Raw genomic sequence first — 72089 nt, forward strand, 5'->3', positions numbered from 1 at the left:
TTGTGGACGCGGTCTTTCTAGAAAATGCACATTTATTTCGCGTTTGAGAACGTGATGTACTAAGTGACATTTGGAATACAATTATACAGCCAATTTAGTCATAAACTATTTTCCAGATGTCACCCAATAATTAATTTCTAATTTGTCTGAAAAGTGCTTCAATAGTCAATACATCTTTTTAACGCAGACAATTATATTTTTATATTAAACAAAAGAAGAAAAAATATTTCCAGTAAGATCATTACGATACCAGAATAATTTACATAAATATGTGTTTTAGTACTTTAGATGTCTATAATATCAATAAATGCCAGACTCGGTTAGACGTGGTGAGTACTCCCATAAATCACGACATGTTGACACATATAAATTATTAGTAATGGAACAAATGAAATACCATAACATGTATAGCCTAAAGATAATAATAAAAAAAGGATAATAAGTTTGCGTGATGCTTAACCACTTTAACGGTTTTTTTTCCGACGTATCATGAGAGAAAAACAGAGTTGTAATAAAACCTAATTATCAGTCAGAAGATGTTTTTCAAAAGAAAATTTACTTTCGTTAACAATATTTCCAGTACACATTGCCGATTTGCGAACGTCCCACACCTGTGTTTATTTTATTTTTCCATCTTCATCTTGTCAATAATCTTAATTTTGTTCTGTCAATCTGTTATCAATAGATAGCACTATCTTGCGAAAACACTTGTAGCTCATCACATTCGCAGTTTTTTTCAAGTATGGCAATCATGGGTGTATGGACACTTCAACTTCTGTTGAACAGTCATGTTTGGCAATAACTAACAAACAACTGGTCCAAAGGTAAAAGTTAACAAATACATATCTTCCATTTGTCATTATTTTGAAATGTGGAAATTACCTCATAGCTGTGAACAAAATTTTAATATTTTCGGCGACCTACAAAATAATTCATTCGGGTATGATTTCTATTGACTTATATTCATGTAAAAACAGTCTAATAGTATGCATAAAATAAATGTAAATGGAGCGTCATGTCTTACATTTAATAACACTGTAAATGTGTTGTGTTAGTCTACTGAAAGGGTGAATGACTCTCCAAAGCCCCGGAAACAATACGTTATCTTCTGGTTTTTTTTTATGCAAAACATACGCTGAACTCGTATTTACAATTTTCACTGTCAAATGATGAAAAATCTCTGAATCTTTCAACAACGATTCCTATACCTAGTGACATTTTTTATCTGTGTGGGGTAGAAAATTAATATAGAAGATTGAAGTTAAGATTTCTGTTCCTTGATATCGGCATAAACAAGTTTACGTAATTGTTGTAAAAATAATGTTTATGATTGACAGCTAAATGTAATTCGACATCTATTGTATTGTCATTCACTTCATTAGACAATATCACCTTCTACAACCTCAATCAGAGATTTTTTATGATATTAACCAAACTTCTAAATTATACAATGTATTCTCCCTCATTCATTTTGCCTTATTTTTTGCCTGAATGTAATTTAAATTTACAAAACCAGCTAATTAATATAACCTGTCAATATTTTTACACTGTGCATCATTATAGTTAAAGCCTTTTTGAAAATTGAGACTGTTCAGAAGCCGGTCCGATCGCCACTGAAAATATCCCTTCTCAATTTTGACCGATGGCCATCAAAATCAGTGGCTTCCTGTTAAATTTAAAGAGAACAGAATATAAAAATTTTCATTGGTCATTTTAAAATTACAAATTGAAATCTGGAAATCAAATTGGCCATTATAAAATAAAATGTATAGGGTACTTACAGACAATATCAAATAAAAAGGATAGTTCTAAAATTAAATGTACATGATAGTTCGTTAACTTTCCAGTTAAATCCCTAAAATATTCAATTTCGCTTTAAACGTAAATTTTGAAACCCGATATTTACAGAACACATACATATTTCTCACGATTCGTTACGCAATTGTTTGTATGTCAAATAAATAAATAAATTATGTATTGAAAACTTAAAAAAAACATATACAAGTTAACCTGGTTTACTTCGGCCAAGTATCTTTTTAAAGATACTTTTTGCAAATTCGTCAGCATATGTCAGCCCTTAAACCACCATTTTTTTATTTGTATTAATATGTTCATTTCTGATGAAAGTAAATAAGAACGTAAATGAACCAAGTAAATATAATAAATGATACATCAGCAAGGAATTACTTTCTTACTTTTCTATGACATATTCAAGTACGTCTAGAAATCCTAGCCTGGTTGGTTTTTCAAGAATTTGTATATTGCATATTGGGTTTCAATTATTTTTGTGAATACAATCTTTAAATGCAAAATGTTTGCGTTTGATTTTTTTACGCATTATTCAATCCAATTTTACTCGTGGTAGAATAAATATGTGCCCACTAAAATCTTTCAATCTATCTTAATATTATACTCTCCGGAGAAAGGGGAAAATGCATAAAATATTTGATAAAAGCTTTTAATAAGGCAAGTTTATTTACACATTGCAACCCATTTTAGAAGAAAAAACAAAGTTGTTGTCATCGTAGGGGCCGCGTTAGTAATCCTTGCTGATACGGTTTTCGTTTTCGTCGCTTATTTTCAGCTCAAATTGTCAGGGTCTAAGGTACCCCTTATAGCAAAATAAAAGCTGGTTATCTAAACAAAGTGCATTGGCTTTTCTTACTGTGTATGTAAATGTACCTTGGTGAGTCCTATCTACTACACCCATGTACTGGCCAAAGATCATGGTCACACATACCTATAATAACAAAGTAATATACTGCCAATTCAAACAAAGTACCTTGACTTAAAAAAAAAAACTTTAATTTTGTATGCCAATACACTTTTATGATTTCTACCATCCACTCCCATTTACAGGTCTTAGATCAAGGTTACTGGGACCTATAATGAAAGAATGCTTGCTATTAAAGCAAAATACATTTACTTAGAATCTGTTACTTAATTTTGTAGATATATTTTTTCTCATTTCGAGACTAAAATGTTAAGGTTATAAGGACCTGTAACAACACAACATTAATCTGGTCATTTAATCAAATTGTATTATTATAGGCAATTGACAAATTGTATGTATATGAACCCTGATATACTCTTTTTATAACAGCTATTTTCAGAGGTCACTGGTTTTATTTACTAGGCCCTGACATATCAGAATATAATATTGGCCAAAAAAGAAAAAAACGCATTGACAGAGAATCTTGAATTATGTCTGATGAGGTCTTACCGCCATACTCATTTCAAGTCAAACGTTCAAAGGTCAAGGTCATAATGAACATTATGTTTTTCTTGTTGTTATGTTTTGAATCAATATGTTTTGATGAGGTATGCCTGCAATTGTCATTTCTGGATCGAAAATTCAAAAGTCAAAGTCTACTGAACTCTCCCTAGATTATTTTTTTTTGGCAATGTATAGTTTACTAGCACGCAATAGCTGTTGTTAACTATATGTGTACCGCATGTAGATCTAAATCTAAAATTGGACTCGATTATTCCGAGATTTGTCTGTTTTGGACATAACTTAAATGGCGGGGTAGTAATTATATTTTTAAGGCAGGTTTATATTTTATCCTAAATATTTTCAATATCAAAGTTTGGTACGTCACCATTAGTTTGTTTAAGGTCGTTGACTTCAAGCCACGTGCCCCTCACCGCTGTAGGTTCGAATCCCGACAGGGACTTTGGATTCTTTCATGTGAGGAAGCTATCCAGCTAGCTTACGGAACGTCGGTGGTTCTACTCAGGTGCCCGTTCGTGCCTGATATAATGCACGGAAGGGAACCTGAGGTCTTCCTCCACCAGTAAAACTGGAACGTCGCGATATGACCTATACGATGCCGATGTGAAGTAAAACCCAAAACAAACAAAAACAAACAAACTAATGGTGACCTATCAACCTTTGGTATTTGAAAATGTTTAGGATAAAATATAAACCTTTAGAACAGTCAATCTACGTAAAATGTCACTTCAGTCCAATCTGACAAAGAGATTTTGTATTTCTATGTCCAGAACGTTTAAGTGTTGAGAATTGAGTACCGCTCGAGACGGTGCTAGGGGGCGTGACTGATGTTGCACATTTTCATTATCCCTAACTTACAGACATAATCAAACCGAGTCTTCAATTTTCATGTAATCTTGTGTTTGAATGCTTCCGAGGGATCACTTTTTTTCCACATGTTTCGCTAAAGACATAATATTAAATGATCTGGAGTGCTCGTGGTTTAATCTTACAATGCTAACTTCTGTAAAGTACACAAATCTTATTAATAAACGAAACCATTACTTCCTACGTAAAAGCTATTATAAAATGTTTTGCTACAGCTATGTTTATATGTGCGATAAAATTATTTACTATTTTGTACTTCGATTTGTCATAGGGCGTATTTTGTTCTTATAATTTATTGTAAAATAAACCAGACTATTCCTTTATTGTTAACATAAAGATAATGATGGTCTTGTATCGTTCATCAGAAACTGCAAGACCAGTTTGTAAATTTATCTCATTAAAAATAACGGTCAAAACGACCCCTTCACTCTTTTCCTATTTGAAAAATCAAAATTTTTAGGGAAATCTTGAAAACTTGTCACCTAAAAAGGATCATATCTGTTATTTTAAACTTCTGACAATCATATTAATCCGAGATAATTTTCGATTATTTATTTTTATGCATTTAACAAAAATGATCTTTTTTGTATCTCTTTTCTGTTTGTTTTAAATTCGACATCATTGATAATTATGCGACAATATTTAACGATCCTGGAACTTTTTTTTCATGATTTAAGGGTTTCTGTTTTTTCTCTATTTTATATCATACATCTGGTGCTCAAATGAAGATTTATCAATATTGTAAGTTCAAAAAAGCATTATTGAAAGATATAACCGAATGCACATTTTATGTTATTAAAAGGAGGTAATTTAAAATTAATTGTCGATAAAATCTAAGCCAAATGTTTCAAAAATAAATGAATCCATAGATTTTAATGATTATTTATATTGCGAACATTTACATTTTCATTTTTAATGTTAATTTACATTAACATTTACAGTACATATTATGTTTGGAAATATTTTAGAAAAATCAGTATATACATAATATACATATATAAAATTTCACTTTAGTGTTGTAACATCTTTAATTACAACATACAGAATATTTAAACGATAAATCAAACTTCACCCGTTCTCCCTTTAATTTCCGTATCGGCCCATTTAGTTCTTATTACTTATTCGTTATTACATAATGTGCGTGTATTTGAATTCGCGGAAGCAAATCTTCGCGGAAAGATCCATTTTGGCGCTCTAAACAAATATTTATGCTATTTTGAATATCCCTCACCTCTTTCACCACCCTTGTGTCCTCTTACCATTTACTCTTGCCTGCCGGGTGCCCTGCTTGTGTGACTGGATTGTTTCCTGTGAACGTCGTCTCGCCTTGTTGATCTTTATTCTATTTTTTTTTAGCTTACCTAAATATTTTTATTACATACAGAAAGGATGATTAGTCTACAGGCTCTAGTTATCTTGGTATATTGTCATTCAGGGATCATTTCTGCGGAATAATAATAAAATCTTACTTTGAAAGTTGTTTTTATCTTTTAGTCACCACTGGAATAAGAGTTATGCATGGAATGAAATCTGTTGAATAGCATAGCCTGGGGGACATTCCAACTTTCGTGTGAAGCTTAAATGTGATTGAAATGAAGTGGTAAAGATGTTTTGTTAAAAAGAAAATGTGAATGAGTGATCACCAGAGGTCAAATTTAGCGTATTGTGCTTTAAGCACTTTTGTACGACTGAGATGATAATTGATAAGACAAAGGTTACACTCTAATGCACTTTAAGAAAAGATTTACTCGTAAGACTAACCTTTGATTTATTATTACCGGTAAGACTAACCATAGAGTAAAACAGAATCTGTAAATTAAGCAAAGTTTCATATTTGTCAATGTAATATATATAAGAGATTTATAAGAGATAGGTTTCGCATCCACTTTTATTAGATTTTATATAAAATATACCATCGAAAACATTTGTGCTTATTACTAAACTGTATTAAATACTAGGTATAGAAAGACAAGACAGCTGCGTTTGACAAAAAATCAAAACTTGGGTAAACTAAAATGTTTGTTTATAAAGATGTGTTTAAGTTCATTAACAGTACCTGGAGATATCGAAATAATATTCAATTTCTAGAGAATAAATCACAGACACACATTCTTTTCGTAATGACGCAATTTCGATTCACTTATAGAATCCCTTTTTAAAGTACATATATATTTCAATACGCATACGCGTGTATATAACACAAATAAAATGGATTATAATAACAAAATCTTTAAAATAAATTGTGTTATAAATTTATTTAATATATAAGTTTTATCACATAGTTCAGTGGTCAAAAATTGAAACCTTATCGACAAAACAGAAAATGCTGCAGGCTTTGTTTTATTGAAAGCGTTTTTGTTTGGTTTGGTTTGATGGCGCACCAAACCTACTAAGGCCATATGGCGCCGGAAAAGAAAAGACCGAGTGTTACATAAGGCAAACTCAACTTCACTTGATGGATACAAGAGATGCATTAAACCCATTTTGCCGCCTCTTACGATCATGCAGGGATAACCATCAGCTGCAGTTCTTATGCCTAAACCCAAAAAGACAACGCATCAGCCACAAGAGAATTAATCAACATTTAAATAACCTTAGTAATATATACTGATGACACATATATTGTCAAACATGTTAAGCACAATTTAGGAATTAATTTTGAATAACACCAAAGATAGTAAATATTTCCTTTTATTTGACATAAATATGAACAGTAGTTTGAACCTATACAAATAATTGCCAGCCCTTAATTGCATTAGCTAAACCTCTCAGTATTGCTTTATACTCGAAAGTATCACTGATATAATATCACTCTGTATACGTTCGATTTGCAGCTCACTAAAGACACTCACGTTACGTCAGACAATGAGTGATAGTGAAACATTAGACCGATGCGCAGGAGAGTACGCTCTATCGAAAAGCCTTGATACACGCACTTGCAGTTGTAATTTATGGGTTTTTACATTGTGAACTGTCGTCAAAGCAGAAATAAGAGAAGAAAATGTGAAAATCATTATTGCATGTTTAACAGACATACCAAAGGTTAACATAATTGAATAACAGTATATATATTCAGTTTTAGGTGGAATTTCATTAGTCGGGTAGTAAATTTTGTCCGGTAAACAAAAATTAATATTTGTTTTATATGCATTTTATATGTATTCATTTATTTTCTAATTAACTTCATGGCCAAAAAGTATCTGTATATGTCTATTCTTCAATGTGTCTTCCTTTCACAGCATAATGACTGCCTGTCACAGCATAATGACTGCCTTTCACAGCATAATGACTGCCTTTCACAGCAAAATGACTGCCTTTCACAGCATAATGACTGCCTTTCACAGCATAATGACTGCCTTGTCACAGCATAATGACTACCTTTCACAGCATAATGACTGCCTTTCACAGCATAATGACTGCCTTTCACAGCATAATGACTGCCTGTCACAGCATAATGACTACCTTTCACAGCAAAATGACTGCCTTTCACAGCATAATGACTGCCTTTCACAGCATAATGACTGCCTGTCACAGCATAATGACTGCCTTTCACAGCATAATGACTGCCTTTCACAGCATAATGACTGCCTGTCACAGCATAATGACTGCCTTTCATAGCATAATGACTGCCTGTCACAGCATAATGACTGCCTGTCACAGCATAATGACTGAACAGGAATAAGTAATAAACAAATAAACGTTATAACATATAATGTTATAACATCAAAAGTTTATTGGCAAACCGACAATGGACATTGTAAGTGGCCATTTATACTCATACATGATGAGCAATGCCATAGAGCATTGATATAAATATAAACATGTGAACAGTTCTGATATAAAATGAACATATAAACAATTCTGAGACTTATAAAATTAAATCAAATATTAAGAAATATAGTGTAAATATATTTAATTAATAAACATGTATTAGCTTAGCAGCTGTAAGGAAATTCAGTTAATAAGCTCATCTTTAACTTTTTCTATCTTTTACTTGTTGACATTTTAAGCTTTTTACAAATATGTTTCTTTGGCTATGTGGTATAACATAGGTCTGTCTGTGTTCTTAAATAATCTTATTTATTGCAACACTTAAACGATATTTAGAATTATATACATTCTGTCATGTGAACGTATTCGTTTTTCTTTATTTTGGTCTTAAACGTGTAAGTGATTTATGTTCGCATCATTATTATTGAAAAAAAATCTTCAGATTCTAAAATTTGTTTAATATACAATAGTTGTGTAGTTAAGGCGATGTATTACTTGTATGGTGAAAATATTGGATACACTAGTCCCTTTTTTGTTAACTTAAGGAATACTTTTTTCCTTTTAGATTGCAAGTTTATTTGGTCGGTAGTAAAAAAACTCAGCAAACTATATGAGATACATAAAAAACAGTTCCGATCAATAAATATGGTTTTAGTCCCCTTCCGGTTTACTGGAGAGGACTTTGGGTTTACCTACCGTCCGTCCGTCTATCCGCCTGTCAGTCCGTTCGTCCGTAAAACTGGATCCCGCGATAAGGCAAAAAGAACTGAAAAATATTTTTATGGAACTTGATATAAAGAAAGATGGTAATATAGAGATAAGCACGTCTTTCTCATTTCTTCCTTTGTTGAAAATGTTGAAAATTGTGATTGCTTTGGCAAAAAATAGACTAAAATATGGGAAATGTAACACATGAACTTGATCCAGTGATAATGCAAAAAGTACTGAAACACTATTTATGAAACTTGATATATGAGTAGATGGCAGTCTGGAGATTATGCACGTCTTTTTATTTTCTTCCTATGTTGAAAATTCTGGTTGCTTTGGCAACAATTAGACTAAAAATATGATAAATTTAACACATAAACTGTATTAAGTGTTAATGCAAAAAGTACTGAAAATATTTTTATGAAACTTGAAATATGTGTAGATGGCAGAATAGAAATTATGCATGTATTTTTCCTTTCTTCCTATGTTGAATAAATTGGTTGCTATGGCAACAAATAGGCTTAAAACATGGCAACTATAACAACATTTGTCATAAGTAAAAACAAATGATTTTCTTATGTAACTTAAAGTATGGATAGATGGCAGTATGGAAATTATACACATCATTTTAATATTGACTATAAGGAGTACATTGTCATGATTACCAAACGTCGGCTTAACCTCGTTAAGATTTCTGATTCTAGGTTTTATGCTTTTTCATTAAAAGTTCTTTATATCTTGACGTATTTACCTTAAACTTCAAATATATGTTTCTGGTCATCAACCACATTATATGTGACAAGGTTTACAACTCTAGTACACAAATTATCAAAATTACCTCCCTTGAACTTAGAATTTTCATGAAAAAATGTTTTTGTTTTAATAACTTCTTTATTTCTTAATGTATCTACTTCAAACTTTATATCTATATAATATTGTTATTATCACTCAGATCATTGGTGAGAAGGTTCAATACTCAAACAAGACTATTTCTAGAATTATGCCCCCCTTGATTTTAGGCTTTTTCCGAGAAAATGGTATTTTTTACTCAAACTTCTTCATTCCTTATAGGACAAGGTTTATAAATCTAGAATCCATATTTCCAGAATTATCTCCTCCTTAAACTTAAATTTTTCTTATTCATTCTTTAAATTTCTTATTTTTTCATTGATTTACTTCAAATTCAAATAAACATTCATTATCAACACTTACACTATATATATTTTTAATCTTTGTACATGTTAATGGTATATTTGAAAATTGTTATTTTTCACTTTTTCTTCTTTGTGACTATAAATGGTATCTTTAAATATGACAATGTTCATAAGTCTAGCATCTTTATTTTCAAGAGTTATCTCCTCTTTAAGAATTTTGTTTTTAAAAATGTAATATTTTGGTAATTAACAGGGATGTTTAATTAAAAAAATAAAAAAATGTCAAAAAACAACAATTTTTCACCAAAATTCGGTGTTAGGACATGTGTTAAAATGGAAAATCTAGGTTCTGTGTTATTCCAAGGTTTTTCATAATTTTTGTTAACCTTTTCCCGCGTGTTTCGACGGCTTTTATGTCTAAACCCAAAAAGACAACGCATCAGCCACAAGAGAATTAATCAACATTTAAATAACCTTAGTAATATATACTGATGACACATATATTGTCAAACATGTTAAGCACAATTTAGGAATTAATTTTGAATAACACCAAAGATAGTAAATATTTCCTTTTATTTGACATAAATATGAACAGTAGTTTGAACCTATACAAATAATTGCCAGCCCTTAATTGCATTAGCTAAACCTCTCAGTATTGCTTTATACTCGAAAGTATCACTGATATAATATCACTCTGTATACGTTCGATTTGCAGCTCACTAAAGACACTCACGTTACGTCAGACAATGAGTGATAGTGAAACATTAGACCGATGCGCAGGAGAGTACGCTCTATCGAAAAGCCTTGATACACGCACTTGCAGTTGTAATTTATGGGTTTTTACATTGTGAACTGTCGTCAAAGCAGAAATAAGAGAAGAAAATGTGAAAATCATTATTGCATGTTTAACAGACATACCAAAGGTTAACATAATTGAATAACAGTAATATATATTCAGTTTTAGGTGGAATTTCATTAGTCGGGTAGTAAATTTTGTCCGGTAAACAAAAATTAATATTTGTTTTATATGCATTTTATATGTATTCATTTATTTTCTAATTAACTTTCATGGCCAAAAAGTATCTGTATATGTCTATTCTTCAATGTGTCTTCCTTTCACAGCATAATGACTGCCTGTCACAGCATAATGACTGCCTTTCACAGCATAATGACTGCCTTTCACAGCAAAATGACTGCCTTTCACAGCATAATGACTGCCTTTCACAGCATAATGACTGCCTGTCACAGCATAATGACTACCTTTCACAGCATAATGACTGCCTTTCACAGCATAATGACTGCCTTTCACAGCATAATGACTGCCTGTCACAGCATAATGACTACCTTTCACAGCAAAATGACTGCCTTTCACAGCATAATGACTGCCTTTCACAGCATAATGACTGCCTGTCACAGCATAATGACTGCCTTTCACAGCATAACGACTGCCTTTCACAGCATAATGACTGCCTGTCACAGCATAATGACTACCTTTCACAGCATAATGACTGCCTTTCACAGCATAATGACTGCCTTTCACAGCATAATGACTGCCTGTCACAGCATAATGACTGCCTTTCACAGCATAACGACTGCCTTTCACAGCATAATGACTGCCTGTCACAGCATAATGACTGCCTTTCATAGCATAATGACTGCCTGTCACAGCATAATGACTGCCTGTCACAGCATAATGACTGAACAGGAATAAGTAATAAACAAATAAAACGTTATAACATATAATGTTATAACATCAAAAGTTTATTGGCAAACCGACAATGGACATTGTAAGTGGCCATTTATACTCATACATGATGAGCAATGCCATAGAGCATTGATATAAATATAAACATGTGAACAGTTCTGATATAAAATGAACATATAAACAATTCTGAGACTTATAAAATTAAATCAAATATTAAGAAATATAGTGTAAATATATTTAATTAATAAACATGTATTAGCTTAGCAGCTGTAAGGAAATTCAGTTAATAAGCTCATCTTTAACTTTTTCTATCTTTTACTTGTTGACATTTTAAGCTTTTTACAAATATGTTTCTTTGGCTATGTGGTATAACATAGGTCTGTCTGTGTTCTTAAATAATCTTATTTATTGCAACACTTAAACGATATTTAGAATTATATACATTCTGTCATGCGAACGTATTCGTTTTTCTTTATTTTGGTCTAAAACCTGTAAGTTATTTATGGCTTCTGCATTATTATTATTATTATTGAAAAAATGTGTTTTATATACAAAAGTTGTGTAAGTAAGGCGGTGTATAATTTGTATGGTGCAAATATTGGATACACTAGTCCTGATTTTTGTTAACTTAAGGGCCACTTTTTTTCCTTTTAGATAGCAAGTTTATTTGGACGTAGTAAAAATAACAGTTTAACCGGGGGGGGGGGGGTGGGGGCTTTAGGTTTACCCGTCTATCCGTCCGTCTGTCCGTTCGTCCGCAAAAATTGATCCCGCGATAACGCAAAAAAGAACTGAAATTATTTTTATGAAACTTGATATAAAGATAGACGGCAGTATGGAGATTATGCACGTCGTTTTCTTTTCTTCCTATATTGAAAATTCTGGTTGCTTTGGCAACAAATAGACTGAAAATATGGCAAATTTAATACATGAACTGGATTAAGTGTTAATGCAAAAAGTACTAAAAATCTTTTTTATGAAACTTGAAATATGTGCAGATGGCAGTATGGAGATTATGCACATAGTTTTCTTTTCATCCTATGTTGGATAAATTAGTTGCTATGGCAACAAATAGGCTTCAAACATGGCAAATATAACAACATTTGTGTTTAGTAAAAAAACTGATTTTTTATGTAACTGAAAGTATGGATAGATGACAGTTTGGAAATTATACACATCATTTTAATCTTTACTATAAGGAGTATATTGTCATGATTACTAAACGTCGGCTAAACCTCGTCAAGATTTCTGATTCTAGTATTTATGCTTTTTCACTAAAAATTCTATATTTATTAACGTTTTTACTTCAAACTTCAAATATAAGCTTCTGGTCATCAACCTTATCATAACTGAAAAGGTTTACAACTCTAGCACACAAATTATCAAAATTATCTTCCTTGAAACTTATAATTTTCTTGAAAAAATGTTTTGTTTTTTAACAACTTCTTTATTTCTTAATGTACAAACTTCATATATGTTTTTATTATCACTCAAATCATTGGTGAGAAGGTTCAATACTCTAGCAAAGCTTTTTTTTTTAGAATCATGCCCCCCCCCCCCCCCCCTTGAACTTAGATTATTTTTGAAAAAAAATTGGTATTTTTTACTCCAATTTTTTATTTTTCATCTTTGCTACTATACATGTTAATGGTATATTTAAGTCTAGCATCTTTATTTCAAAAGTTATCTCCTCTTCAAGAATTTTGCTTTTAAAAATGTTATATTATGGTAACAGGGATGTTTAAAAATTAACTTTAGAGTCCGTCTGTCTGTCTGTCTGTTCATAAAAACTGTTTAAAAAGTTAAAACATAAGTTATACTTATTCATCCTGAAAAAACTTGACCTTTTGATTATCTATTGTATAAGCATGATTTTCTTACTAGGTAGGGAAACTTAACACATTACTATGATGCAGACAAACTAAGAACTCAAAAGATTTCATTCATGTCATTCATTCATTTAATTGCAGAACTGAATGGCCAATGACCCTTCAGAATGTTGCTGGGGTTCTCATCGATAGGGGTCTTATGGATTGCTTGCAATACTATGATAATTGCTTGTTTATATTAGACATAATAAATTAACTTAAAGGTTTCGAGGCCACAATAATCACATTCCATTAGTCCAGGCCATTTCCATGCTTGCTTTTTGTGCTATTACTTTCTGGATTATTCTCAAAATATATAAATCAATGTTACAAGTTAATATTGCTTCAGACTATATTTAAAAGAAAACAATCATTTATTACAGTACAGTTGAAGATAATATGTAATATCGGGTAATATCGATATAAAATTAAGTAAATTTGTTGTCACGTGAGAGGGTGTTAATTGTAACGTCAGAAACACTGTGACACTCATTAGGTTGATACCAGTATGGAAACTCCTTTACATACTTATTAGGCTTGTTACCCATTTAATATAATTTCAGTATAATAAACTGTAATAAATGTTCATTACGACATTGATTCGTGTATGGTTATCTTGAAATAGAAAATTTCATAGCAAACTGTTTCTATTATTCTTTAATTGTTTCATCGGTTTCTTAGATTTGATAAATGCAGAATGGCTGTTGTTTTACTATTGACCTAAGAATAAAACCGATCGTTCGCTTGGTTTACAATGTTGTCATTTATATTTAATTGTTTTCTTATCTGTCTGATACAACGTGGACAATCTTCGTTTTGTATGTAAATATGTAGATTAAGTTGTTGACATTTAAATGTTTTCTCAGCAAAATATTTCATTTGCATTTACTTGCTTAAATCACGTTTCATCCTTTGTTGACACAATTCATTTTTGAGACATGTGTTTGTTTGACTGTAACATTTTTGCAATACGATAAATGTCCTTCCCAACCATGTAGGCCACTAAAGTTATGAGTATATGTAGCTTGACATCAAACAAATTGCAACACAAGCTTTCTTTAGTATTTTGCAATCAATATATATGCATGAACCTTGTAGTAAAACCCTAAAAAAATATACCTTCGGAAACTTGACTTTTTGCAGGTAGTTTACGTGTACCTGTCCAGGCATAAAAATCGTAATATAATATTGTAATATGTTTAATATGTGGCGACTGTCTTGTCTTTCTCTGTTATAAATTGGTAGTTTTTTAGCCAGCATGTATTGGTGTTCATAAAAATAGAATTTGCAATGAATAATAACAGGTTTGGCCTCTTTTTTATTATTTATTCACTTGTGACACACAAGATTATTACCTTACCCACTCATGATAATAATGCAAAACGTCCAAATTGCATTATCTTAAAAATACCTAATATTTTGAATTGAAAAGAGGTTCAAATAACATTTATATCACATAAGCGTATATAAATTAAGAAACATAATCACTAAAGATATTTTAAAAGCAAAATGTAACATACGTTACATCAAATACATTGACATTATTCTAGCATTTTTCAACTATTTTTGAAAAATTTATGAAAATAAAGAAAACAAACTTAGTTATTTTTCCTAAAATCTGTAGAAACAAACAATGCACCTGGTAATATACTCAATTTCTGAAAGTAACTCGTTATTTAGTCTTTTGCTGTGTCATTTAACATATTTGTACGTTACCAAAGTCTCATCCATCCAAATATTACCCATACATGTTATGCAAACTATCATTTTTAACATGATTTAGTAGAAATAACTTCATTTATCATCGCCAGTATTGTCCAACTATCTATATTGCACAACACTTAAGCTAGTGAAGAATAAATGCTGAAAATGAGCTGTACTTATGTCTTAAGTAATGGTTCAAAATTAGAATTTTTTATGTACAAAATGCCAATTTTATGTCATGTATCATGTAGCTTGCTTTAAAAAAATATTTCACCTTTGAAATTGAATGCCATCACATCTTGTTTAACCTATTTATGTTTTCTTCCTTATTATATAAAGAGATATTTAAAAGTGATCTCCACATCTCTATGTCTCTCACAATGCTCATTAGTTCGACTACACCTAGTCACATTTAAAAAAAAGGTTATCCATTCAATAACTTTCAAATTATTGCATTGGTTAAAAAGCTTTCTCCTACTGTTTTCGATGGTCTTTTCACTAGATTTGCAAATCGTGTTTTTGCACTTTCATGAAAAGAACGTCTTTAAATGACTGTTAATGTTAAAACAATGGTGGTAACTTATTTTAGCTGTCAGGAGGCCATTTAATTACGCCTTTGATTCTTCCTAGGACCTTACTTCACGCTTAAAGTGTCTTGTTTTACACAAAGATTTGATTTAAACATGAAAGTCGAAGGTTTCAACTTTACTGACAACATCGCCACGAAATTTATGTTCTTTCTGCAACTTACACAGGTAGTGTCTTAAATAAATATACGTTCAACATTTTATTCTTGTTTCTGAACTTCAAATCATATTATGGTCTCTTGCAGTTTTCTCTTCTCGTCGTAATGATAACAATACTCTTTTCTATCATTTCGGCTTTACATCCAGTCATCTAAAATGGAATTTAAAAGAGATTACAAAAAACATTGTCTGGTCTTTAAAAAATAATACTATTCATCAAATAAATTTTACCCAAAAAGTGGAGTTCTCTTCAGAGAAATGCAAAAATTTGGGTGTACTATAGAGCAAACGTATGTTCAACGTCAAATACAGCTTTCATGATCACAGACTCAATCAAACCATGCCTGTAATTTTCAGTAAATTTGCTTTTTTTATTTGTTTGGGTCGTCAGAACAAACAAATAATGGTAGCGAAATTTCAGAGTCTAATGCTGTTAATTGCAAATGCCGAAAGTAGTCCGCTTTTTTGAAGCGGTTTCTTCCCTTTATATGTAACACTTAGTCAAAAATTCAGGGGAAATCACTGCGTAAATATGGTCACATGGCAGGCGCATTAATTTTCAAGCAAAATAATTCCCGAATGGTCGACGATTTCTAATATTGTTTTATTCTTTATAGATATACATGCTTATAGTAAGCGCCATGATTATTTACACAAGTGTTAGACAACAGTTAACGTAGTTACAAACCCTAATTTAGAATAATATGGTTTTCTTCAGGCCGTTATTATATAATTTCACCGTGGCCGAGGGGTTTGCAGGCTCACTTAGTAAGCGAAAGGCCTGGAGTTCAAATCCCAATTAAGGCAACTCATTTTTTTTTCAAATTATTTAAGTCAAATAAACATTGGATTGAATGTCAGTGTTGCAATAAGTCTTATAGCCAATCTACTACAATTAAACGCTGGAAAGCATTGGTGGCACTATACAAAATTGAAATGTTTTATAATCTCACAACCTTCACCTTTCTGACATTCTGAGACCCAATCAATTTGTGATATTTTCTGACTCGCTTTCTGTTTTAATATCCATTAAAAATAAAAAAAATCTGACAATATCATGGTAAAGAAACTTCTTTAACAATTTCATGATATACTCAAAACAAAACATGTTAAATTATATTGGATTCCAAGCCATGTAGGAATACGAGGAAATGAAAAAGTAGATGCTTTAGCTAAACAATCATTAAATTTTCAAAAAACTGACTTATTGTTACCTGCTTGTGATTTTAGACCGGCTATAAATAAACTCGTATCATCTGAATGGAAAGCAAATTGGGACAATGCCGTTTTTAATAAACTTCACGATATAAACCCATCTCTTGATATGTCACCATCTCTATCTCTGTCAAACCGCCGTGATCAAACAGTTCTAAATTCTTCGATGCCGAATTGGACACACTAAAATTACCCACTCCTCCTCACAAATGACAATGCCCCTTTCTTTAATGAAAATTTTACTGTCAAATTTTTTTTTTTGAATGTCATGATTTTTCACAGGCCCGTAATAGATTTTTATTCTGTAAATTCACTCAAAGAACTTTTTAATACAATTCCATCAAAAAACATAATTGATTATTTTAAAGAATAAACTTGTATTCTAGGATCTAATTGGCTCATTTCTATTGTCATTTACAATGTTTTACATAATATTTTAAGCCTATTATAGCATTGAACGATATGGCTATGTGTGACGCGCCGTAAAAATCCAAACAAACAAAAATCAGCGCCTTCTGTGCTTTGATTAATGCTTCCGATCACTTATTTTACCAATGAAGTTGCCGTAAAAAGTTGCCCCGTACTTCACTTCAGTGTTGTTATATTTTCTGGTCTTTCGGATCATTGAATCCAGCACTTTTGAGTGTTGAGAATTTTAGTACCGCTCAATCCGGTGCTAAGGGGCATGAGGGATGTTGCACTTTTTCATTATCCGTCATATACAGACTCAATCAAACCGGCTCTGCAATTTTCATGTAAATTTGCTTTTTAATGCATCTGAGGGATCATTTTTTTTTACCAGCTATTTAAATTACATCTGTAACTGTTTATTGACGAGAGAAACAGAATTAAATAAAAGGAGGCATTTTCCCTGTGGTCACATGGTTGTAGGTATGACAGGGCTTTCATTTCTGGCTCATCAAAAAAAGCACCCGAACTATTTATAAATCACTTCTTATAAATGAGTTATCTGTTCGTTTAGGCCAATACTATCAATATGATTCACAGACCATATGCTGTAGTTTTCATAAATATAGGACGGACAGCATAAGGAAAGGAAAGCAAACAGATAGACAAACCCTATTAAAGATAGTCAGATGTTAACAGTATCTCAGAGAGCCAGACGGACAGAAAGGCAGATATACATGTTTTTTAACAGATAGACAGACGGTGTAGATGGACATACATATATCCATATTAGCACAAACATCTCTGATTCATTACGTTTGTATTGAAACTATCTTATCTCATGTGTTTGTAAAAATTGTACAACAAATTTAACACTCAAAATGGGGATCTATTACCACTGGCAAAGCAACAGTTAACTCCGAATATAGCTCCTCATCAATATTTGTAGCACAATTTAGTTAAACCAGAGACACAGATAGCATGTTATCTATGTCTCTGGTTAAACCATGGAGCTCAACAACAATTTGAACTGCTTACTGTGACTGTTAAATAAGTTTTCTCCATGTTTAGGAATCACAATTTTGAAATTACATAATCATTGTAAATTGTGTATCTGTTTTTGACTCCCCTGACATCTCATATATCACAAGTATGTAAAAAAAGATAATATACTCGTATCACGCTCAGTATTACCTTTCAGTTCTTATCTTCCAAATGTTTATTAAAATGAAAACAAAGTAGCTATCATACATAATGAGATTTTTATACCAAAAACTAATGATCTGTTAATAAATATCAATGCATTTATGATTCTAAAATTAATAACATGTTATTCTAAATTTAGTGCATTGTTTACCCAAACACGCTTCCGTAGTTACATTTTTGAAGCTACCGTGGATAAACTTAAATTTTTCCTACTTCATAAACATCTTATTATCAAAAGGAATGTTAATATATAGGCTAATGATTATTTATATCTCATGAAAATTGAAAAAATCTTTACTGTTTTAAACAACAAACGCTGATTTATAAACACGCGGAAACCCATTACAATTCATTCATTGTATTTGGTATTTGGGCATGTTCGAGGCTAAAAGTTGTAAAAACAAGTAAATATAATATGAAAATTGATACATACTTTGCACAACAGCTTCTAAATCCAACTCCAAGTAGTAAATATGTTAATTTTGATATATTTAAATCGCGCGGCCTCATAACTTTTGTTAACCTCGACACCGGTTACAGTATAAAACTCTGTGTATGGTGTACATGCAGAGCCATATAAAAACTCGAAAGAAATGCAAAATTTGAATTGCTTTTTTTACTGGTTTGCCATGGTTAGATTTTTTAGGGTTTTTACCTGTTTTATATGATGTGTATAACAAACTAAAAATGTAAAAAAAGCTTGTGTTGCAATTTGTTTGACGTTAAATTTTACTTTAATCGGACTATTAACCTCAATATGATATATGTTCATGGAAATCAAAGTCATTTCATCCATAACTATTTTCTTACAATAGCGTATGAACTTACAACTTAAATAACAACGGCGAAATGACGTCATCCTTAGCACATATTTCCCTTCTAAAACGACGTCATTTTAACGCGGTTTATCCATAAAGTGCGCTAAAATGACGTTGTTGCTTGGCACGCGACTCATCTGGCACCCCCCATGCGAGATGAAATTTCCGGCATGGGTAAAACTCACGGAAACGCCAGTCTGCTATGCAAGAATAAATTTTATGGTGCAGCAACACATATGGTGCGAAATAGGAAAGATGATTTTGGCTAACCTCGGATGTTACAAACTAAAAGCAACATCAGGGGTCAAAACCACCTCACCTTCTGGAGCTAGCTAAGAGATACATAGACTCCAGTAATTATCCCCCGCCGATGAAATCGGGAGGGGGATATAGTTTTGGCGTTGTCCGTCCGTCCTTCCGTCCGTCCGTCCGTCCGTCCATCCGTCCGTCCGAATTTTGTTTCCGGAGTAGTTCTCTGCAACTAATGGCTGGAATTCAACGAAACTTTATGGGAATGTTGATCAGCATGTGAAGTTGTGCACCTGGGTATTTTCGTCTGGATATTTTTAGTATTTTTAGAGTTATTGCCCTTGACTTAGTAAAACGTCCGAATTTCGTTTCCGGAGTAGTTCTCTGCAACTAATGGCTGGAATTCAACGAAACTTTATGGGAATGTTGATCAGCATGTGAAGTTGTGCACCTGGGTATTTTCGTCTGGATATTTTTAGTATTTTTAGAGTTATTGCCCTTGACTTAGTAAAACGTCCGAATTTCGTTTCCGGAGTAGTTCTCTGCAACTAATGGCTGGAATTCAACGAAACCTTATGGGAATGTTGATCAGCATGTGAAGTTGTGCACCTGGGTATTTTCGTCTGGATATTTTTAGTATTTTTAGAGTTATTGCCCTTGACTTAGTAAAACGTCCGAATTTCGTTTCCGGAGTAGTTCTCTGCAACTAATGGCTGGAATTCAACGAAACTTTATGGGAATGTTGATCAGCATGTGAAGTTGTGCACCTGGGTATTTTCGTCTGGATATTTTTAGTATTTTTAGAGTTATTGCCCTTGACTTAGTAAAACGTCCGAATTTCGTTTCCGGAGTAGTTCTCTGCAACTAATGGCTGGAATTCAACGAAACTTTATGGGAATGTTGATCAGCATGTGAAGTTGTGCACCTGGGTATTTTCATCTGGATATTTTTAGTATTTTTAGAGTTATTGCCCTTGACTTAGTAAAATTTTGTAATTTTCAACTTGTGTCGCATGTAACTCAAAAAGTATTTGACCTAGAGTCATAAAACTTTTCAGGAATGTTGATCAGTATGTGTAGTTGTGCACCTGGGTATTTTCGTCCGGATATTTTTACTATTTTTAGAGTTATTGCCCTTGACTTAGTAAAATTTTGCAATTTTCAACTTATTTGAAAATTGTGAGATCCCTTCTTGATGCCTTGAAAATGGCAATGAAGTCTGGAGATTAAGATGTTTTTACATCTAGGTGAGCTATTGTGATCCCCCACCGTCCGTCGTGCGTCGTAAGCAATTTCTTTAAACAACATCTCCTCAGAAACAAATGACTGCACAGCAAGCAAACTTTACAGGAATGATCCTAGGGTGGTCCCCTGCAAAAAGTTGATCAAATGGTTCTGGTCTGTTGCATAAGTAGGTCACAGGGCCAGAAAAGGAGTTTCAAAAATGCCAAATTAAAAAATCTTGTCTGAAAGTACAAGGCCTAGAGCTTTGATATTTGGTATATGATATAACCTATAGGTCCTCTACCAAAATTGTTCAAGTTTTAGCCCTGGGGTCAAAATTGGCCCCACTCCAGGGGGTCATAGATTTTCCTTATATGTATATAGTGAAAACTTCTTCTTGTTTGAAGGTACAAGGCTTCAAGTTCAAAGAATATTACAGTTTATGCCATGATTAATATATAAATAAAGCCTTATGTCTTCAGTTGTTGTGTTAATAATAACCAGTACTCGGCGGGGGATATAAATTCAACGAATTTGCTTGTTTTAACCTACGATCACGCAGGGATTAACGATTGCTGAAATGTTGATGCTTCAACCTTTAAAGGCCACCCCGTCAGCAAAAAAGACATAATTCATCTAGTGTGAACTAAGTCAATTATTTTTTATATACACAAATTAATATTTTCAAAAGTTAACTTAGTGATATACATCTTAGTGATATACAAAATATAGTGAAGTGAATATATGACACCGGAAGTTAACGTAACGCAATGTTCAAGACACATAACGTTATAAAGTTGACATGTCACAAGAAATTAAATAGAGGATATGTGTTTAGTTCATTGTAAGATCGGATTATATTTCACCGAGTGAGCATCAAAAGGTATATTTCAAGAGTGGCGCAGCCATGAGTGAAATATGAACTTTTGGTGTTCACGAGGTGAAATATAACCCGATCTTACACGGAACTAAACAAATTTTCTTTTTAATATATGCAGAGAAACGTTAAAAAAGACATTTTATTCTTGCATATCAGACAGGATTATCTACCGTTTACACCGGTGCTAGAAAACCCTGTCTTACACCCCCCCCCCCATGTAAGACAAGTCGCGTGCTTTAAATGACGTCATTGCTGCGCGCCTTTTATGAATGAATTGCGTTCTTTGGATGACGTCATTTTACAGTTATGAATGAAGTTGTAAGTTCATACGCTACTATAAGAAAAAAGTGCGTAATGTGAATATCAGTTTTCATAATTTCTGTTCCGAAAGTAATTAACAAGTTACATGTATATGCAAGAAAAAGAATCAAACACCGGCTGTCGGTACAAACAAATATCTAGCTCTCGGGTAACTGTTTAGCGAAAACTCGGCAGAGCCTCGTTACCGACGTAAACAGTTACCCTCGAGCTAGATATTCCGGTCTGTACCGGCAGCCGGTGTAAGATTCTTATAACCTAACACTTAAAACGCGCCAAATAATAATAAAACGTAACGTCATTTGCCATTAATAATAATATCTGTCATATGTTGCGGTTCGGACCGGAATATCCGTCCCGAGGGGACCCGCCCATGGGCGGGTTCCCGAGGGACGGATATTCCGATCCGAACCGCAAACATATGTTAGATATTTTTTCTTGCATATTCTGCCATATTATTTCATATCTTAAATGGTTTACCTCAATATGATATATATTCATGGAAATTAAAGTCATTTCATCCATAACTATTTTCTTATAATAGCGTATGAACTTACAACTTAAATAACAACGGCGAACTGACGTCATCCTTAGCACATATTTCCGTTCTAAAACGACGTCATTTTAACGCGGTTCATTCATAAAGCGCGCAAAAATGACGCTGTTGTTTGGCACGCGACTCATCTGGCACCCCCCATGCCAGATGAAATTTCCGGCATGGGTAAAACTCACGGAAACGCCAGTCTGATATGCAAGAATTTGGTTTCCAATACTGTGTACGCTGGTATTTCACTGAAACAACGTAACGGGCTTAAATTCAAAACAGTGAAATTATCAAATTGATAATTTCATTGTTTTAAACAGTGAAATTATGAGTTTTTTTATTTCACTGGTATATTACTATAAACCACTGAAAAGCATGAAATAAATAGAAATAACCCTAAATATTTTCTTTTATTACCTGATACCTAATATAAATGTTATTTGGTATTTTTTTACTGTTTTCTGAAATTCTTAAAACGTCCACGTTCACGAACTGTTGACCGGTCAATAGTTTCGACTGTTTCCCTCGCGAGCTCTGACGCCATTGACGTCATAGAGGGTTCCCACTTGAAGCGTCCATCGATCTTGATCATAAACCAGACGGGACGTGACATAGTTAAAGCATTAAGTTTAATTTCTAAAAAATTAAAAAAAAACCCCTCTTTTCTTGTTCCTTTTTTCTTCTGCAAGTACTATTAAAACAGTAGTTGATCAGGTAATAAAACAGTTATTTCATACATGATTTGGGAATAGTCAAACAGTTGTCCCTCGGTGTCCGGGATAGTGTTTTGAACTGTTGCCCAAGGCCTACGGCCTTGGACAACAGTTCAAAACACTACCCCCTCCACCTCGGGCCAACAGTTTGACTGTTTCCATATTACATATGAAATAACTGTATATTATCACATAAACTGCGCCGCAGGAGTGTGATAAAGCCATGTTATAAAAACGATATTACACTAGTGAAATAACACTTAGACGTGACGTCATTTGCGCTATATAGAAGCATAGCGTTAAAGCGCGCTAATGTTAGCGTTACACTATAGGCGCGTCATTGAAAATTACTCATTTTAACAGTTTACTGTTCTTATTTCATATATGTGATAAAAAGAATATAATGTTGGTGTAGATTCAATACTAAATTTATTGAACTCGTTGAATAAAAAAATATTATGCTCGCCAGAGGCTCACATAATATGATTTTATTCAACTCGTTCAATAAATTTAGAATTTAACTACACTCATTCAATATCCTCTGTTTAACAAAACGTCCAATACACATATAACGTAATGAAGCAAAATATAATAAAATGACAGATATAAGAATGCAGCAAATGTGTTCCATACAAAAATATTATTAAAAAAAAAAAAACAATAAAAGATTTAAGCGATATACGTGATGTGAAAAGGGTGCATATAACAAAATTGAATCTTAATTTACCGTAATGATCGGTAATCATAACAAAATACAACGACAACCTCTGATATATTTTGTCGAATAATTTAGTATATCTGTTATGCATTTTCTTCTTCCAGTTTATCATTTACACTTTTTAATCTGTGTTGGGCAGTCCGTAACAAACTTTATACATGTACATGCAAATCTTCATTTTATATGCTATTTTACATGAATATTGTTTGATTTTATTAACCTGTCAATTGCATACTGATTACACGGTCAGTGCACACAATATATTAAGCTTCGATAAATGATCGGTAAATTTCGTGAGATGCGAGTAGTAAGATGTATTTAAATTCAATTTTTCTACGAAATTATTACACGGACTGCTATAGCGCTGTAACACCGCACTTTTGGGTCAAACGCACTTTGGGGTCCAACCCCAAAGTGCGTTAAACTTCGCACCGCACTTTGGGGTCCAACGCACTTTGGGGTCAAAATCGAGAAATTGACCCCAAAGTGCGTTAATATGCTACATATCAACGCACTTTGGGTTCAAGAGGTCTAAAGGTGTCATCTGAGTTCTGCTTAAATACTGAGTACTGACTTATTTTCTATCTGCGATATTGGAATATTTGGATGGAGTTCAAGATGGCGGTCAATACTTTATGATGCTTAAGTGATAAAAGTTTCATTAATTTTACCACTTGAAATATCTAAAAATTGTGTTCATATAACAAAATTACGATGGCATAAAGGTGACATTTGCATTTTTTTGTTTTTAGTTTTGTATACATATTTTATTTTAGTTTTGCATACATATTTTTCAGTTTTGCATACATACTTTTTTAGTCTTGCATTCATATAATTTTTTTGTTTTTCGTACATGTTTAATTTTTGTTTTTCATACATATTTTAGCCAGTCAAAACAGCCTTCAAATCTCATAACAGCCCATAGTTGAGTATAAAACTAGCACAGTGGTTTGGTCACATTTCGGCCCATTTTTGGAATCAGCCCAGTCGTTTTCGGCCGGGCAAGTCTGGTTTCGGCCGACCCTTTTCGGCCCATTTTTTTTATATTATATGTATTTTATATAATTATTGTTTTTATGATTATACTATTATATTAGTGTCTATTTGGAAAGGGCTGTTGATTGGTGATCAGTTATTATTCTATGAATATGCACCACTCAACCCCCCACTCCCTGAGAATTGAGAATTATAAAACTTAGGTGAATTCTTTAGCACATCCAGATAATGTGCAGAACTTATATGCCAGGTGTGCCGGCTCAAGATCGGGGTCACACCTACAGGTCAAAGGATAAAGACTTGGGTTCCATGTCCGCTCCTTATCTCCGAAACCCCATGAAGGATTTTAAGGCACCTTGTGACAAATGTTAACCACATCGAGACCATATGCAAAACCTTTCTTTGTGTTACCGCGGACTATATATATACTATTTTTTTTGATACCTCCAAAAATGAAAACGTTGGTACAAATGTATTTGCAAATGGCAAATGGCATGTAATTTACAGACGGCGAAGTGTTTGAAAATGGTGTTTTTACAAATGGTGTAATTATCCAAACCTCTACTTTGCAAATGGCGTCATGTAAGAATATGTACGAAAAAACAAAAATAAAATATGTACAAAAAAAAACTAAAATAAAATATGTATGCAAACTAAAAAAGAATATGTATGCAAAACTAAAAAAAGGTATATATTCAAAACTAAAAAAAAAATGTACGACAAACAAACAAAAAATATGTACAAAAAACAAAACAAAAAGTATTCAAAAAAATACAAATGTCACTTTTATGCCACCGTTCAAAATACTCTAGAACAGAAATTGTGTCTTCCTAGAATTAAAAGATACTGCGAAAAATATCCCGTTCTGTCGGTCATTTACTTGATAACTTTTGGTGCCATATTGAGCCCCATTTTAAATATGTTGGGAATGAAATAAAATTCAGTTAATAATTTTTCCAAAGAACTATAAATAAATTATATTGCAATGTTCTGGTGAAACATCAAGTTTTTCGATCGGACTATAAATAGTGAGTTTTACAAATACATTATTAAGCTTATCAACAAAACTTAAGGGTTTTTTGTAAGCTCCGTAACAACTGTTCGCCAGAGGCTTTTTTATGGAAAATCTTACATACTTCTTTAGAAAGAGCAAACATGAATTTTATAATGTTACAATAATGGTATCAGAAAAATGTAAGATGCTTGTTACCTTAATAAAGTAGCGATAAATGTGAAATCATTTGTCATAAAAGAAGTCAAAACACTGTAGTATTTGACTTCCATATAAAATACTAATTCACTATAACTGTACTCATCATTGCCAAAAAGCAACAGATAAAAAGATGGTTCAGGTAATTGGCCAATGTGTATTTTTTTAATAATATAGAAGAACATCAAAATAAAAAAGCTTTTAAGAAAAACAAATAAAAGCATAATGGGCCTTTAAAACGTTATTTTTAACCCTGGGGGGTAGATACCCCACAATTCCCTCTATATCCCCAGTGAGAATTTTACATTATTCCGCTCTTAATGTGCGACTACTTAAACAGTTGATATCTTTAGTACTGCCTGTACGGACTACTACTTAAAGCCGCATCTACACCTAGTCAAGTTTCTTATATGTCACATTTAGCTAAATAAATGGCTCTTTCAACATATTATTAGGCACATTTTTTACTGAATTGTCTTACTAAGATTTCCCAGAATTTATACCTTTGTCTATGCTAAGACTATCATATTTCTATAAAATGTGTAAATAAATTAATGAAAGGTGTACATTCTTTTAAAATAAATGGAACATTTGAGAAAAAAATATTTTAAGCTTAATAATTGATACAAATTCTTTATTTGGTGATTTATTTGGTGAAAGTTCTTCACTTACTTATCAAGACCATTTAAATCCCTATTGATTCTACTATAATTCAGGGCACATGTTTGTGTCTATTTAATACCTTGATTTTTTGTTTACCATTGGCTTTGACTACAATATATTATTTAAAACATAATGAACATTAATTTTCTATGACCCCAAAGTGCGGTAGTTTGCCTGATGTTAAAAAATGCATATGTACCTGTTTAACGCACTTTGGGGTCGAAATTGGACCCCAAAGTGCGTAACGCACTCTGGGGTCGGACCCCAAAGTACGTAACGCACTTTGGGGTCGGACCCCAAAGTGCGTTTGACCCCAAAGTGCGGTGTTACATAGCGCAATAGGGTAAGCTTCAGTATTTTTATTTCTAAACGTCCTACGTGTTGTAAGATCGAGACCGCGTATGTCCATATATTTTCTTATTTACAACTATTTTATAACTATTTTTTTATGTTGTCTCATTTTTTTAAATATGTTTTGCACTTATTTTGGTAAAGACTAAACCCTTTTTTTAAATAACATAGTTTAAGAATCAATATTTAAAAAATTCATTCAGATTAAAATCAATTAATGTCATTTTAGTGCCGTAAAATGCAATACTAAACGAGACAAATCAGTGTTTCTAATTTGTTTTATATCCGTGTAGACAACTTTGCAAGCACTTAGCCATTTATATTAAAATATACTTCAAGAATGAAAAGGTCTAAAAAATATGTCAAAAGTAGGGATCGAACCACTGACCTCTCATATATGACATAATCACTTAATCGACTGTGCTATTACGGATGTGATGAGAACATAAACATTACGCTAGTGTGATTTTTTCTAACACTCTATATTTATTCTCGTAAACTATACGGACTGCACCGAGGTGGAATCGAATATTTAAATAAGTGCTAAAATGTATTCATAATTGACAGGTCAATAAAATCAGACTATACATGCTCATTTATATCGTCACAAATGTTTTGAAAATAACGTTAGCAATTTGTACAATGTAGTATTTACAGAGTTAATCATCCATAGATATGTACATGTCATGGTTAAATTTCATGTTTTTCAATTTGCACGGGAATTTCGTGCTTCATAAAACATCGATTTGCCTAGAGAGGCCCTCCCGATGTTTTCGTTATTAAATTAAATTTATTACGCGCTTGTTACTGAATTGAGACTTTTCATACAAACGGATATTCAGATGTTAAAATCCTTCTTCAACAATTCCACAAGTTGCCCCACTTATAGAGTACTTTTCCACACAACATTTGATACAATAGGAAATCCCTAAAATATTTTGGGGTGTTTTTGAAATGCCCAAAGCAGTATTGATTTATATAAGACTATCGTTGCTTTAACTGCCTTGCAATGGAGTATACATGTATACGTAAATGCTGTTCAAACCTTGCTTAAATTGTTTTTGAACCTAATGGCAAAACACGACATATTCTATTATTTTCGCGAATGCCCCAAAATGTGCAACTAATCACTGTACATGAACAGAGTAAAACGCCATTCCCTCCGCTACTCCCGCGCTCCTCTGGGGTTAGGGACGGAGCTATAATTGCTTTGTACAGGATACAATTGAATATAGTTTAATAGCTACATTCTTGTTGTTACAAATTATATTCCCATCACTGGTTCATCGATGCTATTTCTGTAACAATTGTCTTGTTTTTGTTTTTTTTAAAAATATTCACATTAATCAATAGCTATATTATAAAGAATAACTGTGTTATACGTCAAAATATCCAGAACTACAAGATAATTCGTTTTTTCAATTTGGTTTTACGTATTAACCTTAATTATAAAAAAAAATGATTCCCTATAGAAAGTCCAAGACGGCAAAATTATTGAAATTGTTGTAGTTTCGGTTTGGTTGAGTCTGTTTATGGACGGTACTGGAAAGTGCAAATTACCGCCCATCCCCGCTTGCAACAGCTTAAATATTAACATGAATTAATAGCTATCTTGTAGGCAATAGCTGTAAAAAAAGTAGTTGCTGAGCGACCTTCCATGATCAGGTTGTAACTTCTAGAATTGAATGTATGGGCGACTTTTTACGTCCTCCACACTGTACAAACAACACTGATTGTATCAGGATATAGTACTATAATACTTACACAATTACACAATATCACTGCAGTAAATATCTAAGTGTGTTTGTTCAATTTGAGTTGGTTAACCTACTTTAAAATGTCTGCATTGTCCTTGTTATATTTAGGCACCTTTTGTATTGTACGAATTAGGAATGAAGTTCAGGTAATTTTGTAATATTTTACATATGTACTGAAACAATGTGACAACCGGGGTAAGAAATGCTAACAATTTTATTTGTCCGGGCCTCATTTTGTGTAACTACGGGTATAAATACTGGCACATGCAGTAACATCTTCACTATTCTTCTTGGACAGACGACATTAGAGGAAATAATGCAGCTTCAAGTTTTCATTCCTTTGTGCGTGGTCTTCTTGTGTGTTGTTGATAGCCGCAATACGGATTTTCAACGACGCCGTTTCCCTCCAGGTAAGTGAAAATTCTTTATTTGGATACTTTAGGCACGAACATAAAACTATAGCTGGACGTTGTATTCTGTTTCTCGCGATACTTTTAGATATTCTTGTACATTTCATCACTTAGTCTTTGCGGTAACATGCATGTGTTCTGAGAAAAAAATGGTTTGCGTTCAAAAATAAAGAAAAATAGTACACATCACGAGCGTCTCGTGGCATTATAATGACCTATCCGTCCGCCGGGAAAAAGCCTAAAGTTTAGGTTTCTTAATGGTTTAGGCTGACTGGGTTCACTATAATGCTTTAAGTCCGAAGTTACGAGTACTAAATATCATTCCGCACTTTACTAGAACAAAATGAAAAAGAAATTGTATTTAAATATCACAAACATATTCAAAGTATTTTATATCGAGAATCATTGGAAGTCTGCCTATCTATTACATGCTTTTCGTTGTCTTATAGATATATATCGGTAAAATATAAAACTGATACTTTCATCGCTTTGAATGTAAACCCGATGCATTGTTTCAGTGAAATACCAGAGTACACGTTACTGGGGACATGACGTCGTACATGACGACCCGTTGTATTTGGCACGCTTTTCATTTACAGTTAGATTAAAATGTCTTAAAACGTTTCTTTGCATCACAGGAAATTGACATTCTATAAGCAAATAATTAAAAAAATAACGGCAAATATATACCCCTCTATACTATAATAAAACACAAGAAGTGCAACGCCTTTTGCACTCTTGATACACATTTTATCTAATTACACACGTGGAAAATCAATGTCAACAAACTAGTGTAGCAATTTCGATACACAATACAAAATAATTCCTTTTACAAGCGCTGATATTTTAAATCAAAGCATTGTATAATAATTAATTGACAATATTTACAAAAATGTCAACAAAATGTTTTGTCTGGCATTCCATGCGCTTTTGCACATTTGCCGTTATTTTTGAATTATTTGCTTATATTTTTTCAATTATTGATAGAATGTCAATTTCCTGTGTTTGCATATAATAAAATATTTGTTTCGTGCAAAATCGAAAACCAAAAGTTCATATTTCACTCCTGGCTGCGCCACCGTGAAATATACCTTTTCGTGCTCACTCTGTGAGACATATTGCGATCTTACACTGAACTAAACAAATGTCCTCTATTAAATGTCTGTTTAGTTTACCGGTATATATTTTCAGAATTATAACATCAGAATTTATATCTCATTAGATATAGGAATTGTATGTATTTAATTTGTTTACAATATTTAACCAAACTTCAGGGTCTAGAGAAGTAACAACCGAGGAGCCCATTCCCACAGAGACCTACCCGTCTTCCCCAGATGAGGTTCCTGATGTCGAAATTCCAGAAATAGATTACGAAAACTGGCCATACGCAATGATGGAATGTAAGTTACATTCTCAAATAACAAGGAAGATACGTTGTACCAGTACCCTGTATGTCGCATTAGATATTTTTTGTACTCGAAAATTCTTGACCCAATAGTCACTAATAGAAACAGCTTTTTGTATCTTTTCTAGACAGTAAAACAATTGTTTTTATTTCAAATAGAAAAGTTTACCGTCCCGTTTTCAAAAAGTGTCTCACCCCTTTGCCCAATTTTGTTTGCATATAATATAATATTTTGGAAAAAATTATTTGTTTTTACAAATTTAAAGTAATCAAGTAGCAAGTGATCATTGCTTTTTATAATCTTGTTTATCTTAAATAAAGTACATGCTTGTAAAATTTACCCTTCAGACGCTCAAAAATGTAACATCTTTTTCCAACTTAATCCAATGATCTTCAATACTTCATACAAAAGCATCATCTGATATATAAACGGGTTCTAAAATATATTGTGGCTATTTTCGTGTGGATATATTTAGCATTTTTAGGCTAAGCAAAATTTACAAATTTCAACTTGTGTCGCATGTAACTCAAAGTATTTGACCTAGTCATGAAACTTTATAGGAATGTTTGATCAGCATGTGAAGTTGTGCACCTGGGATTTCGCTTGTAGATTTATTCTGTTTTGTTACTTATTGTCATTGACTAGTAAAAATTTGCAATTTTCAACTTGTATCGCACGTAGCATGGGGTCATGAAACTTTACAGGAATGATCAGCATGTGAAGTTGTGCATCTGTGTTTTCGCTTTTGAATGTTTTGTCAGTCATTGCCCTTGACTTAGTGAAAATTTGCAAATTTTCAATTTATGTCGTGCGTAGCTCAATATGTATTTAAACCTAGAGTTGTGAAATTTAAATGGAATGTTGATGAGCATGTGGATTTATCCAGTATTGGTAGTGTTATTGCCCTTGACTTGATCTGTAGGCCTGAAAGTTTACAAGAACGTTGGTCAGCAGGTGTGTTTATGCACCTTGGGGGTGAGCTTGTGTGTATTTATTCAGTATTTGTAAAGTTCTTGCCCATTTAACTTAGTACAAGATTTTTAGCTTTCAACTTGTGGCACATGTAGCCAAAAAATATTTGACCTAGAGTCATAGACTGACAAAACAGTGGAGTGTAGGGGCACCCGTTTCCTATGGACACATTTCTAGCTTTGCTTAGAGATTGTACAAAATCGCATGCTGTGTAATCAATTGAAATTAAAAACCTTTCATTAAATGAATTTATTCTTATCATATGAATGTTAAATGATAATAACCCCAGCATTATGACTATTTCATAAGGTATTTTTGGATTTTTTTGTAATGTTTATTAGCTTGAAAACGGCAACAATAGTGATAAGTGATAAATGACTATGTACATACGCCACTATACCAAACTCTTAAAATGCTAAATTGTATACCTACCCTTTTTCAGTTTCAAGTCTGGTTGGTAGATGTGTAACAGCACGACTTGTAGCAGGGAGGTCACCAAACAAACGTAAGTAATTACTACGTCATTTGTAAAATACTATTTGCAGCAGAGTCCAGAGTCCAAAGTCCAAACTGTCTTATCAAATGCATGTAATACTCTATGTAGCCTCATTCCCGTTTCCACCTGGAAACTGGAATATCTCTTTATTGAAATAACAATAAATTAACAGTAAAGGTCAATGTGAAATAAAGATCTTTATACATGAATAACAACCAGAACAGATTCTAGTGGACTAGTGCATTACTACAAAAGTAGCAAAATACAAAGCTTCAGAAAGCTACTACAACACAATTATCCTTTTATTATATACCTTTTATACCTTATCAGTTATTTCATAAATTGAAATATAGCAGTACACAAGCGACGGATGAATGCGTATTTTTGCAAGAGGCCACACCTTCAATAGTTTTGGTTCCCATTTTCAAATGTCTCCCAACAGATTATTCTATCCGTTGAAGCGTATTTGCGTGTATTTGAGGGAGAACGCATTTAGTAAAAATGTTAAGTATGAACTGCAATGGCTCTTAAACGTAATGAAGGTAACTATGCTCCTGGTAATCGTGCTAAATAGGTAATATGGTTTCGAAAATATGTAATAGCCTTTACTGTATCTAGGAAAAAATACGTAGTGTCAATTAAGGGCGTATTCATATTCATAAAGTACTATTTTATAACTTTAAAATACGTAATAAACATTATTCAAGTTATTTTACAGTTTTTGTTTTCAGTTATGTCGCATTTCTTCATTTATTTCTTACATTGCTTTCAGCCCAAAGACAATTTCTATCGTTTGCTTGTCCACGTATATTTGAGGCAGCCAAACATTATGCAGTAAGTAGTCTCTTGAAATATAGTTGAAAGAATGAGTATTTTAAGTAAATTTATTTGAATAATTTCGTATGTTTCGTAAATTAAGTATTAAATTGTTTTTTTTCTAAGTTATCTTTTGAAATATTGAGAAACATTTACAAGAAGTTTGAAAAGAATATGAAAAATGGAATGTGCTTTATATATATAGAGTTCGAGGGAATACCTAAGCACACAAGTCTTCAAAAGCAGAATGTGAAAAACAAAATGAACTTAGATATGAGTGTAGATCTTAAAGCATTTTAATAATCGGCCTCAAGGTCAAAGTCTGCCATATATTCGACTATATACATGAAGGCATGACTTGATTATTTGCTTAATTAAAAGCCATACATGCATAAATAAGGATCAAACTTTCATTTCATCGTTCAGGTTATGTTTTAAATAAATGTGACACTTATAAAAACTTTAGATCATTTTCAGGAGTCGGAAGAAGGCGAAAAAGATAAGATAGAAGAGTTTGCGGAAAAAAGCTTTGGTCTGTTACAATGTAAGATGATTTTTACGAATATCTAAAATGTATTTTTAAACTGGTCTGCAATGGACTTGCCCTGGTTTAGATCTTAAATAGTTCATTCGAAATCTAAATCTACATGTACCTTTAAAAGCACGTTTAACCTCAAAATACCAATGTTTAATATTTTGATTTTCAGTTATAGTTTCTAAGTCATTAGCCATGAAGCTAAGCGTAATTTCTTTCTATCTATCGAATAAACTACATTTAAAAAATCTTTAATTTATACCACAATACCCGACAATGCTTGAGAATTTTAAGCTAAAACAATTACTAGTTATTCATATATGTAGTAACATTATTTGAGTCGCTTTCAGAGAAATATCCGCAAGGAAATATGGTTTCCAATATAAAATGTAAATCCGTTTTGATAACTGTCTTTGAGGACAAAGTCAGTAGTTATTTACAATGACTTTATTGAAACTTGAGGATTAAATTTTTGCTTTCTGTAGGCGCAAACCTTTATGCTGAAAAGGAAAATGTTGAAGCCGTCAGGAAAATGATGAAATCTGGTCCAAAGAGGTCTAGGCATTACAGCCCTCCAGGTAAATCATTATAGTCTAATTTGTTTGACCTGTCGGTTATGAATACAGTAAACCACCTATTTCATTAAATTTCTGATCCTTCCCCGGTTCTGGGTATGGCATACATTTTCCTTAGTGATTTCCCTTTTTCCTGTAAAAAATAGAATGTAAAGCCGTGTTCTTGTAAATATGAAATATAGATCTATATATCAAATTAACTGCAGTGAAACATGTATTTTTAATTTCACTTGAAATCTGCAATTGTAGGAATATAACGTAATAGACATGCTATAGTTTCTTATTTCAAAATTGCAAACAAATATTCATAATTTCTTGCAGAACGTTCCTTAATTAACTTTGAATATTGTCATAATAATTTTATATTTCATGACATTCAAGCCAAATGCTATACATTTATAGAATATAAATATTATTTGATTATTGGTTTCTTATTTGGTTGATATAGATATTTAAGACAAAATGCTTCAAACATTTTTGCAGGAATGCTTTTGCTAATAAGCAACTACCTTTGCATGTCAACTTGTTTTGATAGGAAATAATTGTACAATATTATTTTTCAGGTCTAAGAGCTGAATCTACAGTAACAGGTGATTGGTCAGTTGAAGAAATGTCCAAACTTCTGTTTGAGGAGTCGAGAGAACTGTACGACTTGTGTGCCAAGACATTTAATGACGCTTCCATATCTGTAGGTGAACAAAACATGGATATGCAGAGAGCAAATACACCAGCAAAGCGTTTTATTTTCATCACTATGGGAATTGTAAGCTTCCTGAACTTCATTTTCTATGTATCACTAGTAACTCTTTATTTAAATGTTGTGGTTTTGTTGGATTATTTTAGTTGTATTGACACTGTAAAGGTCAAGGCAAATTTACAGATTTGCTCGATAGGGCACATATATTGCATAAAATATTTTACTTTTTGTATATTCTGAATTTGTATATGAAACGTTCACAAAATATAATTCTATAATGAATGCTTTCTCTGGGACCGTCTAACCTATTTGTCATAGCTGGTATTATCTAAAGAAAAGGAATTAAAATATTATTTATCGTTTCAGATTGCTGCTGTGTCGGCTATTGGATAAAAAACCAAGCCAGCTTACGTTATGGGGGAGTTGTTGTTTTTTCAAATTACTTGTTTGTTTATGAAAGATTATTAAATTGTACTTTAAAACAGTAATTGTTTGTGTTTCATTGAAATCGCATCCAAAGATGCATATAAATGACGTGTATTAAACATTTTTAGCTCGACTATTCGATAAGAATGGGAGCTAACCTAGTCACCCGAGCATTAGCGTCGGCGTAACCACTTGTGTTAAGTTTTTGTAATACTTCAAATATTTTAAAAGTCCATTGACATATAGCTTTGAAACTTTGCACTTATCATGACCCCAATCTGTAGACAAGAGAAGATATTTCGACAGAAGAATGCCATTTTTTTCGACGTGAAGTTTGCATACCACCTTAGATATATTCATATTCCATTGACATCTGGCTTTGAAACAAAATTCTTCTTTGAGAGCATAATAGGCATCTCCAATGCCTATAACTGTAACATAGATTTCAAGAGAAAATTGGCCCTTTCGTTAACTTAGTAAAAGAGCCTTGATAGATAATGTAAAATTTTCTATCGAGCACCAATAGTCGAGCATGCTGTCCTACCGACAGCTCTTGTTTAACATTTTATCATTACAACAATGTACTTGTACATGTAGTGTAACACGTTAATTAACTCGGCCACAGGTACTTGAAAAGTAAATAGTAATCGAATTCCTTTCCCTTGAATCCTGGATATAAAATATCCTTTAAGTTAGATACTGATGGAAAATTTGTGATGAAACTGTGCTGCACTGAAAGAATGGACCATGTCACCGTGTATATCCAGTAACGCAGGAATGTGCAAGTAACGCAGAATTGTGCAATTTAGTCGCTAAAACGAAAGGGGTCCAAGACACTTGGGTGTGTTCATAGATAGAGTAATTAACTTACACAAGCCATTTGAGAAATTATTGGGACAATATTGTTTATAGTCTCTATATAAAATATATAAAATTTTGTATTGTGTATATGTATGCGATTTAACCCCTTCTCATAACTGTGATTCTATTTATACGACACTTGTAGTTTGACAAATATTTGTCTTGGGTATAAGACTATAAAAAATTGTTCTAAATGCGTTAAATGAACATATTTATTTGACGAAACACAAGTTTATCGGGTTGTCATTCTCACGATTGATCTAATGAAGTAAACTATTATTCAGTGCAGCACAGTTTTATCACTAATTTTCCATCCGTATCTAGGATATTTTACATCAAGGATTCAGCCATAAGTACAGAGTTGGTTCAGTCTACACGGTTGTGAAGTCTATGGAGTTTATTTCAGTTTCAGCAGTGTGCAGGAGCAGTGTTAACAGTTATCATATTTCCACAATTAAACACAAGTTTATCGGGTTGTCATTCTCACGATTGATCTAATGAAGTAAACATATTCCTGAAAAATGTAATGCTGGTTAAAGTATAATGACGTAGCAGCCGTATGCGCTAATTCATTTCTTTAAATTTTATTTAGAATAAAATCTTTTTGTTTACTTACTGTGTATACAATTTGCCAATGGCGTTGCACAGATTCGGCGTTACTTATACGTTATTCGCACATTTCTACGTTACTAAATATGCACGATGATGTAAACCCAATTGCATCTACAAATAAACAGTAGCGTTTTAGGTCTCTTATGTGTAATAGACGGTTTTTATCTTTAAGTTAACAATGAGAAAAGTCTTACGCCTAACCATGATATTCAGACTTGGTAAGGTATTATTTATTTATGGTATTAGTTAAACAATGTGTGTGGCGGGGAATTTAGAAATAAACAAAATCTTAAATAAAAACATTGTTCATTTGAACTCGATTTAACCATTTAACAGGCAATCGTATTTCTACACATTACCAGTTTTTTTTTCTAACAAGGCAATAAGTAATAGAGCATCGAAACACAAGGCTATCTGATTTTTACGAGGGGGCGTAGCCCCCGAGTATTTATCAGATTGCAGAGTATTTTGATGTTCTTTCTCTTTTGTATCATAGTTAAACATAAAAACACGTTCCCTGTTGTCACAATATGAAACCCCAGAAAAAAGAACCAATGAACGAGAATCTGAATATAATAATTTCTATCGCTTTCCCTTCTCTGCCGTCATAATATGTAAACCCTAGCAAAAATGAGCCAATCAATGGGCTGCTCTGGGGTGCGGGTAACTAATAACTGCACTCAAGTTAACCCGCTGTGCATGTATATGTTCTGACACATTTTCAACAGAAAGGTCTCCAAACTATGATACAATTTGTTTTTAACTGACTCACGGATAACGGTATTTTGATACTTTTTCTAATGGCCTATGTAAAAACCGGTTTGATTGCATGTTCTGGAAATCCGAATTATAACATAAAGATCTTAACAAAGGTCGTAAGATCTTAACATTAGTCAGATTACAAATGAAACAAAACGCCGATATGACCCAAGAACATTAAAAAAAAAAAAAAAAAACAGTACAAATGACTGGTTTAAATATAATTCCGGACAATGTATTATATAAAATCTTAACCTGCTGAATTTGTAAAATTCAGTTTTCAAGCCTCCATTATTAGAACTGTCCATCAAACTGGGGATATTAAGATAGAAATTTCATAAAATTATTCAGCCATAAGTACAGAGTTGGTTCAGTCTACACGGATGTGAAGTCTATGGAGTTTATTTCAGTTTCAGCAGTGTGCAGGAGCAGTGTTAACAGTTATCATATTTGCCCAATTGTTTTTTATCTAACCTCATTGAAAGTTTAAAAGTCAATAATGCACTTAAGTTTACGTTTGTATCTCCTTGTATCATAGTTTGGAGACCTTTCTGGCTCATTTTTGCTGGGGTTTACATATTGTGACGGCAGAGAAAGGGAAAGCGACAGAAATGTCATATTCAGATGTTCGTTCATTGGTTCATTTTTGCCGGGGTTTCATATTGTGACAACAGGGAACGTGCTTTTATGTTTGACTATGATACAAAAGAGAAAGAACACCAAAACACTCGGCAATCTGATTAATACTCGGGGGCTACGCCCCCTAGCCTCGTGTTTCGGTGCTCTTTCTATTACTTAATTGTAAAATATGTCTCTTAATAGTATTATCTTTTCTAAAGATGTACCAAATATTACCAATCTGCTTAAGTTCACGAATATTACAGTCTGGCGGGCTTGCTACAATAACTGTTTAATATGATCAATCTCGAATTCTTTATTTGGTAAATTTTCAAATCTGTCTCGGATTTTCTTTTTTCACGACCAAGCCCCCAAGTTAGCCGGAAAGTTGTTATCGGTATTTATGCCATGTCTTTAAAGCGTTAAGGTTCATAAGCAATGTTCCATTTCCTTTCATGTGTTTGACAAAAACAACTCTAACTGTTAATCTGTAACATACACATGATTTTTATGTTCCTTCCCTTGTTGTTGACACCTTCACGTCTTCTTTAAAAATGGAAACCATACCAAACAAATCAGTTTTGCTTGTATATCATTATCTTCAGAAAAGATATACCCCTTGCAAATTGTTAAATTGCTTTCCCGTTTATAAATCGTTTAGATATCCCCTTGCAAATTGTTAAATTGCTTTCCCTTTTATAAATCGTTTAAAAGGTACGAATGTGACAGAAATAATTTTTTGTTTTCGAAGTGAAATTTGAATGGTATAAAAGAGGCTGACAGTTACTCGAAGAAATTTAGCAGATGGCAAAATGGTACATTTTGTACAATTTCTTTCCTTACGGTTTCAAATACGACAGTCCTTTTAATTTATACCATTTTATGTTCATATTTAATTTCTAATGATTTTTTGTAAATAAAATTGCTGGTAGTAGAACTCCACTTTGTTGTACTGTTTGAGCCCACTCTTTTCTTTGGTGTCCTGAAAACTAGACACCTTTATCTCATCAATTTTGACGACCTAAGTTTAATTGAGAAAGAAAACGAGAACAAAAGTTTTAAAAACAAAACAAACAAATTTACCCAGATTCTCCATCGTCTATAGCTATGTTCCGTTGATGTAGTAAAACTGAAAACTTAATTGCACATAATAGAATTGAATGATTCTAATTTATAACCTAATTTAATGTCTTCGTGAACCAGTTTACAGACACAAGTTTTCTTATTTAAGCTTGTATTTATGTAAGGTTAGAGTGAAGATAAGAAAAGCAACCAAATGAATCATTTGTGACATGTAAGTACTTACAAACACAACAATTTGTTTTTCTCTTACTACTTCATTTTGAAAGAGAAGTGAGCCGCACAGCTATGGCATGCCAACCAAAATTTGTAGATTCTACAATTATCAAAACAACATGTTTTGACTGTTTTATACACACGTTCGTGGGCTGTTCCAAATGTAAAAGATAAGTCAACAAAAAAGCAAAAGAAGAATTAATTAATAATTTGCAAAAATCATTTTGCTTGTAACTTGCTTGTATTTAAGATCTAAGTTCTTTTGTTAGTTGTACCTTTTTATTATTTACTAACCATATGGTATAAATTTATACTGTGATATAGCGGAATAACAAAACTATGCCGACTAAACGAATAGCCTTAAACAGTTAAACTTTAATTTTTTTTTGTATTAGCCTTCCGTAAATATTGCACTATAAAATGCCAAGAGAGATAATATTTTTCAAAACAACGACAAAACCTTATCAAGGTAAGACATTGTCTTATAATACATTTATTAATAAACAAATACATATCCAGTACATTTTCAATACAAATTTATAACGAATTATTAACTTACCTTAAGATATAAAACCGTTATTTTTATTATTTCCAAACGTTATTTCAAATCAACAAATTAAATGACATAATGTTGACAAAACATTTATGCATGTAATATGTTTTATCTCAGCAATGGGACTTTGTGTAGTATATGTGGCATATGTGCTGGTGTTGGTGGGATCGGCTCTAGCAGAACCGGCCCTTGATATAAGTAAAATAAAGATCACTGACTGTAATTGTCAAAGATGTCTCTATACTCAGCTTGGTTATGCCATACACGGAACTGTATCTGTGACTTTCGGAGGCAGCAAGGTATATAAAATATTGTATGCTAGTTAGAGTAATTTGTAATACTTAATCTTTTTTATTTTTGAAAAATAATCTACGGAAAGTAACTACATTTTGTTCAATATCGGTACATATTGAATTGTTTCCCCTAAATTTGAACGACATTTGGCGGGAATTAACATTTTATGAAGCCAGTTTTGCCGATAACATTTTACAAATCGTAGCATAAATTGATTAGAAGAAGTAAATAATGAATGAAATATTTATATGAATGTTTCTCGTTGGACTAGTTCCGAAATGGCCGCTTCGTGAGCCGCGATGTAGTTAAAATAAATGGTTACCGATTTCTATCCGCCTGGCGTCTTGCATAGTGGTAAGAGTTGGGAGGTACATATAGTATGCAAGCAAAAGGTGTCTCATAAGTCAGAAATGGCTGGCCCTTTCAGAAGGGGTGTCGCTATAATAAACAAGACCTTTACTTTTACCTTTTTTACATGTTTTTTGACCTATACTGAGGTTTTCATATTGTGTTTCTAAAAACAAATACTAAATTAATCTGTCCGCTAGTCTTTGTTCTGTACAATAGCGTATTGTTTGACACCAAGTATTGAAAATAACTGCGAGCTCCCATGGTGACTACAGTAATTTCCCTTACTTTTTTACCTTAGCGGTTTACGTGAACCCCCCCCCCCCCTGCGAATCCAAAACAGTGCGAATATTTGTATAGTGCTGTTCCGTAGACCCACAAAATGGACCTTTCCGCGAAAATGTGCTTCCGCGAATTCAAATACACCTACAGTATTTTTAATGACTAAATTGTATCTTAGGCTCATACTGATCTTCATAAAGATATGATTTTATTCGTTCAGTTTTGTTCACCAAGCTGAAGCCATTAATATCAAAACGTCAAAGATACTTTTTGCAAGTTACAGGCATCGCCATGTCTAATCTTGTAAATTGTCAAATCCCACGTGCTTTTGCAGCATAATCATTGTTTCTGTGTTATAAGTGCAGTGGGCCACTGACTAGTTTTGTCTGTACAGCGATGATGTGTCTGTTCTAAAAACAAATTCCAACATATTACAGATACTTCTTACATAAATAATTCAAAGTACTATCAATTATTATTTATTTTAGGTAAGTTGTTCTGATGAAGCTATTATAACTTTTGGAGGTTCAGTAATCGGTTGGAACTACAACTGCCCCATTAGCGGCTCGTCAAGTGGAATATTTGAAGTATCATATAACTACGGGCATCTTCAATGTGGTACGACCTTCGACAGAGTGATACTACATAGATGCTCTGGAACACCATGTAGTTCATTCGGCTAAATAAAAAGTTTTACAAATGGTACAAACTAATTAATTATTAAAAAATGTATACAACAGGTTGTACTTTTGTCTTGCACGATACTTTGTTTTTAAGGTCTTTTTATGTTTGAGACCTCAATAGTGTAGCATATAAATTTGTTTACTTTGAAGTACTTGCAACTCGTCACAATGGCGTTTTAATTCAGCAAATTATCTTGTATTATATCATGTGAGAAAGGAAATATATCTAGCTAGTCTGTGAAAATTGGGTATTCTACTCGAATACCAATCTCAACGTTCCCTATACAAACAAAATCTAGTAAGTCACCTTTTATATTTTGCAATCGCAACTTATTGGTTTTTCCGTCAGTCTTCGGATAAGGACACCGAACACAATAGTAAAAACACACGGAACATATAAAAAATTTCGGTCTGACCTACGCTAAGAAACTAATCATGTTAACAAATAGTAATTAATGCTAGGAGATACGGATTATATTTATACAACTATATCGAGTAAAAGGCCACCTAAATTATGTAAATTTATAGATATAACATGAAACAGTACATTATTTATATAGTTATTATCATGGTTGTGGAAACCAAAAGTCAAAATTGTCAGATTTGATTATAACTGTACATACGTGAGTATTTTTAATTGATTATGATTATCAGACAAGTGTTCAATCATAATTCAACCGAGATAAACTTTATTTTCCTTTTGATGTCAAATATATACATTCGTATACATTATCAAAGATTACACCCTCTGTTTTCTTTTGCATCTAAAACAATGTGGTAGAACTACATTCAATCCGTATTCACTCCAAGGTTATTATTGATAATAGCCGAAATGTTCTGATTGATATTTTTGTTCTTGTAGCTTGCATTTTTAAGAGAAAGTGAAAGATACTGAGATTCATCCCGTTCTTCTCACATTATTTTCACATTTGTGACGCTAAAAACGGCAGATATTAAAAAAAAGAAAAACAAAAGAGAAAGTACTAAATCAAAGTACAGAAATACAGATGAGCTGGCTATTTCTTATTTTATCTATAACTAACACTTATGATGACTTAGGATAACATTCACCTCATCAACATACAATGATTAATTGTGATATGATATTTTATGATTTCTGTATCATTATTTGAATTTTCCCTTTTATGAAATAATAGACTGAATATGACTAAAGTCATTAATTGAAAATATTGTGACGTATACAAACTATCAAAAAAAAATCACTCATTTACTTACGGAAGCACAGATGGGACATTTCGATTTTCTTTCTTACGTTCTTTTCTTGTCCTATCTCATGGCCCCGAAATGTAACCAAAAAAAAAAAAAAGGGGGGGGGGGAAAAACAAACATAATAAAATAAATCCCTATCTCGTAGCCACGAGGTATAATTAAGAAAAAAATGCTATCTCGTTCCAACGATAAATATCCCAGGAAAAAAATATATCCCACAAAATATTACTCAGAAAAAAATCAACAACAAACAAAAACCCCTTTTTTTAAGTTATATCTTGTGGCTACGAGATAGCAAATTTTGATGTGTTTTTTCTGAGTTTTATCTCGTTGAGACGAAAAAAAAAAAGACGATTTTTTTCTGATTTATATCTTGTGGCCACGAGAAAGATTTTTTTTTAATTAGTTGTTTCTCGTGGGAACGAGATAGCATTTTGTATTCCTTTTTTCTGAGTATTAGTATTTTTTTCTGAGTTATATCTCGTCGTCACGACGAAATGATTTTTTATCAAAGGTGTAACTTTGTGTGAGAGAGCATTTTATTTTTCGTCTTTTTTTCGGAGTTGTAGCACGTGGCCACGAAATAGCATTTTTGTTGCTGTTTTTTCTAAGTTATATCTCGTGGCCATGAGATACAAAAAAGAAAAAAAAAAGAATCGGCATGCCCCTTCTGTGATTTCGAGAATAATTGAACAGACTACTAAATGTTTGCGCAAATACTAGTATTATGTAGAGTAGGCCTAATGGAAACGTTTATAAATGTATGTCTGAGGTTTCCGGCAATTTTAAGCAGATAAGAATGCACACTTTGCTCTGAAAATCACCAGTCCAAAACCGTAGATAATTCCCGATAGAATTATGAGTTATATACGATAATAACATTTCGTTTACCTATGAAATTCAAATATTCAGTATTTTGTATTTTCAGTTAAATGACCCACACACAATTTGTTTATTTTTAATATATGTTAGCTAGATTTAAGGTACAACCACCGTAACGGGCCCTATAAAAAACTGAAACATTGACAAGATACGTCAGATATATGCTTTAAAAGACACCTGCATGCACATTTTAAACACATTTTACAGTACAGCTTTGGCCACTTTTCAGAACTTAGATTTGGATGTTAGAAGATCATTTCTTCAGAAATAAGAAACCTTTAAATAATCTATAATATCATCCCATATATTTTCCCATTAATTATTGTTAAGAAATAAAAAATAACATTCAGCTAACAATCCTTACAACAAAAATTATTGTTTCTACTAAAGAATTATGAAATTTGTATACATATAATGCACTACCACACCCATTTTAACATGTATTTTACGGGCACTTAAAAAACCCGCTTAAATTGAGTTTAATGGGGGCTGTTTTCAAAGTTTCCCTATTTTTTTCTCGAAACTTTATGAGTTGACCTTGTTAAATATTAAATACTTTAAACGTGCAGTTTTGATTTTATTTGACTTTGAAAATATCAGATACCATATTAGATAATGCAATATTTAGTCATTAAATATCTATATTAAAATTAATTATATAATTAAGATTAAACACTTTTTCTTCCCAAAAGAGTGTTAGAGATACATAAAAAATAATAAAAGAAAAATAAAAACAGAAAAAATGTTGACCCTTCTGCATGTTCTAGGGCCTAAGTTTTATTTCTAAAGCATATTTGAATACTTTTCAAAGCGGAGGCAATGCTATAGGATGGTCATACCTTAAGGCACATACCTGTTTTCTAATGAACATAAAAAAAAAAATAGATTGACACCTTGACACAGATTACTGTATGAAACTTAAACAATCATCTACATCTACAAACACAAAGATATACCGGGAAGTTTTAACCTTTTCATTGACTTCATCTTATTTTTTTCCTGATGCGATGTAAAAGATAATGATTTAAAAAAAAACTGCGATTTGTAAAGGGTTTTTTTTACAAATATTAACAACAAACGATTAAAGGGAGAAAAATGTGTGTACGTGAGCTTTAATTGTAAACAAGTTGTTAAGAGGGTTGGTCAATATGGAATGCAATTTGATTAATTAATTTAATAAAAGAGCAAATGTTTTACCCTTCGAAATAATTAACATACACAGAAATACAAAGTTTTAAACGTTTAAAATTCAATTTTAAAATGCTTCAAAATAGGTTAAACTTAGTATACCTTTAATAACTAAAAAATGGCCGACCTAAGTCCATTTCTACCCCTGAAGCGATGACATAGTGGGAAATATGTTACAGTTTAAAACTATTGACTGTTTAAAAATAATGTGCAGGCGGCCAGATACTGCGTTAGGGTATTCTGATGGCCATAGCTTCAAGTTATGGTCAGGCTGCACACTTTTCTCACCCTGAGAAGTTCGAGGAAGAATTTCATTATAGCGGGGAAATATATTATGAGTAAGAACTGTTCGCTATTTAGGGGAGATAATGTACAAGTTGCAGGATAGCTCAGTTGGTAGAGCTGCATTACGGTATTCTTAGGGTGAAAATTTTGTAAATGTTTAAATCTTTGAGAAATAATACTTAAGCAGTCATATTATGTAATGCAAAAAAGAATTTCTTACTGGATACCCTTGAACAAAATTAGAATAATTCTAAATCCGTAAAGGATTTAGGATTGCCTTCCAAGAAAATGTCCTAACTTTTTATTGAAAAAGCTGCATATGACCAAGTTGAATCTAATTTTAAGGACAGCTAGGGGTGTGTTTTATCAGTTTCAGTCAGGCTATAGAAGTTTTTCTTTCAACTGACACATTTTTGATTCATTTAACAATCATATATAAGATTTGGAATGGACTTAGGCAATAATTGATAATGACATTCTAGCATGATTAAAGTCAAATCTCTTTGAAAGACAGCAACTGGCGGATGTGGCTGGTATTCATTCTACTACTGCCCCCATTACCAGTAAAGTCCCCCAGGGTTCATTCTAGATATTTTTTTATTTCTAATGATATGTCATTGACATGTCAGCAATCATAAGCAATAAGCTTGTGTTATATGCAGCGTTGATGTTGATTCAGTATCCTTGTATCTGGAAAAGATTAATCTAAAGTTGAAGAAATTCTCTCTTATGACATGAGTCTTATTAATGATTGGTTAATGATAATAAATTGTGTTTGCATCTTTGCAAGACAGAGTCTATTCTTTTGGGTCCAAGTTTAAATTTAAGCAGGGCCCTAACCTCCTGGTCACAAGTAATAGTATTGATATATAGGTCACGTCTAAAGTTAAGTATTTGGAAGCAATTCGTGATCAAATATCTTTTGGCGTCGCCTTTGATGATTTGCATCAAAGCTTTTCTTGTTAATTGTTGTTGTATCTAAATTTAGAAGTACACGTCAAAATTTTTTAACTGATATATCTTCTCCGGCAACATCTATAACATGCATCAACAAAATTATATTCATGAACGTCAATAACTTCATATTATAATGCAAAAATATCTGTCCATACGTTGGAAGGTATTTATGTTACGTACATGTATATCTAAATTTGATATTTTCTTTCTTCAGAAGGTGTTTGAAATTGAACTATTTAATAAAATTGGATCTTTGATCAGAAAATCTGTACACACCTATATGAATATGCGCTTAAAATTTCACCAGAACGTTTTTGACAACCCTTAGTTTGTGACATGATCGATATAAGTGTAAAGTCAAAGCTTCTATTGTAGTTTGCTCGGATGTACTTGAAGAGAAGCAACAGGTAATTTCGACATTTTTTTGAGATATTTTAATTAAAAAAAATCAATCGTCATACAGCCTTTCAATTGAACTATTTAAGCGAACCATAACGACTGTTTATAACACTTATTTTACCTTGTTTTATTTTTGTTTAAAACAAGTCAGAACTTACTTATTTTTAAGTTATTATTGTTTTACTTCGGGACAACAATTTCTTCAATTGAACTTTGACGACGCCAGTGCTATGTATCTAGGCGACGCTTTGATTTTTATTGAGTCTCCTCGACAAACTAAATGACTAAATCAGTCATTCTGTTTTATTATCATTGGCTCAAATGAATCCTTATGCAGAATTGCTATCATAATCTCATAATCTCATTTTCCGTAGGACAAACTAAACATTGTTAAATAGGGTTGTTTACTGACATTTTAGTACATTTGATGTTGTGATTGATATTAAAAAGCATTTATAATCACTTATTTACCTTTTTGCGCAAAAGGATCTTACATAATATATGTTTTATTACAGCAATGAAACTGTGCGTAGCATATATGTTGATGTTGGTAGGAGCGGCTCTAGCAGGACCTGCTCGTGATATAAGTAGACTCGAGATCACTGACTGCAATTGTAACAGATGTCTCTTTACTCAGATAGGTTATGCATTACATGGACGTGTTCGTGTGGAGTTTAATGGGCAAGAGGTAAATACGATAATAATAATTCATATTTTGGTTCAGTGCAACATTTTAATAAAGACAGTCATGTCCGTAGCTAGGTATACGCAGGTACGTATAACTTAGGTAAAAAGCAAATAAACCTGATCAATATGCTAAATCCGCAAGGATATTGTCACAGAGGTAATAAGTATATGTGTCATATTTCGTACAAATTATATTTTATCGCATTCGATGGAGAACACGGACACTTATATTAGCGAAAATAGCGAGGTATATCTTTTGTATGTAATGTAAAAAAAAAAAAAATCCACAAGGCGATTATCTTTAATAATTCATATTCATTTTCAAAAATGAATTAACCAATTGCACACTGATCAGCAAATAATCGCAACATTTATAATTTCTTGCTACGGGAAGCGGACATAGATACTTCTGAATCTTGTCCAGGAAAGAGGTGGGCTGACTATGTAATGCTAAGAGATCGTGTTGAAGACAATATGATTATATCCAAACGGGTTTGCAAATTATTTGATTAATGAAACATAAAAACTCCAACATTAATACATGTAATTTCCTTTTGCAAAATGTTATTATACTTGACGTCAAGCTTTGCTCCATAGAATACTGGTTCTACGTACTCGTACTCTATGGCATATTGACTAGCTAGCTCGACATTTATATGAAAATTTATGAATACTAATTATTTGCTAAGCTCATCAAATTTTACTTTATAGATACAAGACAACTGTTCCACGAGTTACATAACAGATTCTGCACGCGAAGTAATTGGTTGGAACTGGTATTGTCCAATTCAAGGCTCAACATATGACATGTTTGAAGTATCATACAAACACTTATACGATTGGGAGATGATAAATGGCTGCTAATGAACATTTGGCGAAATAAAAAAATATTTTACAAGTAATACAAAATAAATGTATCAATTGGTTGCTATGAAGTGGTTGATACTTTAACACCAATTTAAGAAATAAATTTATATTATAAGAATGAATAGTTGTTTTTATTTTGCATGATATAAGTACTTATGTGCCACAAAATATATTTAATATTGTATACTGGTCTAGTTGTCAAAGTGCGCGTAGGAAAGCCACAAAGACATTCCACACTGTCAAAGCGGCGGCCCATTTCACTGACATCTTCGATTATCCCCATGATATCAGCCACTGATCCACTATCACGCTGCTGTCTTACTTGTACCACCTTCGACTCTTTTGCAACCGTTCACTATATTAAATATCACAAACAAAACATACTACATAAAGATCTGCTGACATTCTTATTCCTAAATCTGTTGTTTACATTGTCTGGTGATGTTCATCAAAGTCCTGGCACAGTTCCTTCTAGCGACTCCTCTCTGTCATCACTCGTCATCCCAACAAATCACCAGTTGTGGTTTTAGCCTTATGCATTTAAATGTTCAAAGCCTTAAGCCAAAGTAAGATATTATTGAAATCGATGCTCAACAGTTACTTGTATTCACGGAAATCTTTCCCCTAATACTCCCGACGAATACCTCATAATTACAAACTTTAGCCTCTCATATCGTTGTGATAGAACTGCAAGAGTGGGTGACTGTGTAGCAATATATGTTTGAGATGGGATTAACGTTGACTTTCGGCAGGAATTCCATATAAACAGACTTGAGGCAGTTTGGGTTGAAATCCTTATTCACTCCAAAAACTTCTTTTCGGTGGTCAACCACCTGACTCAAACGATGAATACTGGCAACTCCTGGACAAGTGTCGACCGCGTTTTCTCTGTACACACATAATTGTTGCAGGTGATTTCAATATCAATACTCAGACGTCATGCTTAAATAAGATGACTAGACTTATTGCATCCTATAATGGAGGACAACTTATCACATCTCCAACGTACTTCACTGAATATTCTTCTTTCTTGATATACCTCATATTTGTTGAGTAACTTCAAACTGTTATCACTAGCTTTGTAGCCGATCCCTTTATTCCTGATCTCACACCTTTCCATTGTCCTGTTGTAGCAGTCCTCAAATTAAGTTAACCAAAGCAGAGTAATAGACGTATTTGGCTTTATGATAAAGGTGATTACAACACTTTCATAGATAAACTAAGGTCATCAGACTTGCATTCTCTTTTATCTAATGACAATGAAGACGAGTCATTTATCTAAAACAATTATCAAAGTAGCATCTTAAACTATTCCTTACAAAAAAGTAACAATAAGACCAGGTGATATCCCTTAAGTGAATAACAATATACGTGAATTAATCAGAAAACGAGCCAAACTTCACAAAAAAGCCAAACAAGAGCACCGCAGAGGCGTGGCAATATACGCCCAAATGTAAATTTGTTTAAAGTAAATAAAATTTATATTTATCAAAATAATTTTTAAACAGAGAGGATACCCATTTATAACATTTTTACAAAACATGTTTTATTTCAATTATCGATATTAAGATCTATATTGATACATCCAAAAGAGCTATGCTCTTGTAACATTAATATTTAGTGACCATTATATATGTAACAGCTTTATCTATGGAGTACATACCTCAGACATGTCAACAGCCTTGCCCTAAGAAACTAATTTTGAAGTACAGTGCTGTGATTATTTATCTCCATGCAATTGTCACGGAGTATATATACTGACTGAAAACAACAATAATGTTGTTTTGTAAAAGATAAAATTCAAAGAAACATATATCTAATACTATTATTCCAGAAGTTTAAAAGCACAAATTAATATGCCTATGAATAATAAAAAATTGAAAGGCTATGCTTACAAATACTTTTCTTTTTTTATTACCTCCACCTCTTTATTACCTACATTTATAACATCAATACTCACACAAACTTTTATCACAAAACTGATAATTCTACTTTAACAAAGTGGTGATACATGCTAAAAATCTGTGCTCTCTGCGTATTGTATCTTGGAGGAAAAGACTTTTAAAACATGTATGCTATATAAATTGTGTATATGTAAACTGTTCCGGACCTAACCCCACCCCCGCACAAACCCACTCCGCACAACCATTTTCTAATATCAGTAAAATGATTTTTGAAACAATTGCAGGGTTCTTCTGTGCAATGATACTTTCCAAATAACTAAGATCTGGAATTCATAATAATACATATTAGAAAATAAGATTTTCTATATATGTGACTCCTGGGACAGGGCCAATATTGACCCCAGAAGCATGATTTATATAGATTTTGTAGATGTTAACAAGGGATGCCTCATGCAAAATATCTAAGCTTTAACATATTAAATAAAATGTTTGGGCATATGAAAATGTGTTCTTATAATTTACCTTCTTTGATTTAAAGCTTTTAACATTCAGCAATTCAAAATGCAAAGGTAGACATTGGCTAAACTAATTATATTGGTATTGCTTCCTATGAATATGTACTATTTTGTTTTAATGTATCAGACAAGTTGAGCACTTTACATGATGTAGCCCTTTAATCCATAACAGTCTTTCAATTAGAGATAAACTGTCCACAATATAGCAAAACAGTATTCATGTCCAAGGTTTTAATAAATTACCTTGAAAGATTTCATATGCCTCATTTACAACTTTTTGTTATTTAAATGAATTTACATATCTTAAGTAACATCAGTGTAAATTAATAAAATTGTCTTATTTCAAAATAATTAAATCATGTAAACATATAAAAGCTTCTCAATTATTAAAATATATGAAATTTGATACAAAAGACATTATAAAGTAAAATATTTTGGAAAAAGGGAGGTTAATTCATATATATATATAGGGAGGGAAACATATTTATGAATTCATACATTGTAATCTCCCTTTGTACATCTAATATATATACACTTTTATAAAGTATTTGAATGAGACAGTGTGACCTTGACCTGATGTTGTCCAAAACCGAGCTATGCACATTATCACAAGATATAAATATTTGTGCCAAATAGATTTAATTTCATATTTTCGGTTTAAAAGAAACAGAGCGGACACACAAATTTGAAATTGATACAAAATGACTAAGTGTGACCTTGATCTGGGTCTGAGAAAGGTCAAACCTGCGCTCTGCTCATCGTCTATTATTGTTTTACATTTCTGCCAAGTAGTTTCGATTTCCTTCCGCCGGTTCAAAAGATAAAGACCGGACTAGGAAAATCCGTTATAAGTAAAACCCCGGGGCGGGGCCAACTTTGATCGTATGAAGTCCAAACTTGTGTTCGGCACACCGTCTCAATATAAGTAATACTTCAGCCAAAAAGTTTTTATCAGTACCGAAATGTATACTCAGCATGGATTTCCATCTCCGCAGGTGTCCTTCGAGGCTCAATTCTTGATCCACTTTTTTCTTGTCAACATCAACGACATCGTAAATTGCATATCTTCTAACATAAAACTTTTTGCGGATGACACGAGTTTGTATAAAGTCGTAGATAATCCACCTACCGCAGCAATCAGTCTTAACGTAGACTTTATTCGGATGCATTACTGGGCAAAATCTTGGCTTGTTTCTTTTAATCCAGATAAAACAAAAATAATTATTTTTCAAGGAAATTATCCAAACCGTCTCATTCTATTCTTAATTATAACTATATCCAATAACCCAGGTCATATCACATAAACATCTTGGTGTAACTTAATCTCATGATGCCCGTTGGAAAACCCATTTTAATCTATTATTTGATAAGGCCTGAAAAGAATTGGACTATCAAGAAGTTTTAAATTTCTTTTATCACGAAAAAGTTTAGAACACATGTATTAATCTTTGGTCTTCCTAATTCTTGAATATGCTGTTGTAGTCTGGGAAAACATAACTGAAGATTTAAATAAGGAAATAGAATCCGTTCAAAATGAAGCAGCTAGAATAGTCGCAGGCGCTACGACACTGTGTAACATTAACAAACTCGTCAGTGAACTCGGATGGGAATCGTAAGCATGTAGAAGAAACATACACAAATTAATCTTATTGTATAAAATGAAAAACCATATACAATGCATCATCTTATTTTTCGAATCTTCTAACTCCTACCCAACAAAGTACATATAACCTTAGTCATATTGACGATGGGGTTGCGTTCATTGAACGCCGCCTTTCCTTCTTGATCTTGTTTATCATATTTTAACTCCAGTTCCAACCAGAACACATTTATATTCAAAATCATTTCTACCTTCTACTTTTCGCACCTGGAATTCTCTTCCTAAAACACTTCGATCTAGTCAAACTGTAAGTTCCTTCAAGTCCAAATTAACTCAAAATATCAAAAAACCACCGTCTTACTATAATACAAGCACACGTAAAGGTCAAATCCTTCAAACTAGATTAAGATTAGGATGCATTAAATGCAGATCTGTTCAGACGGTCTATTGCGGCCCAACATGCACACGCGGAAAGAGAGAAACTGTATCTCGTTTTTTATTGCAAAGTACAAAATACAGAAACATACGTCAACGATTTCACACTCATTTAAATAATTGTCCGGCTACAGTAAATAACTCTTTACGGCAGCGAAGAAATATAAAACCCTCTTTCAGAATATCCAAAAATTTATTACACAATCGAAGCGCATTTTGTAAGACTTACTATTAGTGTAAAACAAAACTGGCCTTTCCGAACGCTCATATTTCTTTACATGTTAATCTTTAGTATTAAATTTCGGATATATTCAATCATATCTTTCCTTACATTCTTCCTTTCTTCTAGCATTTCTCCATAACTTACCTTAGTTTCTCTATAGTGATAATTTGATTATTCAACAATCATTTATTCTTTTATTCTTCTTTACAGCTTTATTTTGAAAATTACTTTTACTGGAGAGGAATTGATATAAGTATTGTTTTCCTTGGTTTCCAATCAAGTCTGAATTACCTTGTTGTGAAATGTTTGTGGATGTCAATTTGAATAAATAAAGTTTAAACTAAAGTGGTTGCCTTTGCATTATTTTCTATAAGCCAGATTTTGAATCGAATTTGGTGAATAATTTTAAAGGAAAAAAAATCATGAAAATGTATTTAAATGTATCATATTGAGATGTGAACAATGAGTTAATTAACACATTGTAATGTCACTTCCAATCCACGTAAATTACCAAACTAACAGGTTGAAAGATGCAAAAACAGACCTTACTGCGTTAGTGACGCAGTAGAAATATGGTAATAAAAGTTGCTAAATTAGTTATAAATCGCACAATAAAGTCAATTATTGCTTTAATTTTTAAACGTTTACTTTTTAGTATATTTTTTTACATGAAAGTTTGATTTTCTTAAAATATTCTTGCTTATCTGGACGCATGCAGCTTAAAAGTACATTTTGGTTCATCTATTAAGCTTGTAAAAAATGGGTGTTCTACTCGGGTATCCAATCCTTTCTGTCATTTATGTAAAATCATATCGGGCCTTACTCTACTAACGAATCTAGAACGTCACTATGTCGTGACTTCCACTTTTCTAAAATAAAATGTTCTGATTTAGTCTGTTTAGCTATCACATTTTGTACCGCAATACATTTCGAACAAATTTCTTAACGTACATATGCCTTAATAGCATATTATGCCCCAGTAATACATTTTTAATTCTTAAAAATCTCAAACAGGCGTTTAATAATATTTTAATAATGCATTTTGAGCATATTACAAGTTTAACAACCGACGTAAATAGCGCTGAACGTGCAGTGATATGTTGTAAATTTAGCTTAATGTAAATGATTTACTTCCATACAAAATACTAACTCATTATAAAGTAAGGAATTGGTATATTAAGCGTAATATCGATTTCGGCCTAGCTACGCCCCTGAAATATACCAATTCCTTACAGATAAAAAAAAAACAAGAGATAGTTCCAATCTAAGGTAAATGAATATTTTTGTTGAAAACTGTAACAAAATACCAAAAATAAAAGGTTTTTGAAAAATAAATAATGGTAGTATTTCTGAGGCATTATGTCATAGATTTTGAATAAGACGCATGATGTTTTGCGGAAGGAAGCGATTTATTTTGCGAGTCGTCAATAAAAATACAAATACATGAAAACATTCACATACACCAGTTTTAAACTTTATGATGAATTTTTAATTTCCGGCTTTGTTACAAAATATTTTTATTTTACGTTTTCTTCAAATCAATGTTTTCTTATCTACGTATACGAATAATGGACTTTACCACTTTCTGTAGTTTGCCGAAATTTGATATCGTGGAACCAGGCTAAAATTAAATCATATGTAAGCAGGTTGTCTCAACCTAAAGGGGACCTGTTTTGCATTTGGCACAAGAGTTGTTGCATTGCAATGTCATGAAACATCTGATTTTTTTACAATTTATCAATTTGTTGACTTTTTCAAACAAGGAAATAAGTTCGATTTGAAAAAAAAAATCTTTTAAAATTCTGTTTTTTTTCTTTTGAGATAATTTGGATAGTGCTGAGCGGACATAGTTCTTCTCTTTTCAGGTACCTAAATAGCTGCCTTTAATATAGTAATGCGAGATCAGACGGGTGATCTTTTATTTTGGTTAGATTCAGTAACGGGTTTTTAATGTCTAATAATCTACGTTTATGCTCAAATTTGATGTTTTATCGTTGGTAATTTGCTTATTTAAAGTTTATAAATCGTTAAATCGGGATATTATTAATTAATGCCCAAGGCATAATGATAAACGATTACGACACACATGGTGTCGGATTCCTGGTACATTACGATATTGACTGAGGGGTACCCGTCAAGACACAGAATAAAACGAGTACCACTAGTACAGACGTAATGGTATTTTCGTGTCGTAACGCTACCCAACAGACATTCGTCTAGGCTTTTCTAAAGGTATGCAATGCACATCTGACCATTCCTTCTCTGCGTAGACTTCGCTTTTTTTTTTCATTTTTTCATTACAATTAATTATTGTTATGTATGTTCTGTAAAAACAAATAATTGTGAACGGTAAAATGAATGTATTTTGCAAAGAAAGAATATTAAGTAAACGTGCCTTAAACGTGGTTCCAACAACAACAACAAACAAACAAAAACAAACAAAATGATTAAAATTCAACTTATTGTTAAATGGATAAATTTAATCCCTTAACTTGTTTGTCGTTATTATGTTTATGTTTTCCTGATGCTTTCGGCAATCACCGGAATTTTCTTCATTTCGCAATTTAATTTTAATTTTATGGTATAAAAAATGATCGGTATACCACAAAACAGGATGTTGTTGTTCTTAACAGAGTGCATAATTTGTTGAAAGGGTTGGCCATAAATATCATTCCTTTTATAATTGTTTTTAGTAAATTGATAGTACATCATCATCATCATCATCATCACCACCAAATCATCACCTTTCATTATCATTTTCAATTCATCATCATCATCATCATCATCATCATCATCATCATCATCATCATCATCATCATCATCACCACCACCAAATCATCACCTTTCAATATCAGTTTCAATTCATCATCATCATCAATCATCATCATCAATCATCATCATCAATCATCATTAACATAATCATTATCATTATTATTCACCATTATTAATCATCACATATCAATCAATCAACATCATGAATAATCATTATCATCATTGTCGACATCACCAGTATAATCATCATAATTATCGTCGCTAACATTATTATTGTTATAATCAGCACAATAATCCGATCAACAACATTTATAACCATTAATATCGTCACATTCTTCATAATCGATATCATTTTCAAATATAATCGTGATGATGATAATGATGATTGTATTATGCCTCATGCATAATAATAATACTTTTCAGGACATAAAGATTGTGGGAAAAAAGATTTTGGAATATCCCTGAATGTTTGTTAATAAAAAACGGATATGTATTAAGTATATAAACAGGAAAAGTAAACATGTATTTGTTCAGTAATTGTGAGAAGACAAGACAGGTAAGACTTATTATTTTGTGTATTTGTATTTGTTTTGTTATTATATCTTTATAAATATATTAAAATGGATGACAATAATCTGGTTTATTTAAGTTATTATCTCACAAGTCAAAATAAGATATGAAAATATTTCAATATTGATTGACTTAATAAAATTTGTATGGGACATAATGGCTACTGAAAAAGCCATTAAAATAATAAAGCAATAAAATTTATGTTAAACACAGAGAACACTTGCACAAAGAATATCTTTAGGATTATTTGAAGACAAAAGCAAACAACATACAAAAAAGAGTTTAAATATTTACAGAAAATTAGGAATAAAACATTCACAATTAATATAGAAAATCATTATCAGTAATAATAATAATAATAATAATTATAATAATAATAATAATAATAATAAAACTTTTAAACCTTTCGAAACCTTGAATAATAATAATTATGATAATATTTCATTATAATAATAACAAACAGTAAATTTAGTGATACGTACATGTAGCTAGGTAATGTACGAGTTTATATGTCGTTGTTTAAAATGATATTTTTTCTACTTTCATTTAGTGTGCAATTTAATTCTGAATTTCTGATTAATTATTTACCTTATATCTATAATCAGAATAGGAATTATATTGAGACTTGTACATCATCATCTTACAAGCTATACAATCTTTACATATGTAGAGTAAGCATTTACAAAATTAAATTGATCAAGAACGGCTTATATGTATAAAATATACATTCGGAATGATTTACGACTATGGCTAGATCTACATATAGTTGGACCTGAATGCAATTTTTACGTGTATGTATTAGTAGATTATTTTGTTGTTGTTGTTTTTGTTTTTCTTTTTTTTTGGGGGGGGGGGGGGATTGAAAGTTATACATACAATGTATACACGGAAATTAAATTTGACAAGGCGCATTAAAATTTAAAACAAAAATGTAATTACAATAAATGTACTTGCATTACGCACAATGTTAAGCTAGATATTTTAATAACTAGTGGGCCTATACGCTTGAATTGCTTAGTCATCCTTGTGATAGGAGGCTTAAAGAAACGTGTCAATAACGTTACGTGAACTGCATTAATGTACGAAAATAAATCATACCTAAATAAAACCTTACGAAGACGTTAATCCCAGACCCCTACATCTGAAATCTACAGCCATAGATACAAAGAACTATTCTACGAATTACAGACTGTCAAAATACAGATCTTTTTTCCTTACACACGTGACATTTTGTGATCTGCGTGGGGCAAATACCGGTTTCTTTTAGATTTTCTGTCATATTTTTTTTTTATAGTTCATTATTTTTGATGGGGTGAAGTGTACGGCCTACTCGTTCTAGTCAATAATCTAAACTCAAAATGACTTTTTGTAAAAAAATCAATATTTTTCTTTTCATTAAGTGAAACAGCGAGTTTCGACTATCCGAAATTCACGCTGTTTCTGACATAAATATTGATTCCCCTTAAAAAAAACAACAACAAAAACAACAACAACAAAATACAACAACAAAGAACAAAAAAACAAACAAACAAATAAAAACAATATATATCTGGGTTACTCAGCGGGCTCTACACTTAACCCCATGAATAATGAATAGAATTTAAAAAAAACTATTTGGAAGACTGATTTTACTTTTGATTTTCTGCCCGAGCAGATCACAAAAAGTCAAGTGTAAATTTATGTCGTACTTTTTCAAAATGCCATTTCACACGTTTCTAAAATACATTGTATTTGCTCGTTGTTTTTCAGAAAACAGTATGATGGACGGTATTTATTTCTCAGTTTTCATTACCCTTGTACTCGTGGGTTCAGTAGTAGCACCTCCAGCTTCAAGGATCAGCGAGATCAAGATAACCAATTGTAGCTGCACCAGCTGCTCGTTCAAACAAATTGGTTATGGATACGTTTTTGTTTCGTTCAATGGTGCAAGGGTATACTGATTTTACATCTTTTATATATTATTGTTTCGAACTTATATTTATGAATATTCTGTTTTGTATACTTGTTTTCTTATTATCTATTGGTTTAAACATATTTATTTAAGCTCTACTGCAAAACAAGTTCTTGCAACTTATAATAATACTTACGAGTCCGTTTCATGTAACCAACCAGTACTGGTGCCATATGAAGAAACGTGCACGTGACCCGATTAAGGCTTTAACCCATGATCCCTGGGTTGAGAAGCAGGCATCTGAACCACAAGGTCACGCCCCTTTTCTTATAACCTGTTGTGGGGTTCAGTTGTGCTCCGATACGGTAATAACTTTTATGGCTGTCTTAAATAGTAGGTTTTTTTTCAAGATGAGTTTGGTGTGCCTTTTACTAAAACAACTATGTAACTTATACAGTTCTGTATTTGCCATGTTCAAGTCAAGCGACTTCGGCTACGATTTCGATAATGATGACGATAAAGACGATGATGTTGTTGTTGTTGTTGATGATGATATTGTTATGTACGTAGTAAATAGATAATTATGCAAACATCTCATGAAACCACAAAATTACTTTCTAAGTACACATCCAAACAATTTCTTTTTACGGAAACGGTCGTTTTGTTTTTTCATCTTGCTCAAATATATTTCAGGTAAGATGCACGAAATCCGCCATTTTACGAGGAAGAACAGTTATCGGGTGGAATCACAATTGTCCGATATCTAGTTCATCTGGAAAATTTGAAGTAAAAGCTGGAAATATTTGTGGAAAGGACTACGACCATGTGTATCTTAACAATTGTAAAGGATATCCCTGCAGTGGTATTGGTCGTTAGAAACACCTTTTATATATACAGACGATTGGACAAGATTGCAATGTTAAAGTTTTCCATTCTGTCAACGTGTTTCCAACTGGACATTAACATGATACAAAACAAATAGAGTAGTAATAAAATAAAGCGATTGAGAAATAATATCATGTGCAATCAGTGCAAAATAAACTATTCAAAAGGAATGTTTGGTCTATTGCATAATAATATTTGTACGTGCTTTATGTTGGCTTTGATACGATATATAGATATGTACCGATTAATGTTGTTTGTAAAACGTCCAAGTATACTTTTATTTTTATTTCGTATAATCCTTGCATTTCTCTTGTCCCATTTTAGTTTCCAAAACGGTTACTTACTTGCCAATTACCCGAATCAGCTTTTGCTTCTGTTGCTTCTAGGCAATGAGCACAAATATATTTATTTAGTACTGCGTATGAAAGTCAAAATTCTACATGTACTTTGTTTATATTTTGCTACTAGTAAGTTATTTCTCATTCAGCACTCCTTTTCAGGTAATAAACATCTAACATGTTTTAAACCATAATTTTACTGTAACAAAATTCCCTTTTGCTCTCTGTAAACGATTTTTGTTATATTTATTTCTGAGGCATAGTGTGTCTTTAAAAAGAGATTATATACTTCTTGAAATATTTTAAACACATTGATCTCTCTCATCAACTTACTCATACAGAGTAACATCTTAAAAAGTAAACCACTTCTGTTCAAGGTTGGTACTGGAAAATGCAAGGTATCATCCACGTCCCCTAAACATCGGCTAAAACAGAATTCAACATTCATTATGAAATGGTACCATTTTGAATATATAAATAAACGTCCGCTGACATGTTCATTCTGCCGTTACCACAAAGCCTCAGTGTTACATTACACGTCAGTGCCATTCCACAACACGAGGCGTGTGTCCTAAACAAAAATTATGGATGCAGTAAAACGGTTTAGCTTTACCGTTGGCAGAAAACACCAGGTGTCGTGCATAGCAATATTTCAAGCGCGAGCGATACGACTCCTTATGGTACAAGATATAAATCCACGAGACCAACGTTGTATTGCTTGTGGCGGCAAATCTTTAAAAAAGCATTTTTACTCGACATTGACGTCATAAAGACGCTGGAAAAACGCGCAGCCCTTGTGCCGTTTGCAGATATCATAATGTTCTGGTCATTGGAGTAAACTTCACAGGACCTGTTTATTTGTTCTAATTTTTTTTCGACGATTTCAAAACATTTTTTGTCTGATAAGGACATTTGGTAAAATTTACTCTCGTAGGAATTTCACCGACATAAACACAATTCTCGTGTATTAGAACAAGACACACTTGGTTTATATTTGGCAAGCATGAATCTAAATGACAATGTTTATGTACGTTACTCAAAATTTGTTCATTGAATTTTAAATTTGAGATATTTTGAACCAAAAATTAAATATTTTTACGAATTTTGTCCGGAAGCTGGCATTTCAACCCGCTTTTTTCATTTTAAGCCCCAGTCAATAGACAGTAGGTTCTTAACAATGAAATTGTCACTATCTAAAAAAAACTTAAATCTTTAACAAATGCCAATGTAAGAAGATCTTATAATTATGTCATGGTGATGCATTATCATGGTAAAAGATCAAAGAAACATCATGGTGATGTCTTGTAATGGAAATGTGAGAAAAGATCACAGTAATGCAATAATTATATTTTATCCTTGTATGCATAATGTAAAACTGATAAGTTGTCATAGTAATGTGTGAAAAGGTCACAGTTATGTCATAGCTAAGTGTTGTTATGGTAATGTGAGAATATCTCTGTTATGTTATGGTAATCTGTTGCCATGGTAATGTGTTACCATGGCAATGTGTTGTCACGGTAATGTAAGGAAAGCTCACAGGAATGTCATAGTTATATGTTGTCAAAGTAATGAGAGACGAGTTCACAGTAATGTCATAGTGATGCGCTGTCTTTTGTAGTAATACGTTGTCATGGTAATGAGAGAAAAGCTCATACTGATATTATAGTAATGTGTTGTCATGGTAATGATAGAAGAGCTCACACTGATATTATAGTAATGTGTTGTCATGGTAATGAGAGAAGAGCTCACACTGATATTATAGTAATGTGTTGTCATGGTAATGAGAGAAGAGCTCACACTAATATCATAGTAATGTGTTGTCACGGTAGTGAGAGAAGAGCTCACACTGATATAATAGTAATGTGTTTTCATGGTAATAAGAAAAGAGCTCACACTGATATCATAGTAATGTGTTGTCATGGTAATGAGAGAAGAGCTCACACTGATATTATAGTAATGTGTTGTCATGGTAATAAGAGAAGAGCTCACACTGATATTATAGTAATGTGTTGTCATGGTAATGTGAGAAGAGCTCACACTGATATTATAGTAATGTGTTGTCATGGTAATGAGAGAAGAGCTCACACTGATATTATAGTAATGTGTTGTCATGGTAATGAGAGAAGAGCTCACACTGATATTATAGTAATGTGTTGTCATGGTAATGAGAGAAGAGCTCACACTGATATCATAATAATGTGTTGTCATGGTAATGAGAGAAGAGCTCACACTGATATCATAGTAATGTGTTGTCATGGTAATGAGAGAAGTGCTCACAATAATATCATAGTTATGTGTTGTCATGGTAATGAGAGAAGAGCTCACACTGATAGCATAGTAATGTGTTGTCATGGAAATGAGAGAAGAGCTCACATTGATATTATAGAAATGCGTTGTCATGGTAATGTGAGAAGAGCTCACACTGATATCATAGTAATGTGTTGTCATGGTAATGAGAGAAGAGATCACACTGATATCATAGTAATGTGTTGTCATGGTAATGAGAAAAAGAGCTCACACTGATATTATAGTAATGTGTTGTCATGGTAATGAGAGAAGAGCTCACACTGATATCATAGTAATGTGTTTTCATGGTAATGAGAGAAGAGCTCATCCTGATATCATAGAAATGTGTTGCCATGGTAATGAGAGAAGAGCTCACACTGATATCATAGTAATGTGTTGTCAAAGTAAAGTGAGTAGTGCTCACACTGATATTGTAGTAAGGTGTTGTCATGGTAAAGAGAGAAGTGCTCACACTGTTTTGATGGTAATGTGTTGACATGGTAATACGAGAAGAGATTACATTGATATTATAGTAATGTGTTGTCATGGTAATGAGAGAAGAGCTCACACTGATATCATAGTTATGTGTTGTCATGGTAATGAGAGAAGAGCTCACACTGATATCATAGTAATGTGTTTTCATGGTAATGAGAAAAGAGCTCACACTGATATCAGAGTAATGTGTTGTCATGGTAATGAGAAAAGAGCTCACACTGATATCATCGTAATGTGTTGTCAAGGTAATGTGAGAAGTGCTCACACTGATATTATAGTAAGGTGTTGTCATGGTAATGAGAGAAGAGCTCACACTGTTTTCATGGTAATGTGTTGTCATGGTAATACGAGAAGAGATCACATTGATATTATAGTAATGTGTTGTCATGGTAATGAGAGAAGAGCTCACACTGATATCATAGTAATGCGTTGTCATTATAATGAGAGAAGAGCTCACACTGATATCATAGTAATGTGTTGTCATGGTAATGAGAAAAGAGCTCACACTGATATCATCGTAATGTGTTGTCAAGGTAATGTGAGAAGTGCTCATACTGATATTATAGTAAGGTGTTGTCATGGTAATGAGAGAAGAGCTCACACTGTTTTCATGGTAATGTGTTGTCATGGTAATACGAGAAGAGATCACATTGATATTATAGTAATGTGTTGTCATGGTAATGAGAGAAGAGCTCACACTGATATCATAGTAATGTGTTGTCATTGTAATGAGAGAAGAGCTCACACTGATATCATAGTAATGTGTTGTCATGGTAATGAGAAAAAGAGCTCACACTGATGTCATCGTAATGTGTTGTCAAGGTAATGTGAGTAGTGCTCACACTGATATTATAGTAAGGTGTTGTCATGGTAATGAGAGAAGAGCTCACACTGTTTTCATGGTAATGTGTTGTCATGGTAATACGAGAAGAATTCACACTGATATCATAGTAATGTGTTGTCATGGTAATGAGAGAAGAGCTCACACTGATATTATAGTAATACGTTGTGATGGTAATGAGAGAAGAGCTCACACTGATATCATTGTAATGTGTGTTGTCATGGTAATGTGAGTAGTGCTCACTCTGATATTATAGTAATGTGTTGTCATGGTAATAAGAAAAGAGCTCACACTGATATTATAGTAATGTGTTGTCATGGTAATGTGAGAAGAGCTCACAATGAAATTATAATAATGTGTTGTCATGGTAATGAGAGAAGAGCTCACACTGATATAATAGTAATGTGTTGTCATGGTAATGAGAAAAGATTTGACACTGATGTCATAGTAATGTGTTGCCGTGGTAATGAGAAGAGCTCACACTGATATTATAGTAATGAGTTGTTATGGTAATGAGAGAAGGGCTCACACTGATATCATAGTAATGTGTTGTCATGGCAATGTGAGTACCCTCGAATTTAAATAATGTTTTCATTAATAAAAAGAAAATCACCTGATTTTAAATAATGGTTTCCATGTAAATTTAGAAGAGTCACACTGATATTTTAAAATAATAGTTATTATGGTAAAAAGAAGACCACATTAAATTATTAAGTGTTTTTATGGGAAAAAAGAAGATCACACAATTTAATTAATTGTTTCATGGGAAAATTTGGGGAACTCACAACTGATTTTTAGTGTTTTCATGTAATGAGAAGGTCACACTGAATTTAGTTGGTGTCATGGGGAATGAGAAAAACCAATGAATCACAGTTTTGGATGTCATGGGAATGGAAAAAATCCCCATAAATTTAGTTTGTTTTCATGTAATGAAGAAAAGCAAACCGGGAATTTAGTAAGTGGTTTATGGGAAAAAGAAGATCACACTGAAATTTGGGAGTTTTTGTATGGGATGAGAAGTTTCCCCATGAATTTTTTAAAAATTGTTTCATGGTAATGAGGTAAGCTCAACTGATTTAAATAATGTTGGGATTTAGAGAAACCAATTTAATTTAGTAGTTTTTCAGTTTTTGAGGGGAAATCACACTGAAATATAAAGTTTGTGTGTAAAGTGAAAAGTCAACAAGAATCATATAATGTGGGTAATGAGAGAAAAGCTCACACTGAATTTTGAAGTGTTGTCATGTAAATAAGGGAAAAGCTCACACTGATATTATAGTAATGTGTTGTCATGGTAATGAGAGAAGAGCTCACACTTATATTATAGTAATGTGTTGTCATGGTAATGAGAGAAGAGCTCACACTTATATTATAGTAATGTGTTGTCATGTTAATGAGGGAAGAGCTCACACTGATATTATAGTAATACGTTGTGATGGTAATGTGAGTAGTGCTAACACAGATATCATAGTAATATGGTGTCATGGTAATGTGAGAAGTGCTCACACTGATATTATAGTAATGTGTTGTCATGGTAATGAGAGAAGATCTCACACTGATATTATAGTAATGTGTTGTCATGGTAATGTGAGAAGTGCTCACATTGATATCATAGTAATGTGTTGTCATGGTAATGAGAGAAGAGCTCACATTGATATTATAGTCTTTTGTTGTCATGTAAATGAGGGAGGTGCTCACACTGTTATCATAGTAATGTGTTGTCATGGTAATGAGAGAAAAGCTCACCATGATATCATCGTAATGTGTTGTCATGGTAATGAGAGAAGAGCTCACATTGATATCATAGTAATTTGTTGTCAAGGTAATTAGGGAAGAGCTCACATTGATATTATAGATATGTGTTGTCATGGTAATGAGAGAAGAGCTCACATTGATATCATAGTAATTTGTTGTCAAGGTTTTGAGGGAAGAGCTCACACTGATATTATAGATATCTGTTGTCATGTTAATGAGAGAAGAGCTTACACTGATTTCATAGTAAAGTGTTGTCATGGTAATGAAAGAAGCCCTCACACTGATATTATAGTAATGTGTTGTCATGGTAATGTGAGTAGTGCTCACACTGATATCATAGTAATTTGTTGTCATGGTAATGTGATTAGTTCTCAGAGAGTAATATCATGGCGATGTGTTACCATATTCAAGTTTGATCGCCCTGAATGGACCCACGATATCCACGAAATGCCAGTGACTATATCTTAAGTGTTATTTTTCTGTCTGTTTAACATGCCGATGACATAAACAGTCAGATAAATCATGTAATCTTGTCTCCTTTATCTCTTTAGGAGTTATCTTCCCTTTTTTATGAACGGTTGCCTTAAAACAACCTCAGAAGAGCCACACTTTGTGGGGACCAAACTTTTGGTTGTTGCTGAGAGGTGTTGTTGATGTTTTGATTTTCATTCAGTTGATAAGTCTTACTCTGGGAGTATTTAAAAGAGTTTTACTGCTCTGCTTACTAGGTTGTTACTCTACAGAGGGTCGCTTTGCACTGAATCACTTTAGTATATGCACTAAAACAAACAAACTTATTTGAATTAAGAAAAGTGCAGCAAATAACTTCAGCGTTATTAAAAGAACCTGTTTTATTATTGCAATAAATATATAGATAAATACATAAATATTTAATTGGGCACTTTTAGAATCTGTCCACAGGAAAATCAATGTTTTAAAATACCAACCCTTACCCATAGGCCTCTAACCTTTATCCTTACCCTAAACACTGTCATAACTCCTAACCATATCCCTAGAAATAATCATAACGATTTTGTAGAGAAGCATAGATATTGAAGAAATAATATTGGATGAATCATAATGTTAAAAATAGCTGAGGACAGATTCTAAATTCTAACCAAATCATTCATTTATTGAATTATTTGATAAATAATTAATAAGACACACGCGCACACGCATGCACACACACGCGCGCACAAACGCACACACGCGCGCGTACACACGCACACACATGAATGAATGAAGAAAGAAAGGAAGGAACAACAAACAAATAGCCATTGCAAATGAAAAAGTACACGTAATACAAGATCAATAAGTTATTTTTGTATACCTATTTTCTCCTAGATAGGATTTCAATGCCTTGCTAATCCCAACCATTTTAATTTGGAGTATACAGTCATGTATATATACAAAGTGTTTATTTTAAGACGACAACGTCTTATATAAAATGCAAATGTAATATGCTAATTTGCTAAAAAAAATATCCCGTTTCATTGGTTGACAACGACCAATACTAAAAATAAAACCAAAATCATGTATTTAAATGTTATAATTAGGTCAATTCTTCATACTCTATTTGTTTTTTTATCTTCTTCACCTTAAAGGTTGTAGGCCTCTAATCAGAAATTTATTTATAACTTTAATAATGACAAAGAAAGAAAATTTGAATTGGCACAGATAATTTGCCTAATGTTTGCATGATTTAAGAGAACAATTAATTAACAAATGGGGGAAGGGGCCAGAGCTGCATCAGTACTAAGGGTGTAGTACTTAAGTACCAGTACCAGTACTTGGCAAATTACGCAGTACCATTACCAGTACCAGTACTAGATTTTAGCTCGGTACTGCAGTACCAGTACTTTTTTTGGTTAAGTAATTAAGTATCAGTACCATTACTTTTTATATATTCATCAAAGTTTGAATAAATACAGTGTCAAACAAATAATTGCAAATATCATTCAGCAAAGAAATAAAATCATAATTTACTTTAAAGCTGCATGCCTCAAGATGACCCAAAATGTTTCAAGAAAATTAAACTTGAAAAAAAATTACCAAAACTTTGAGAAAAGTAAACAAATTAAAGATTCAAGTGATAATTTATATCTTATGTGCTATTAATGACTGTATTTTGTAGTATTTATCACTATATTTCTACTGCGTTACTTACGCAGTAGGGGCTATTTATGCAAGTTTTTACCTCTTTTTGGTAATTTACGTGGGTTTTAAGTGCTGATTGTAATGTGTCAAGTACTGTCTTTGTTCATTTAACAATATTTTACCTATAAATACATTTTCAAAATTTTCATGAAAATTAGGATGAATCTGGAGGCGTGCTGCTTTAAAGTTAACATAACATATTTACAACTTTATAGTTTTAACATACTTTTTACAAACAATATTTACAACATATATTCATGTCATATCTTATTGTTTAGAAACCAGTTAACTGTATAAATACAATGCAAACATCTTTCACTTAAAACACAACAGTCTTTTGTTGCCTTTCACACCTTCACACCTCTGTTCAATTTATATCAAAGTAAATAACAACTATATGGTGCTAACAATATCACTTTTTTCACTTGAAATGGGATTTTTTTTAAAATAGAAGAAATTAATTAGTGTTTATTTGCTCTTTTACTATTAAATTCAAAGTAATTAAAGATTTTAATAAGGATATTTTAAGGTACTGTTTATCTTAATTTAATTTTGACTTAAAGTCTTTGGTGCTTTTTATAATCAATACTATGTTAACATTTGAAGGAATATTGCAGCAAATTATCTTTAGATTTGATAACTTACTTTTTCACAAAAATAAAATATAGTTAATGTAATTTACTGCTTTATTTTATGAGAAAAATTGATGTTATTTTTAATTTTATCAAAACCAAAAGTACTGGGTAATGCAGTAGCAGTACCACTTTTTTAGACAGTAATGCAGTACCAGTACCAGTAGTAGCAAAATTTTGTAAGAGTAATTCAGTATCAGTACCAGTACTTGCAAAATTGCTGCAGTACGTACTGCAGTACCAGTACCAGTAGCAGTAATGCAGCTCTGGAAGGGGCGATTGACATCATCTTTATTGTTGAGCTTATTGAGTTAGTTGCTCTTCACGTCATTTTCTAGGGAAGGTAACATAAAACCTGATCTGGACAAAATTCGGGCGAGCGATATAAATTTTCATGATTCGGTTGCGATTTTGAACCGAGTGTGCAACGACTTCGTGTCCTGTCCTCTTGATTAACTTGTGCAAGCGTAGCATATGAGTAGAGGATAGATATAAAATGAGGGGCAACATTGGTGAGATGTATGAGTGCAGTATACCAGCGTATAAGCACTAGCGATTCAATTTAAGTTTGTGTTAAATCTTCATCAAATTCATGAGTCATTATAATCCGAGTATCTGCAGCAGAGTCTATTTCTAGATCAAAATGAACTGATAACCATATTCTAGAAGAGACATGGTTACAACATAGTTGATTTCTTGGTATCCACACTTCGCAGAGCATCGGCAGACAATATATTTCTATTTAGCGCACTATGCACATACAAAGAGAAATAAATTTGCAGAAAGCAAGATATATTAAGGCTTCTATCTGGTGAAATCAGTCTCAAAATCCAATAATGAACTTAGTTAGATATACAGCTTGGTGACTTTTTTATCAAAAATTTAAAGTGATATTGTTAACTGTCTAGGATTAAAACAAAGTCTAATTCTTTTTTGAGAATTGCGATGAATGCCAGCAATATGTCCAGCCATATTTCGTTTAATCTTTGGTTTATGGAAGTTATTGATATAATTGATAGCAATAATTAAGATCACATAACATTCATTCTGCGTGTAGTGAAATCAAATGGAACTAAAATCAGATATATCATAGTACGGAATGTCCCCCAGTATGCAACAAATATGCATATATTTATGTAAAAAAATCTTTGTTTTCAATCAAAGATTGATTTCGACAATTAAAAAGTAATAATATACATTTGAGCGGTGTTTATCAGCTACTGAATTAGTGTTTTTTGACATTTTAATGAGTAAGAATAGACGATAGTGTCAAAGGTCATATACTATCATTTACACTAAATATTATTTAGATTTTTGGTCGTTATTTTTTTCTTCTTATCGCACCTTATTTAAGCTTTGGTACAATACAAGAAGAGAAATGATATAGCTGTTGAAATTTAAAAACAAAAAAGGTTATTATGTTAATTATAGTATATGAAACGATTGGTAACGAGTATATAACACTGGCTGGGGCGACATCAAGGGACGTTTCTGCTAACAAAAATGGCGAGACCGTTAGGCGGAGACAAATATTTGAAGAATGTCGCACAGCCAGTGTTATGTCCCCTAACAAGCGAGTTTCATATACTATAAATGTTTTATCGCAATGTCATAAAGTCTTTTGTAACATAAATCAGGGAAATGTTCGTTACCACTGCCCCATTGGAGCCTCTCTGAAAAAACTACATTGATATATACAAGGTGCGAAAAAAATTCAACTGATATACATGTATATTTGTTGAGTTTTTGTCCTATATGAATCAATGAAAAAACTGCACTGTTTTATATCAAAGTTTTCAAATGTTCATTGAAAGTGTACTGAGTATAATTGGTTAGAAAGAACAAAGAAAAAGTTTCAAACCATGCGACAATCTTAGTAATAGAATTTCTTTATCAATTTAACCAAAATATATATAAACATAACTTTTTATTGATTATTTCAATCCTATATGAATTTTTTGGTCCCATGTAAGGTGAGTTGCAAGCTATAAAATACCGCATTTTATGTTTAGGTTTCATGCCATTATTATTATTTAATGTCAAAATGTGGGTGTATTGATGTCAAGATATGCGTACCGAATAGTGAGATCGGCATTTTGAATGTCAAATTTTCATCTCGAATACTGAATGTCAAGTTTGGTATTCAGAGTATCAAGCTATGTAAATCGTATGTTCTAAGCTCTACATTGCGTACTAAATTTATTGAGAAAACCGTTCGAACATGATTTGTCTGATTCAACTGAGGGATTTTATAATTTCGATCCTTAAAGATCATTCAGCACCAGATTATTGTTGTGCTTGTGGTATTTTTTGTTCTTTCTATCTGGCTATTTTCTAGTTGGGTGGTTCCAGTGCTCCTAGTTGAATACTGTTTTTAGGTACTGAAAAACTAAAGAGTAATTATGAATGTTTACTGTTAAGATTATAAATATTTCAAAACATTGTAACAATTGTTTTTAATTTGTCAAGTTTAAAATCATATTCTTACCTTTCCAAAGAACTGTATGTAAGCTTTATAGTATCGAAAAATTGCATTTCGTTATAATGCGTATTAAGGCGTATAAACGTGAATAAAGGCAATATAACACGAATCAAATGGGGTAATTGCGCGACACAATAGGCGTAGTAGTGCAAATAATTAATGGTAATCAAATTACATTGTAGAAGAACAATATTGACCTGAATAAAGCCCAAGATTTAAGTGCGTTTTATTTTCAATTATCTACTGATACACCCTAATGCCACAGCATTTTTTTTATCTCTTATTAGGAAAATAAAATACTTTCACCCAATTAATAGTTAACTATCACCCACCTATATGATACTTGCATAATTTGAAAAGTCGTTTACTTACAATGAAGACAATGCCTCCCAATTATGACTTAACTTAAACACATTCACTCTTTAAGCGTACTTCACCCTAATGTGACTTACTTATACAGGATGTTTCTTTATAACTGATACAGTTTCAAACGTTAAAAGGATGTTGTTCTACAATAAGACAATCAGGAATGATATACCATATGAAATATTAATATATATATCAGACATGGGGTTAATTACTTCTAAATGTAATCCATTATATTACGATTACATCAATAAGATTTAGATTACGATTACATTAGTCTATTTTTTAAACTGTAACCGATTAAATTACAATTACTCTGAAAATGTAATCGATTAAAATTAAAATTACTTTTCATTGTGTCCATCATGTCCATAACAGTAAACAGATAAAAATCCAAATAACACTAACATTTTAGACTAAAAAACATTAACACGACTGCAGCACAAATTTCGCAAAACTTTAGAAATTAACCAGGATGACTGACACGTGTTTCATAATTTCTGTTATATGTGCTATATTACGGGAAATCATAACTGGTTATACACCTCTATTGAGTGATTATACCAATTATGTTAATTGATTTCAAAAATACTTGTTTAAGCCTCCGGCAGAATAGGTTTAAATAATTATGGGATATGATTAAGTCAACACTTAGTCTGAAGGATTGTGTATAGTAAAATAAAATAACTCAGTTTTACATGAAATTGGAGAAAAGTTAAACTTTTCAATTAAATAAATTTCACCTTTGATTTAATCTGTTCAAATAAAACTTGTTTATCATATGACACCCAGTGCACTTTGCAGTTTGCAGTGTTTGTAGTTTTTAATATAGAAATTTACATGTACAAATTGTAATAAATTGCAATCGATTACGATTACACGATTACGATAAACCCATGTCTGAGATATACATATAAGGAAGGAAGAAAGAAAGTCATGAGCGGGAAATTATACATAGAATAAATTATTTCATAATAATTCAGCGTAATGAAAGAGTATTGCTGCCAAAGCCATGTGGAGATAGATGTAAAAAAGGCTGGGGAGGTCGAAACTGCATAAAAATTGAAGAGAATGCACGAGGCGAAATATTCAATGACTTTTGGAACAATATGACGTGGCCAGAAAGAAAAGTCTATGTGACGAATTTGGTATCAAAAAAGGAAGTCAACAGAAGAACCAAAAAGGATGCTGATGAAGAAAGTCGACGGAAATTCTCATATCAATACCATATTAAAGTAAAGGGTGAGATGTATGTTGTTTGTAAGGCGTTGTTCCTTACGACATTTTGTTTGAAAGAAGACTCTGTATATGATTGGCTTTATAACAATAATACGGATGTTGGAATTCCAATATTAAAAAAGAGGAGTGTAGACAGTAATAGAAAGAACAAAGAGGCAAAAGATGCAGCAATTAAGTATTTGAAAGGTATACCTAAAATGCCTTCCCATTATTGTAGAGTAAGCTCTTCAAAACTGTACTTAGACACAGAATTTGCTAGTATAAGAGAATTATTTAAACACTACACAGACACTTCAGAAAAAAATAATGATCCAACTTATGGAAGAACACAATTCACAAAACTTTTCGAAGAATTGAACTTGGCATTCTATCAACCACGTAAAGATCAGTACGATCTCTGCGTTGGCTTTTAGGCGCATACAGTGAAAGAAGAAGACTACAATGAACACATTAGGAAAAAAAATGAAGCACAAGACTCAACAAGAGCTGTCCGTAAGACAGCGCGCTCGACTTTTTTATTGCTTGCCAATAAAAAAAGTTTT

General features: G+C 32.4%; 3 protein-coding genes and 2 long non-coding RNA genes across 5 annotated transcripts; 4 read left to right on the top strand and 1 right to left on the bottom strand.

Moving 5' to 3' along the window:
• Positions 1–10828: 10828 nt before the first annotated feature.
• Positions 10829–23232, bottom strand: LOC132730823 (uncharacterized). Its single transcript, XM_060716871.1, has 2 exons — positions 23075–23232; positions 10829–11432 (listed from the first exon to the last, which is right to left on the bottom strand). Exons 1-2 carry the CDS (start codon positions 23230–23232, stop codon positions 10829–10831), a joined length of 762 nt encoding a protein of 253 aa, XP_060572854.1.
• Positions 23233–29214: 5982 nt separating this feature from the next.
• Positions 29215–35418, top strand: LOC132730824 (uncharacterized). Its single transcript, XM_060716873.1, has 8 exons — positions 29215–29437; positions 30712–30837; positions 32258–32320; positions 33084–33145; positions 33605–33671; positions 34148–34240; positions 34801–35000; positions 35301–35418. Exons 1-8 carry the CDS (start codon positions 29230–29232, stop codon positions 35325–35327), a joined length of 846 nt encoding a protein of 281 aa, XP_060572856.1. The 5' UTR covers positions 29215–29229; the 3' UTR covers positions 35328–35418.
• Positions 35419–39832: 4414 nt separating this feature from the next.
• On the top strand, positions 39833–41692 carry LOC132730827 (uncharacterized). Its single transcript, XM_060716874.1, has 3 exons — positions 39833–39975; positions 40177–40358; positions 41472–41692. The coding sequence occupies exons 1-3, from the start codon at positions 39927–39929 to the stop codon at positions 41664–41666; spliced, it is 426 nt and encodes a 141-aa protein (XP_060572857.1). The 5' UTR covers positions 39833–39926; the 3' UTR covers positions 41667–41692.
• A 4764-nt stretch (positions 41693–46456) lies between these two features.
• Positions 46457–48279, top strand: LOC132730825 (uncharacterized). Its single transcript, XR_009625802.1, has 3 exons — positions 46457–46615; positions 47123–47295; positions 48006–48279. It is a non-coding gene; the product is annotated as an uncharacterized LOC132730825 (long non-coding RNA).
• Positions 48280–57053: 8774 nt separating this feature from the next.
• Positions 57054–59242, top strand: LOC132730826 (uncharacterized). Its single transcript, XR_009625803.1, has 2 exons — positions 57054–58111; positions 58765–59242. It is a non-coding gene; the product is annotated as an uncharacterized LOC132730826 (long non-coding RNA).
• The last annotated feature ends 12847 nt before the right edge of the window (positions 59243–72089 follow it).

This window comes from Ruditapes philippinarum, unplaced genomic scaffold (genome assembly GCF_026571515.1).
Source record: "Ruditapes philippinarum isolate M1 unplaced genomic scaffold, ASM2657151v2 ctg3994_1_1_1_1, whole genome shotgun sequence".
Classification (NCBI taxonomy): Eukaryota; Metazoa; Mollusca; class Bivalvia; order Venerida; family Veneridae; genus Ruditapes; species Ruditapes philippinarum.

What these genes read in the sequence shown, in the direction of transcription:
- LOC132730823 (XM_060716871.1), bottom strand. Translation starts at nt 23,232, where the DNA reads ATGTCACGTCCCGTCTGGTTTATGATCAAGATCGATGGACGCTTCAAG. An exon ending in TTTAAGAATTTCAGAAAACA is followed by an intron (nt 11,433 to 23,074) that starts GTAAAAAAATAC and finishes ATTCCTGTTCAG; the next exon opens with TCATTATGCTGTGACAGGCA.
- LOC132730824 (XM_060716873.1), top strand. Translation starts at nt 29,230, where the DNA reads ATGCTAACAATTTTATTTGTCCGGGCCTCATTTTGTGTAACTACGGGT. An exon ending in AAGCTTTGGTCTGTTACAAT is followed by an intron (nt 33,672 to 34,147) that starts GTAAGATGATTT and finishes TGCTTTCTGTAG; the next exon opens with GCGCAAACCTTTATGCTGAA. An exon ending in TTTTCATCACTATGGGAATT is followed by an intron (nt 35,001 to 35,300) that starts GTAAGCTTCCTG and finishes TTATCGTTTCAG; the next exon opens with ATTGCTGCTGTGTCGGCTAT.
- LOC132730827 (XM_060716874.1), top strand. Translation starts at nt 39,927, where the DNA reads ATGCCAAGAGAGATAATATTTTTCAAAACAACGACAAAACCTTATCAA. An exon ending in AACGACAAAACCTTATCAAG is followed by an intron (nt 39,976 to 40,176) that starts GTAAGACATTGT and finishes GTTTTATCTCAG; the next exon opens with CAATGGGACTTTGTGTAGTA. An exon ending in TGACTTTCGGAGGCAGCAAG is followed by an intron (nt 40,359 to 41,471) that starts GTATATAAAATA and finishes TATTTATTTTAG; the next exon opens with GTAAGTTGTTCTGATGAAGC.